At 36.7% G+C, this 72,089-nt stretch overlaps 1 protein-coding gene across 1 annotated transcript; it reads right to left on the minus strand.

The window, feature by feature from the left end:
* Nucleotides 1–1,328: 1,328 nt before the first annotated feature.
* LOC131078572 (uncharacterized) lies at nucleotides 1,329–59,673 on the minus strand. The gene is made up of 13 exons (XM_058016307.2): nucleotides 59,265–59,673; nucleotides 59,027–59,122; nucleotides 58,295–58,372; nucleotides 17,987–18,067; nucleotides 17,634–17,856; nucleotides 17,499–17,548; nucleotides 3,217–3,266; nucleotides 2,939–3,026; nucleotides 2,558–2,812; nucleotides 2,205–2,297; nucleotides 1,990–2,094; nucleotides 1,757–1,873; nucleotides 1,329–1,673 (listed from the first exon to the last, which is right to left on the minus strand). Exons 1-13 carry the CDS (start codon nucleotides 59,340–59,342, stop codon nucleotides 1,608–1,610), a joined length of 1,380 nt encoding a protein of 459 aa, XP_057872290.2. The 5' UTR covers nucleotides 59,343–59,673; the 3' UTR covers nucleotides 1,329–1,607.
* Nucleotides 59,674–72,089: the final 12,416 nt, after the last annotated feature.

Below are 72,089 nucleotides of genomic sequence, written 5' to 3' on the forward strand. Positions count from 1 at the left end.
CTAGGGCGGACTTTTGAGAGTTTTGAGTACCTTTCACTTCATAGGGCGGCGTTTGAGTCTTAGGCACCACTCACCTCACCTTGGGCGGACTTTTATCTCACGATATGACGAACTTTTTAGAGTCGTGCCACTTTCCTTTCATGAGGGCAGACTTTTCAACTTCCTGCCATAACACTCACCATCAATCATTGATTAGCCAAACTTAAAAAATATTTGTAAAACTCCAAAATTTCACAATTTCTTCAATTTTAACCAGATTAACTTGAAATTTGAAATCCATACTCAGGCAAACCATCTGATGCGTCATGACCCCCAAAATGTAGGAACTTAGCTTTTTGGGTCAAAACTTAGGAATCTTTGATCGCGATCGAAGCAGGTCAATGGTACCAGTGCAATCCCTAGGTCCCTACTCCGAAAAAGAAAAAATTAGACATCCCTAAAAAATAGGGAAACTTTCTAAAATTAGCCATACCGAGGTTCGGGCTAAAAATGCAAAAAACGAAACTTCCTAAAAAATAGGAAAAAGAAAAAAAGTGAACTTTCTTAAACCAACTTCGTTCAAATCAATTGTGTTCTTCGTCCTTTGGTGTTTCTGGGCACTTTGATGGTGTCTGGACTCTATTATCACTTGGCTTGCACAAACTGACTTTCAATCTTTAGGACTCAAACCGTTCAAAACTTGACAAAACCGAGCAAAACTGAAGCGGAAGGCCACGGGCACTAACAAAAACCCTAGAAAGCAAGAAAGGAGAGGGTCCCCATCTTCAATGGGGCAATGTGTGACAAAGGTCACAACACAACACTGCATTGGTGTTTGATCCATCTTTTGGAACCTGGTATTACAATGGCCTTGTAGTTTGGATGTTGTTTTGGTAGGCTACAGAGGAGTTGATCTTTTGTATCTTTTGTGCTAACTAATATTCTCTGAACCATATTTGTAAGCTTTATTCCAATATTAAGGAAAAAACTACTAGTGATTATAGATGCATCTAGTTTTTCTTTTCCAAAAATGAAATGATCTTTCAATCCCGAATGCACTCACCAATATTGTACCCCACTCACCTATTTGGGTCCTTTCCCCTTGCAAATTATCCACAGATTGTTGTATTGTACATTTATAATGTGAGATGATTTTTGAATGTCATCGCATCGTCAATCGTGCTTCTTAGAATAGAATAGCATGCCTTGCTTCTTAGAATAGAATAGCATGCCTTCTAAGATACAGTGAAGTGAGCTTGGAAATACACAAATGCATAAATACAATGCACAGTAAAATAACATATGAAGGCACAAAAAAAAAATACCTGAATCCGATTGCCAGTACCACATATGCTAAAAGTTAGCATTGAAAGTTGCCAAAGAAAAGTGTTTCTTTAAATGGTCATCTCAGACTACCTCATATTATATTTTCTAATTTGTATAGCATTAAAATAATAAATAATTGAAAACAGATCAAGTTTAAGCTTTTGGATCTCGGCATTTTCTTTCCAACACCAAGAAACAAGATAAGTATTGTCACATCTGACGTAATTGAACCCCGTTGACTAAATTGCTCCAACATTCAGGATAATTGCTGGCAAAGAACTAGCTTAAGTGCATCATGTTCTCTATTTTTTTGCTAAGGCCTCTGATCGGTGCTCCATACCAGATGCAATGAAATATCCTGCTCCTATCTGCAAGAACCCAACACAGCTTCAGAAACACAGTATTCTATTAATTTCCTTAAAACCAGACTAAAATGGCATATGCTCCAAACCTGACAATCCTTTATCATGACTCGTTCTTGAAGGTGCACATTACTGCAGACTACTGATCCTTGAATGAGGCATCCATCCTCAATTGTTACATGGTTCATTACGACTGAATTAACAATCTGTGTAGTGAAGGAATATTAATTAATTCAACAGGAAAACAATGGTTGCATTATCACAAACAAGCATCCATAAACCAGTTTTAGTGAAGCATAATAGTCTGGTAACAAAATTATACCTTTACATTTGAACCAATTCGGCAATGGCGCCCAACAATAGACCGTTTGACACTACATTTGTCACCCATTTGAGACCCTTCTCCAAGCATACAGTGTGGCCCAATCTGAACAATCAGAGTTCCATTCATTTTTATCAAGTTCAGTATGTCTTCACCTTAAATATGCAGTAGAATCTAAATCCCAAGAAAGGTAAAACAGGAAAACATCAGCTCACTGTAGTTTTAGCACCATGTTCTGCTGAGGGATGAACAATGTTGTTGTGAGTGGATACTGTGTAACCTGTAAGATGAGTGGCCTCTCCCACGACCTAACAGATGAATAGAAATTTCTCAGATTCTCATTGAACAGAGGTTCTCAGAACATTGCTGCCTTGTGCACAATTACACATTCTAACTAAATCAACCATCTACATTCTAACATTTTTGAGAACAAGGAGTTGAGTAATAGTCAGATTAAATAAAATTATCTGAAACACCTGATTCTACACCAAATACTATTTTAATCCTTAAATAAGCTATGCCCTGGTTAAAATAAAGCTAAAATTAAATCAAATAACGAAGTACTTACATCTCTATTTATGTCACCAAAGGCCTGAATAGAATTTAATCGAGCACAGTATTTATCGTTGTTAGCGATATATGCACAACATTTTAGGGTACCTCCACCAGACTTCTGACCAAAGACACCCAAAGAAAAAGGATGTGATCCTAGGACACCAGCCATTGGTTGATTAAATGGCCATGAATCATTTTTCTGCAAAGCATCGCTTTCATTTCTCATTTCCTCTTTCTGTATCTTATTGCTTGATGATACTCCGCATCTCTAAACACAAATAGCCTGTTTAAAGTTAGAGAGATGGTCCATCGAGCAATCACGCATTCTTGGATATAATGGATAAAACAGAACATTATTAACAAATTGCCAGGAAAGAAACCTGGATTCACATACCAGCTGTGACCTGACAAGGTACGGTACTAGCTCATCCTTTATACTACGAATTGCAGGCATTCGTTCCAATGTTTCCTGCAGTACAGTTCTGCCAAGTTCAAACCCTCAGCTATAGCAATAAAGAGTTTCATAAGGGAAATAGGCAATTAGATCAAAAGAACAAATCCTATCCTCAAGCTAGAAGAATCTACTAGCTTAAGATTAACAAACCCTAAGGCATGAAAAAGAAGGTCAATGGCACATTGTAATGAACAAACACACAAAACTAGGGAGCATACCTCCTAAAAGCATATAAATGTGCATCAACAAGGTCAGAACGAATTTCCATCTGTATCAAAATTAAGAATAGAGTAAATATCTTGAAGTACGTACACTGCTCAATGTGCTGTATCTGAAAAACAACTACATTCAAGAAAACAAAGTTACTGTTCAATTGTAAAATCCAATCATGACATGGCATGTACAGCATGTGAACTTAACTCACTTTTACTGTTTACAAAAGCATGTGAGATATAGAATGTGAATAAATATATCACATGATAAAGTAAAAAATATGCTATGCAAACCAAAGACAATTGAATTGAAAATGACATCAGACAAAAACAAATGGTAGTATTGACAATATTTAGTGTATAAAAACAATATCATAAACAATCCAGAAGCCCTGTAGGATTGACAAAGCGGTCCGTATAATAGAATTGATCAGCATATTGTCGGTTAAGTTTTTGTTTTTCTAAATATATATTCTTCATTAAGGGGAAACCTGAAATACTAAATAATGTATGAAAATGCCATCATTTAGCCTCATTTTTTGTAGCTTAGGGGCAATTTTGATTACTCAGATTCCTACACAGCTCAAGCATCAAAAATATTGGTTTCTAACTGATTTATGTTTGGAATAATTTTAAATTAGTATGTCTTTCGGAAAAAATAAGAGAAAGTCATATTGATGTCAACAAGTGACCACAAGTGATCGATGGATCTGGAAATTAAACACTTTCACGTGCAGGGGTTGAAGTCATGCCTAAACAGATAACTGATAAAAGACACGTGCAGGGGTTGAAGTCATGCCTAAACAGATAACTGATAAAAGAATAATGCATAAATATATAGGAATAATTGGATTTATCAAGAAACGTCTACACAAAAATAGGTCAGTGCCATACAGGCAGAGAAAACTGGGATGTCTCTCCTGTCTGCCATCTGCTCAAGAAAGAATCTGGTTAATATTCCACATTAATTGGACCATGTTCTGTAATTCAAAGGGCTTGGTGATTGTCCCATACGAAAAAGAAGAATCCAAGCTGTCTTCTTGTTACAAAACAAACAAAGTGTATTAATGTCCATGAATGACCAAGAGTGGGTGAATGGGACTCAGAAAAAAGCACTCAATTTTGAAGGAAGAATGTACAATTATAGGTATCTTAAATTACAAGTGTAGACATAATAATGGGATAAAATTAAAACTGTTGAAAGCACTTAAGTATAAACATGATAATAGTATTAAATTATAGATATGTTGACAGGTCTCAAACACTACACTCAATTTTACTGGGGAATTACCAAATTGAACGTATCTCAGACTACAAAAATGTAACCAAGGGCTAAATAATAATAAACATGATAATGGGGTTAAATTCAAGCTCTGAATTATGAAATGTCTTTTTTCGCTGCTATTTTTATAATAAAATAAGTTACATTGCTAGACATTGTCCTCGTACTCTGTAAGATACCTGATTTATTTTATGATAGTTTTCTAATACTATAAGTTCAAAACTTGAGCAACATTTGTTGCAAATTAGGAATATTGAACATCAAAAAGGGAAGAGCACCAGTTACCATCCATGTTCCAATAACCATTCACTCCTTGCACACCCAACCCCCCAATACTAACTTTAAAGAAACAAAAAAAAAAAAACCTAGAAGTCCATTAATAAATTTTGCATGTACCAATAGCCGCCCATTTTTTAGCATTTTTGGACCATAATTGATCCATTTGTGCACTTTTATTGGTACCCATAGCAGACAATTACTGGGGCATTTGTGCGTAAGTTTTGGCAATTTTAAGTACACGGTTATTGGGGCATCTTTAAGCAGTTAACAAGCGACACTTTGAAATGTGTACTTTTTTAGCCTCTCACACATAACAGATCCCACAGCATGCATCATTACTATCCAGAAGCCAAAACAATAGCTATAAGTAGTTAAGTCACATGCGGAGACAACCAAAAAAAATTGTCAAAATAAGATAAACCGTTTAGAATCTGTGGGTAGGTGAAGTTAGCTATAATGGCTATTGGTACGCTTCCCCTATTATTCTCTTAAGAAAAAGCAGATTACCAGTGTTGTGTCAATAAATCAGACAACAGACCCTAGGGAACTTCATTAAAACTTAGGGCAGAAATCAATATTGGAGATACAAATAATGACCTTCTGGAAATGTATAGCCAAATGACTGACCTAGATAACACCTGGTTTGTGTGAGAATGGAAGTTTGGGTCTGCAGATCCAAGTGCTGAGTCATAATTTCCTCCGCTGTCCTATGAATAAGTGAGGGGTTCCCCTGGGATCTGAAGTGGCCTTTTTGCTGCGGCACTTCTGAGTGATAAAAATATTCTGGTAATGACTGTCGCCCGGAAGAGGGTCTGATTTGGCATCAGATCTGGTGCCAAACTAGACTGTGACAGTCAATGGGTGTCTCCCTGGGGTGGAGGATTGTAAATCAGTCGCTTTCCTTGTTGTCCTAACTCCTGCCTCCTTGTCTGGTTCGCTGTCCTGGCAGATCTAAATCACTGTCCTTCCACAATCTTCAATGGTTGTTGGCACCTTCCCAAGATATGCCCTGATCTGAGAATTTGTTTGGTAAAATAACCTCCAGCTGGACAATGGGGGAGTGGTCTGTAGATTGGAAAACAGGTGGACAAACCCCCTTCACAATGCAATCATGGAGATCTGCCTAGAAATACAATTTGCTAGGTTAAAATATAGAATCAAATTAGTTGAATGCAAAACTCAAGAGGAATTTTGGTAGGATAAGGTTATAGTTTTGTCCAACCTTGAGGTGCAGCTAGGATCTTCGTCGCAATTAGCGCCACTTCAGGAATTAATCACAAGATTCATACCAAAACTCTAGATGATTGCCCTCAGCCTGCAACAAACACCTTTATACCTGCTTATGTAAGTCCCTAGGCCCCAAAATTGAGCACCCAAAATTTAAATTTCAATTTTACTTTATTTATTATTATTTATTTACTTATTTATTATTATTTTTATTTAAATATATGTTATTTACTGGGGTGTAAAAAAAACACCTTTTAGGATTGTTTGGTCAATACAACTAAGATGGGGATATGGTAATCCTCCTTTCCTCAAATTGCTTGCCCTCAAACAATGTTAAATTCTGGTGTCCAAAAATCTCCACTCTTTCCCCCGAATCCTCTCAAGTGGAAGATTCTTCCATTTCACCAAATTTTTCTGAAATAACCTTATTTCTCAACTTTTTCTCCCTCGTCGATGATCACTGTGGGCTCCAAAACAACTTCCCTTCATTGTCAAATGGTGGCAGCTCAAGTGAAGGTGTAACTTGTTGTCCAAGGGCCTTTTCAAAGCATGATATATGAAAAACATTATGAATTATGTTGTTTACTAGAGGTTCCAACTCATATGACATCACCAATCCTTCTTAAGATCTTGTAAGGTCCATATGATCATGGCTTCAACTTCTCAGCTCCACTTCCCTTGAGGGAAGATTGTTTATAGGGCTCTAATCTAAAGAATCTCCCACCTCAAAAACTTATTTAGTTCCATGGCGATCAATACACTTTTTGCTGGTATTCTGACTGTTGTATTTTTTCTTTGAGTGCTTTCAAAATATCTAAGCTTTGTTGAATTAAATCTCTAGCCCCAAGTACTCTACTATCTGAAAAATCAAATCCATGAATGACAGGGCATCATAACCATAAAGTTCCTTGAAAGGAGTCATAACTATAGATATGTGGTGAGTAGAATTGTAGCAATATTCCCCAAGGTGTAGCCACTTGACTCATGTTATTTGTTGTCTTTGTTACATAGTTCCTCAAGTAACCTTCTATCCATTTGTTCACAATTTTCATTTGCCCATCAATTTGAGGATGATAGCTAGTGCTTAGGTTCAATTCTATGCCTATTAATTCAACGAGTTCTTGTCAAAACAAGCTGATAACTCTATTGTGCCTATCACTCACAATGTTCCTTGGTAAACCATGAAGTCTAAAAAGCTCTCTAAAAAATGGATCAGCCACTTGTGAAGCCTTGTACTTTGAAGATATAGCATTAAAATGAACAAATTTAGTAAGTCTATCAACAACCACATAGATACAATCCTTACCATTGGAGTCTCTTGACGAAATGCATGGAGATACTCTTCCATTTCTGATTTGAAATAGATAGGGGCTGCAACAAACTAATTGAAAATACATGTTCTATTTTGTTTTGTTGATAAACCAAGCATTCCCTAACATGCCTCGACACATCTCCTTTGAGAAACACTCTTTTACGTGCTTGCATGTCTTGTAGTACCCTGGATGACTAGCAAGTGGTGTGCCATGGTGTGCCCTCAAAATTGTTTCCTTCACCTTTGATTCTGATACAAGTTACACCCTACCCTTCTAAAGAATGAGTTCATCAACCACTTTGTACCTATCATCTTGTATATCCAAAATGTCAATAGCCAAAGTGTTCTTGGCATATTTAGCTATTATAAAAACCTTCCAATCAGCAGATATATCAGTCATAAAGAAAAAATAAGATTTCCTGGAGAGTGCATTAGCCATCGCATTTTTAAAATATTCAATGTCAAAATCATAGGCTTGTAGTTTGCTTACCCATTTTTGTTGTCTCTCATTCAAATCCTCTTGATTTAGAAAGAACTTCACGCTATTATGATCCATTTTCACCACAAATTTCCCACACACCAAGTATTGTCTCAATTTAACTAGTGCATGCATAGGGTGTCTATCTTGCATCACAATTGCTCCAATGCCCTCTCTTGAGGCATCACATTCTAAAACAAAAGGAAGTGAGAAATTTGGAATAGTCAAAACAAAGCATGACCTCGTTACCTCCTTGAGCTTGTCACAAGCTCTTTGTGCTATATGCCCCAAGAGAAGGCCCCATTTTTTGTCAAATCTATCAATGGGGTTGCAAGTTGTGAGAACTCCTTCGCAAACCTCCTATAGTAGTTGCAAAGACATATAAATCCCCTCACAAAGTCCTTGGTCTAGGCCAATCTTGTATCACCTTGATCTTCTCCTCCCATGCTAACCCCTTGGGCACTAGTCTTATGCCCCAGATATAATATTTCAATCAAATTAAACTCACATTTGGATGCCTTAGCATAGAATCAATGTTGCTCAAGTATGACAAGCACCTCATCTATGTGCCTCAACTGATCCTCCCATGTCTTACTATGAATCAATATGTCACCAAAGAAAACTAGCAAGAGTTTCCTCAATTGTAAAGTAAATACTTGATTAATGCATAACTGAAAGGTGGCGGGTGCATTGGTCAACCCATGACCAAGAACTCATAATGCCCACAATGACACCAAAAGGTTGCTTTATGCATATCCTAATCTCTAACCTTTATATATGTTACCTTGATCATAAATCAATCTTGAAGAAGTACACCATTGTGAAGCTCATCTATCAATTCATCAATCCTAGGTATGGGGTAGTGATTCCTAATTGTCTTTCTGTTGAGGCCTATATAATCAATACACATCTTCAAAGCGCCATCTTTTTTCTTGACCAAAACCGAAAGAAGCAAATGGTCTAATAACTAGGAATTATGAGTCACATATCCGACAACTTCTAAATTGCCTTCTCAATCTCCTCCTTATGCCTTCTAGGATGGTGATATGGCATAGTGCTGATGGGTTTTGCTACTTCCTCTAGCCCAATTACACGCTGAAAGCCCAATTACACGCTGAAAGCCCTGATTTGGTGGTAAACCTAGAGGAATTTTGCTTAACACCTTGCTATGTTTATCCAAGACGGATCGGATGTGAAAATGATAAGACTTTCCTTCCTTGGATGGACTTATAACAAGCATTTTGCTGCCCAAGCCACTTGGTCTCTACAAAAGGCTCTATCCATCCTCTTGGCTGAAACCATTATGGGACCCCCGTTGGAAAGGCCATGAAGAACTACTTCCTTCCCATTGGCTTTGAATTTCAACTTCAAAGTCTGATAATTTTGTGAGTTCTCGCCAAGTGAGTGCAACCGTTGCACTCCTAATACCAAATTCGTCTAACCAATGCCAATCACATAGAAGTCTTCTCACATCTTGTACTCTCCTACAGTCAATGCCAACTTTTAAAACCTTCAATTGCATGCAATGGTAAACCCATCAGCCATAGCAACATTAAACCCTTTCAAAATCTTTGATCCTCAAACCCATCTTAGTCACCAACCCTTCATCAATGAAGTTGTGAGTAGCCCCACTATCAATCAATATTGTCACCCTACATCCTCACAAGACTTTTCTAACACAAAGAGGGTAATATCTAGGTGTTCCTGAAAATTCTGCAAGTATGCCACCCAAATGCTCTCCCCCTTGATCCTCAAGCTCAACATCATCCACTATAATCTCAGGTTTAGAATCTTCAATCTCAAAATCCTCATCAAAGATCACTTTTATGTAGTGTATTTGTCCTTTCCCTAAACACTTGTGCACGGTTCCCATGGCTCTCTAAAAGTAAAGCACAATTTTTTCCTTCAAAGTTCATTCTCGGATTCCTCGACCTTGTTTGGTTTTGGATGTAACACTTTGGGTTGAGAAATATTCTAGTAAGTTTCTTATGTTGAATTGGAGGTTCATTCTTGGAGTCGAATTTGTTTTGGGTCATTGAATCCTCCGAATTCAGGGTTCTCCTAATGGCCTATTGCAAAGAATTAAGATCAAAAGCTCTTACCAAACCCTTGAGTGGTTTGAATAGGCCCTCAACAAAAAAGACTTAAGTCTCCTCTCTATCACATTTGGGATCATCACTAAAAGCCTCTGAAATTCTACTACATAGGGCTCAATTGTGCCCTTTTGACTCATTTGTACTAGCTCTCTATAGTGAGTTTCCGGATCCTTTCTATCAAATCTTTCCATCAACCTTTGGCTAAACACCTCTGAGATATTGATTGAGCCATGTCCTTGAGTCACCATGCCATGGTACCATCACTCATGAGTCATACCCTCCAAGTGAAGTGTTGCAAACTTGATTGCTTCCTCCTCATACATGAGATTTAAGGAGAAATGGGTTTCCGATTTCTACAACCAAGCTTTAACTGTAACCCCCATTTGAACCATCATAGGTGGGTATGGTGATCTTCCCCAACCATTATTGTATCTCTCTCCTTGGCTGAGCTTGATATCTTCTTCCCCTACAATTATCATTTCTTGTTTTCATGTCATAATACTCCATGAATGTCAAGTCACAGCAGATTTAGAGCACTATAATCAACATGATATCTTGCCATCTCATCATGAAATCTAGGTGATACTTACTCCTCTGCATCAAATGGGTCCTCTTCCTCTCTTTGAAAAAATTTGGCTCTGAATGTCTTGGTGGATTGACTGAAACTCCATCATTGGCTAAGTGACTTCCTTCAACACCATTGGGATTGGACCTTTCAGCACTTCCTTGTTGGTTCATTCCCCTCAAGGTTCTCACAATCTCTGCCATGGACTCCCTCATGGACTGAAATTCTCTAGCCAGCTCTCTATTTTGAGCCCTAATGACCTCTTGGATGTTGGTTTCCTCAATTCTTTTATCCGTAGCTTCTTCTTTCCTCTTTTCCCTTCACAGGTCCCAGATTTCCCTATCATTTTTTTGCATGAACCTGTATCATACACACCCAAGGGCTGGCAGGAAAGGTGGCTCTGATACCACCATAAGATACCTGACTTATTTTATGATAGTTTTCTGATACAATAAGTACAAAACTTCAACACAGTTTGTTGCAAACTAGGAATATTGAATATCAATCTTATCAAGGAAAAGCAGATTGCATAGATTTGTGTACAATAAATCAGACCAATATAGTACCATGCAGTCAGCAGACCCTAGGGAACTTCATTAAAACTTAGGACAGAATCAATATTGGAGATACATAATAACCTTCTGGAAATATACAGCCAAATGACTGACCTAGATAACACCTGGTTTGTCTGATAACGGAGAATTGGCAGATCCAAGTGCTGAGTCTTAATTCCCTAAGCTGTCCTATGAATTAGTGAGGTTTTCGCCTGGTATCTAGGGTTGCTTTTTTGCTGCAGCATTTATGAGTGATGAAAATATCTAAGTAATGACTGCTGCCAATATAGGATCTTATTTGGCATGACATTTGGTGCCAAACTAGCCTGTGAAGAACGTTGGGTGTCTCCCTGGGCTGGTGACTTATAATTCAGTCACCTTAATTGCTGCTCTAACTCTTTGCTCCTTGTCTAATTCACCGTCTTGGCAGATCTATATACATTTCCTTACACAATCTTCAATAGTTGCTGGCACCTTCCCAAGATATGCCCTGGTCTGAGAATTTGGTTGGTAAAATAACCTCCAGCCAGGCGATAGGGGAGTGGTCTGTAGATTGGAAATTAGGTGGACAAACTCCCTTCACACTACAACCATAGAGATCATCCTATAAACGCAATTTGCTAGGTTAAATGCAGAATTAGATGTGCAATTTTGGTAGGATATGGTTAGGGTTTTGTCCAACCTTGAGGTGCAGCTAGGGTTTTCATCCCAGCAAGCACAACTTCAGGAATTAATTCCAAAATTCATACCAAAACTCTACATAATTGTGCTCAGTCTGCAACACACACCTTTATACCTGCTTGTGTAGGCACCTAGGGCCCAAAAAAATTTACTTTATTTATTGTTATTATTTATTTATTTATTATTATTATATTTTTTATTAATATATGTACTATTTAATGAGGTGTTAAAAAACACCTTTATGATTGCTGGCCGACCCAGCTAGGATGGGGATATGACATACTCCTTGGAACAAAAAAACAAGTGGCCTAAAAGCTAACGTGGGCTAGATTGAGAGAGAATGACTCCTTCACCAAGCATGTAACTAACAAAACATGACCAGAGACCAGCAATGTCTAGGGCAAGAATAACCAACATTAACATCTATCACTGCAAAAGGACCAATGTGGGATCTGATAGCACACAGGATAGAAAACAAGTAGTTGAGAAAAAAAGACATGTAAAATTTGCATGTGTGCAAGAACCATCTTTATAAAGCAAAAGAATAACAAAGTCTGCAGGAAAGCATTGTTGGAAATATGCATCATTATGCTCAGCTGGCGATCCAAGAAGATTAATAGAGGTTGCTTTAAAACTTTTTAAATGGTAATTTTGTCATTTTTCAAACCAGAAAATTTATTTGTGGCAATTTCAGCAAAAGCTTTAAACAGAGTCTTCAGATTTCTTCATCTATTGTGAAATGAATTTCATATATTCCTATATCATGTCAATTTCTAAATTAAGAAGTCCCTAATGAGCACAAGAAAATAACTATTGGGTCAGTCATGGTGTAATGTCTCCTTTTGGAAATGACATGAATTTAGTCCTTAAACATTAATTCCAACTTAAGATGAGAATAGCCTTATCTTTATTAATATAAACTTATAATAAAATTGCCAACTGTAAAGTCCCTTTGTAATACTTCTAGTTTAGGGCCTGCACACACCATTAATCACTAGAAACTCATATTAGGACATCAAATAAAAATAATCCCTAATAACATTTAAAACAATGGACACTTTAACGATGAAGACATATTTGCAAATAAAAGCTTTGTTTTTCTTGTCTGTAATTTGGTGGAAGATGATGATAGATGTTCATTGATACTAAGCATCTAAGTTGCAAGGTTTGACTTCGTGTTCATGTTCGACAACAATAAAATTCAGATGAAGTTCGGCAAGGGTAAAAAGTTCGAAAAAAATTTGGGATTAAATTTGCTTTATAGAAATTTTTATTTTTATTTTTAAATATAAGTAATATATGTACAAAATTATCAAAATAGTTTAGCATTGGAAAATAGCTAACTTTGGATAATTGGTACAATTTTTTTTTTATACCAATTCATGTATATAGAGAGAAAAATAAATTATATAATATATAATATTAAAATACACAAATATGGGTACTAGTTCATACATATATATATATATATATATATATATATATATATATATAGAGAGAGAGAGAGAGAGAGAGAGAGAGAGAGAGAGAGAGATATTATATAATAAATAATATTAATAATATATAAATAATATATTTTTACCAATATAAATATGTAATTTTATTTAAAGACATTTTCCTTAATAAGATGATATATACTATATATAAAAAAATAATAAATAACATATGCAAAAAATATTATCTAAATATATTAAAAAAAATATAAATAAATAATATTAATAACATGTTAAAATAACAAAGTTACAAAACAAGGATACACGACACTACAAATATTATAACCCTAATTTGAAGCGAATCCACTGTTTTCTCCAAGCATGCCACCATGCAAATCCTTTGTTCGATGGCACAACACTTGCGAATCGTTTGCCCAACAAATCATTTATCTCCTAATCTTTTGATCCCCATCTATCCATGGGTAGTCCTTCCCACCCAATTGAGAGATGAAAAAACACAATTAGCACCAAAAAAAATGCAAAAAAAAACCTCTTCATTCAAGGAATGAAAAAAATGCGGAAAACCCTAGAAACATTTTTTTAAAACACGAGGCTATATGTCCGTACGAATATCAGCCGAAATTTATAATGTTTTGAAGTTCGCCGAATTTTGAAGCTCATGGCCAAAATTCGGCAAACCCTATGTCTTAGCTAAGCATAGTATTATTTGAAAGTAGTACACTGCTATCTTTTCTCTCGTAGACAAAGGTGGTTTAGAATGCACCTAAACCATCTCAAATTCTCTCAAGATTTTTTTTCACTCCATCTTATTGGACAAGAAAGTTAAATCAATAATAAAAATGGCCCTCCTTATTCATTCCAAGCTATGTTACCAACTCATCTCTATTGCCTTATATATCAGGGGATGATCCACTCTAGAGTCAAATCCTAGTCCAATGCAAGCGGGGTGCATCATAAAGTCATGATGTAGCTTGTGGGTTTGTCCCAATGTACCTCGGGTGAACCCACATCAAACCATGTGAAATTTCATAAAACCTTCAACACATCAACATTTTTTAGTTAACATCTTTTTTTAAAAATTGCTTTCTTTAATTGTTTTTGGATGCTTAAAAGTAAATCCCTAACCCTAAATAGAGGATTGTTGGGCACAATTTCTTGCTTTTTGCTTTGTTTATGCTAATTTTTCCCTCCCAACCAAACATTGCCCTCTTGATCACATGGATTTATTCATAAGGACATAGGAAAATAGGCTAGCAACAAAGAGTTCAATTCACATTCAAAATCTAACAAAAACAAAGCAAATTGAGCCATCCGATTCCATTTCAATCAATGTAAGCATCAGTTCTAGTAGTGAGCTGTGTAGAAAATTATTCTACCTTCTATAATTTTTTTGTCTTGTAATTGGAAACTCGTGTGATGTGATGCTTTTTTTATTAGAATATTTATCTGTTATTTTTAGCTATGTTTATTAATGGTCATTTAGTTATAATTTTAGATTGGTTGTTATATTTTTAGAGACTTCGTGATAGAACTGGAAATTTCTAATATTTAGAGTTTGTTTTAGAGTCCGTTAAACTTTTGTGAACGATTAGTCCCAATTTGAACAATCGCCTTGAAAAGCTTGTTATTTTGTCAATAAAGTATGCTGATTTTTGGTTTCACGGTATCAAAGACAGGTTACAAGCCATTAAAAGTTTTTTTGTGCCCTTCTACCTGGAAATAATTTCCAAAAAAAATTCAAGAGATTTTTTTATGAAAAAATCTGAATTGGAGAGAAATCACATCTAGGGCTCGCGATCTGGTTCCTCTCTATTGTAATCCGACGAGTTTTTGAAGGTCGCAACATCAGGTTTTTCTTTGTGTTTTCTGACCCTTGTCGTTACGTTTTTCTTTCTGAAATTTGCATTAGGGTTTTTGTGCGTTCATGGTGTTTCTAGTTTGAAGTGCAAATCAGAGGTTTACATTTTAGATTATTTTCCGCAAGCTTTGTCAAGGTTGCGCACTTTTTTAAAATCGCAACACGCTCTTTTCTGTCATCTCCCAGAACCTTCTGTATGTGTGCACATAATTTTTCCAGGCGTTGGATTTTCTAGGCACCATGTTTTTCCTGCACCTGACCCACGTTGGGATTTTTTTTCAGCCCCCCTTTCTACGATTTGTGTCCATTTTTTGCCACAATTTTGGGCTTTCCAAACACAATTTGTTTCATGGTTTTCCTACGCATTTTTTCACGATTTTGCACATAAAAATCAGGGGTTTCTGCAAGAAATTTCAGTTGTTTTCTTTACTCGAAAAAAAAAAAATTGTTTCTAGGTCGTGTTTTTACCTGACCTAGGGTTTCAGCAAAAGTTTTATGGGATTCATGCTAGACTGGTTTGACTGATTTTGACCTGAAAAACAGATTTTTTAGAAGTTTGTGCCAGCTGTCGCAAAAGGCTTTTGACTGAAATTTGACAAAAAAATCAGATTTTTTTAAAGTTGGAGTTTGACCTCATTTTTCATGCATAAGAGAATGGGAGGGATGGCATCGTTGACCAACATCATGTTGGCAGGTTGTCAACGCTTCAACAGCAAGAACTACAATACCTAAAAGCAATGGATGCTTTCTATTTTTGAGTGCCGATGCATTGACCAAATTGTTCTAGGTAAAGAGACTTGTCCTAAAACGCCGGGCGATGACTAGACCAAGTTTGATGAGCGTAACCGAGAAGCGGTTATGTTGCTAAAGTTATCAGTCACTGATGATATGCTTCCAGAAGTACCATCAGGCAAGAAAGCTAATGAGATTCGGGATCACTTGAAGAATCTTCATGAGACATCCAACAAGAACTGAGCGTTCTTTCTGAAGAACATATTGTTCTCAATTATGATGGATGAGAAGATGTCACAACAGGAACATCTTACAAAGATTAAGGAAATTCATTACCAGTTGGAGGCTATTGGTCACAAGATGGAAGAAGAGGATATGATCGTGATCACACTGAAGAGCCTACCTAGGTCCTACGAAACTTTATTGGAACACTCGACGTTACCTCCAATAATGTTGACTTGAAGTTTGATGAGTTGTGCAATAAGCTATTGCAACAAGCCAGGTGGAGACAATAGTTTGATAGCAGCGTAGACATGGCTAGTGTGGAACAGGCATTTACTGCCAAGGACAAAGGCAAAGGCGAGTCCACTCAGCAGAAAGGACAGCGCAACCCTGAGGAGGGGGATCAAGAAGAAAATCACTTGTACCTATTGTGGTGGACCTAGACATATCCAAAGGTTCTGCAGAAAGAAGTTGGCTGATCAGAAGTCCAAACAGGTAGGGTCTCAGGAGCAAGAGCAGACTCATGTCGTAGAGCGTTCTGGAGAGAAGAAAGAATCAGCCTTCTATGCTTTTTGATATGCAGATTTTGTCATCAGTTGGGTAGTGGATAGAAAGACCATAAAGGGAGGGTACTAGAATATTTATTTGTTGTTTTTAGCATGTGTTTATTAATGGTCATTTAGTTATATTTTTAGATTGGTTGTTATATTTATAGAGACCTCGTGATAGAACTAGGAGTTTCTATTTTTAGAGTTTGTTTTAGAGTCAGTTTAACTTCTGTGAACGGTTAGTCCCAATTTGGACAAAAAAAAGTACGCTGATTTTTTGTTTCATTTATCTCAATGAGTAATTGATTTTTTGTTTTAAGATTTAAATTTTATTTATTTATGTAATTTGTATACCATGGCAAAATATAAACTCTCTCTCTCTATATATATATGGACAAATCCAATCCCCCATGTTTTTTTGACCAGATCCATGAACCAAACCTAAACCAATACGAGCATCGGTAACTTAGATTCCAAGCAAGTGGAAAGCTTTGGGCTTAAGCTCAATCACTCTCACTTGCTGTCAGAGGAGAGAGAATAGAAAGCAACCCAAAAAATTTGCCGTGTATTACAAGATCCACATTAAGAAATGTGCAACAAATCTTTCTCACAGTATTTAAATTGAGATTCAATTATTGTGTTTGGTGGGCTCGCTGGGCAGTGGTATGGCATTAGGAGGTGCCCACATCAGAGAAAAAAATTCATCAGTCTAACAATTAACATGGCATGAAGGGGTGAGACAATTCAATGGGATTGAAATTTTGGCACATAGAAGCACATCAGAAAAGCCTATCAGCTAAATACCAACCTGATATATCTTAAAACTGTACACTTTTTAGAATCAATGACCTAAGCACTACAACACCTTCTCCATATATATTTGGATATTATTAATTTCAATAAAGAAATTTAGGTTTCATTCATGCCTAGCCACAATATAAGACATTGAATAAATTTTAATACACTTACATGAAATGAAATGATTAACAGCAGTACTCACCTGGCCTGTGGTACGAAGAATAGAGCGCTGGATGTGCAAATCTTTCTCACCTAAAGCAAGCAATGCAAAATTAGAAATACCATATGCAGTATCATGCTTCAAAACAGTCCAGCAGCGTAAATTTTAGCAGCATACCTGAAGCTACAAACAGTAAAAATTGATGAGTAGAGTCCAGCCCAATAATATTAACAAGTCCAGACCTCTTGGCTTTATCCTTTCCACCTGCAGAGGATCCAGCTTCAGATGGCCCAACAGCTGGAGGAGTGCACAAAAGGGCAGTTAAATTTGCTTCTTGTCTCCTGTGGGTGGCTGCAACAGCTCCAGGTTGCACATCACAAACAAGATCGCCACTTACCACCTAAATAGTAATTTAAAAAAAGGAGAAATTCCCTCATTAAAGATCTCAACAATATATAAGCTTGCAGAACTCAGAAAAAGAGAATACAACCAAAAGATGCGGAAAAAGTAAGGAAAAATATAGAGCAGACCAGGATATCATCTGCAGTAAGGTGGTGTGCAACTGCCCGAAGGGCACCTGCTGTACCAACATCCTCTGAGACAGCAGCTACCTGCTCAAATACAAAAATAAAAACCTTTGGTTATATTGTGAGCATGTTCATTCATAATTAACAAAACGGATGGTAGATGGAATGACAAATCAATCTATGCTACATCATTTTGTGACATTACCTTTTCTCATTATTGAAGCATGAAATTTACATCATATGCAATTCATAAATTGGGTTACTCTGACACTCCCAAACAGTAGAGCTTCTTGAAGAAAATAACATTGACTAAATTCTTCCCTGAAAAGTTCTGAAACTCTCAGAATCTTTCAATGATAACGTGAGAATGTAAGAAACGTGGTCACCAGCCAGAGTGGAACTGTCCAAATCTAAACATAGGATAAGCAATGAATGCCTGATTTGCCTATTCAATGTTTTAAGTTTCAAAAACTTGATAGCAGGATGTTTGCTTATTCAATGTTTTAGAGGACTCTTGCTAGGGCATAAAATTACAAAGTCTGTATAAAAAGCATAGGGCAGAGTAGGCTCAATAAATCTGTTTTCATTAATATATTTTTTCAACATTTAGCACCATGTATGCTAAAGATCATAGCTCTCTACAAAGAATTTTGTGCTGCAGGACAACAAATTTGCAGTAACCTAACATCCTGCCAACTGAAATTCTTTCATAAAGATTCATGTCTTCTATATTAGCCCTTCCGTTGAATAACAATCCTCAAAAAATAATTTTTTCAGAAGTTTCTGTGACATGAATTAGGAAAAACATATTGCAGAAAAAGTTTATGCAGAATTTACCCTGTGTAATCATCTAAGAAAAATTTTTAAAACCATATTGAAATCCAATGCCTTTTGTAGTCCTCAAGAAGCACTGTCCTTAGTCCCACTTGGCATAATCTGGAATTCTCCTCTCAAGGACAAATAGCACATTCAACTTAGCAACAACCTCCATTAAGATAAAGATGTTCTAGCCAAACTCAGATGAGGGGGCATAAAATCTTGACCTTCAAAACAAAACTCAAGTACAATTCAGATGTTATTGCCCTAATTTTCAAAATTAAAAACTCTAAAATGACTCCCCTAAGCCCTTCCACAGCATATTACTTTTTATAGTTATAGATCAAAATTACAATTAACTGGGAAATGGGTTCCAGCTACATCATGTATTAAGATATAAATGGCTTCAAGAAACAATCAAAACAAAATGAACAGGACAAAATTATAGTAGTAGAAAAGATTGATATCTCATTTGGAAGAGTTCCATGGATCAATGAGATCATTCAAAAGCAAAGTTGTAGGATACGTCACCCCCTTCTCTTGGTACACATACTGTCATACCTGGTATGGGTACAGAACTTGCATGGCTTGGATAACACATCCGCACATTTCCAAAAAATGGCATTTTTTACCCGTGACAAATTTGCAGGGTTTTGATTTCTAAAAATAAACAATAAATCTTTGGTTGTCAACTCTAAAATTAGGAAAAAGCTTAAGTTTTCGATTATAAATAAACCCTGATCAGAGTAGCTAGATATACCCATGCACCTCCTTAAGCATGTGCACTACCTTACCCAATACAGATACTGCTCGGATACAATATCCACACGTACCCAAAAAACACTAATTTTCCAGCCATGTCAGATATTGTGTGATTTGATTTTTAAAAAGTTTGACATGATCCTTCCTAGACTTAAGTTTAAATATTTCACTCATGCAATTTTTATTTTTCCTGTTTTTTGTGAATTTTTATTTTTTAGTTTAGATTATTATTGTTTATTTCAAGGATGAAAATATCAACAGAAAATCACCAAAATCGCGATTTCTCCCGAGGCATTCGGGTTACCAATTTAATTGAGCAAAAAATCGTGACTGATATTTTCAGAAAAAATCACGACTCCCATGCAGATAAAATCGCAATTAAATCGCATGAAAACTAATAAAAATCGCTGTTTAAAAAAACGAACTGCGCAACCCTAAAAAGTAAAACGGATAAAGTTAAAAAAAAAAAAAAATGGCAAATTCGTATGCACGCGTGAAGCGAATTCGCCAGTAACGAGTGTCAACTTTGGCCAAACCCTGCAGCTTCCCCACCGACACAGCATTCATCCAGTGTTGCAGGTTTTTTTCATTTTTTTTGCTCATTCTGCATTCTTGATTCACTGCATTGCCCATCCGTGATTCGGCATTCATCCCGTGTTTCAGTTTTTTTTCATTTTCTTTTGCTCATTCATGATTCATATTAAAACTAATATACATATTAAAAATTTAAAACTATTATCAACTGTGTAAGCTGCAAAACTACGACCTGTGTTGGGTAAGCTTACCCAAATTAGTTTTAATTCCTACCATAGTAAGATTTTTGAGGGTTTTAATAAAAAATTTATTTACAGGTAGGATTTATTCTTAATTTTATGAATCATTGTATATTAATTATTAATTTACAGTAGTTTTTAATTAAAATTCTCACTGTAAATTCATAATTTCATACTGTGTTCAGTGTGTTGTATTATTAATAATTATTAATTTACTCTAGTTTTCTAAGACTGCAGATTTCTGTAGTTTTCATAGGACTGTAATTTACTATTATTATCTTATTTATTCTATTATTAAAATTTAATTTATTACTATTATTACACAATACAGTATATTGTGTAATAATAGTAATAAATTACTAATAGCATTGTGCAATAATAGACTGTAATCACGATCTACAAACAGCAATAGTGGTTTAAAAATAACAGACTTGAGAGCTATCTGATTGATAATTGAGGCACCTACAATTAGCTAGATGAGACATTTATTTGGATTCTGTATTTTAGTACTTTGGCTGTGACCATGTTAAGTTGATGTATCATCCAATTTTAGTTTGTGTTAATCTTCAATTTATATTATTGATCCATGTTTGGTCTCTTTTGCTAGGTTTCTTTTGAAATTTTATAAAAGACAATGGCTTCTACAACTAGAGGTGGTGCAAGTAGAGGTGGTGGTAGAAAGAGGGGTCCTTTGTGGAAACATAGCACACTAGGTGCAGTGGCAAGAGAGGTTATTTGTAAACATTGCACGAAAACTATGACCGATGGCATACACCGACTCAAATATCACCTTGCACAAATCACTGGACAGAATATTACGATATGTGATAATTGTCCTGAAGAGGTTTAGAGGGAGGCAAAAGCAAGGCTTTCAGAATTTGAGCAAAAGAAGGCAAAAAAAAAGAGGACAGAAGAAGCAATGGCAGCCCCAATGAGAGATATCAGTTCTACAAGGTCAGAACATATTGGGGTGGGCAGTAATACATCTAGTTTTTTCATTCCTCGTAACACTACTGGTGCACAACCTGGATTGTTAGGTACTTCATGGAACAAGGAAGTGCATCAGCAAACAAAGGCGGCATTGGCTAGATTTTGGTTTTACAACAATATTTTGTTTAGTATTGTTGAGAGTCCATATTGGGAGCAATTGGTTAGTGGATTGACCATGTCAAGTAAGGGGTTCAAGTCCCCAAGTCGTTATGAGTTGAGTGGGCCATTATTGCAAGATGAGGTCCAAAACACACATCAGCTGGTGGAACAACAAAGGAGGAATTGGGAAACAAATGGCTGCACCATTTTATCTAATGGATGGATGGATAGTAGGAATAGGACACTCATCAACTTTCTAGTTGCTTCAAGGGGACAAGTGATATTTTTAAAATCGATTGATGCCTCAAATGAAGTGAAGAATTCAGAAACCTTGTGCAACATGTTGGATGAGGTGGTGACCGAAGTAGGAGTGGAAAATGTTGTTCAGGTTGTGACCGATAATGCACTTGCATATGTGGCAGCCGATAAACTTCTACAGTCTAGGTATCCGACCTTATTTTGGAGCCCTTGTGCTGCTCATTGTCTTGATTTGCTCCTTGAGGACATAGGGAAACTTAGTTGGGTGAAAAATGTGGTTGAAGCTGGAAGGAAAATCACAAAGTACATCTACAACCACACATGGGTCTTGGAGCTTATGAGACAACACACTGATGGTAAGGATCGTGTGCGTTTAGGAGTCACACGTTTTGCCACTAATTTTCTCAACTTACAGAGCATATTTCATGCATTGCCCAACCTGAAGAGGATGTTTGTGAGTGAAAGATGGTTGGAGAGCGCTTATTGTAGGAAGCCTGAAGCAAAGAAGGTCGTGAAGGCCATTTTTTATGATAAATTTGCCAAACTCATGGAGAAGATCATCAATGTAAGTGTTCAAAATTCAAATTTCAATTGATGATTTATTTTTTAATTTTCTAATATTAAACTTTGCTGATTTTTGTTAAATTTGTCATGTCTAGTTGTCAAAACCGTTGGTGAGGGTTCTACGAATGGTGGATGGGGATAAAAACCCCATAGGGTATCTATATGAGGCCATGGATAAGGCCAAAGAGGCAATTCACAACTTGTATGGGTCAGATAGGACCAAATATGAACCCATATGGTGCATAATTGATCGAAGGTGGAACCGACAACTCCACCAACATATCCATGCTGCTGCCTACTATTTGAAACCCAAGTTCTTTTTCTCCTACACTTTCAAAATAGATGCAGAGGTTCAACTTGGCCCTGACACATGTATTCAAAGGTTGGTTGCTGATGAAAATATTCAAGGCCTCATTGTTGATGAGTTGCAGAGGTACAAGAAGGAAGATGGGCCATTGTTTTCTTCACCTATTTGTCTTCGTAAGAGAGACACCCTACTGCCAAGTAAAAAACAATGTGCTCTTAAATTTATTTCAATCTTTAAGTTTATAAAAATCTTTACCAAGTTATAAATGCCAATTTGTATGCTTGCAGATTGTGGTGGGAAGACTATGGTGTCACAACGCCTAATCTTCAAAGGCTTAGGCTTGCAATCAGCCTTGTAGTGCTTCTGCTTGTGAGCGCAATTGGAGTGTCTTTGAGGCCATTCACACAAAAAAACGCAATAGGTTGACTCAAAAAGCGCTTGAATGACCTTGTATATGTGGTACAACCTTCGATTGCATGAAAAGAGGGTTCAAGTGAACAATTCATATGATGCACTTGACATAGATGAGATTGATCCATACACAGTGGATTGGATTGTTGAACCTGATGGTGCTATTGGTGATGTTGATGTGGATGCATTTCTCACTGACGATCAGTTAGCTGAGATGGAGAGGGAAGCAGCTGAATGGGCAACAAATGTGGCAGAACGTGAGGAGGTGGGAGATGAGCTTGCTGATCCAGAAGAGGTAGATTCCTCACCTGTTGAGGATATTGCAGCAGCAGCAGCTGCTGCAACACCATCTACTTCAGCACCCACTCAGCGGCAACAGAGTTTTTTGAGCTTTAGTCGTAGAATCTATGATTTCCAGTTTTCATTGTTATGAAACCATGAACTTAATATGTATTCAAGCTTCAGAGATTGTATTTGTTTTGTGGTCTAGACTCTACAATATGTATTTGACTCAAACATATTTAGAACTTGAACTTGTTTTTTGATATATCACTATATGGTATGTATTTGACTCAAACTATGATTTATATATGATGGAAACCAGTAATATGTTATTGTGTTCTATAAATTTAGTGTATACATGTGTTTTTTTAGAATATTTTAAGAAATTATATATTTTCAAATGTTTGATAATTTTGCCGATTTATTACCGATTTATTGCCGATTAAGATTTTTAAATCTTTGGTCTATTTAGTTCTTTAGATTTAAATTTTTTATTTTTAATATATTAAATATATTTTTTAATTTGTATTTAAGTTTTACTTTGTTTTATCTTAATTTTAATTTAAATGACATTATTGTTAATTTAATTATAGCACCTAGTTTGTATATTTTTTTGTATATTGTAAATTGTTATATCAACTTATAATTATTTATGTAGCAATTATGTGTCTATTGCTTTTACAGTAATAAAATCTCCTCTAATAACTAAAAAATTGTGTTAAATGTGTACCTTTTTTTTATGAATGTCATATCCAGTTGTATCCATATTAGTGGTCCTCAAAAAAGGCCGTATCCATATCCGTATTTGTATCTGTATCTGTGTCCATCCAACTTCGACCCTAATCCAAACAAACCATATGACAATACTGTAGACATTTATTTTGTGCAATTTTTTCATATTTCTTTTACCTGTGTGATTTTCCTTTCAAGCAAGCGATTTTCCTTTAGAATCTCTGGGCATTTCTAAGCAATTCTAAGCATGCATTTTTCAAGGTGTTACTGGGTATGGATTCTTTGTGCATTTTTTTGTGTCTTCTTTTACTAGTGACAACCTTGGAAAAAAAGTATATACTAGCACTTGCACCCTAACGAGGTGCATTAGTTACGCCAATAGCAAGATATGCTTTGGGTAATATATTGGAGCACAGACAAAAGTTGGAAGAAATGGACATTCCCCTTGTTAGGAGTAATTATTTAGAATACAACTGAATTTGTCTTGAAATGAGGAAAAAACTGACTATGGGGGAATACAACTTATAATTTAAATTGACAAGCTATGCAAATTGTTTTTGTAATATAAAATGTTTTTATGATGTATGAAGACGATTACCTTAGGATATTGATACATTGAGCAGATTTGTAGCTGGTTGTTGAGACATCTTATATACAACAGTCACAATTTGGGAAAGATACAAAATATTGTTATTTACTTCAAGGATATGTAGGCTTGTTCATCCATTGGCTTGTCCTGCAAAATCTTTTTTTTTTTCGGAATAAGGTGTCGAACAAATGCTTGACTGTAGCCGAAAATAAGTCTATTGTTGAGCAAACTTTTTGTGCTATATTCAAGAATATGATCATCAATAATAGTAGTAATCAGTGTCTCTAAGAATGTTTTAGTATCAGTACAGTAGAAGACAATTTTCGTGTAATATAGGTTGCCAATTCGGGTTTGGGCACCGATTCGGGTTTGAAGAACCAATACACTAGTACGGCAAAATTTTGAAAAGGGGTCTGGGTTCGTTTGGGTTCGTTAGTACAAAACCATGTAAATTATATATATATGCAGCCTATAAGCATGAATTAAGATTAGCGTGTCACATAGCATCATATAAACAACAAAACCAACATAAACTTGTAATCATAGCATCATGATCATACCATAACAGCATCATATACATCAAGTGTAATAAAAAAATGATAAATATTCAAGTATCATTGTTTCAACTTTCAACAATTTAAAGTTTGATCATCAAATGGATTCTCTAATTCGTCATCCTCATTCTCCTCCTCCTCATCATTGGCATTGACATCAGATGAATCAATGCCAATGTCAATGCCAATGACACTTGCACTTGCACTTTAAGTTTGCTCGCTATCTGAGTCATCAAAAGCAACAAACTGAGAAGTGAAATCATCTAAATCAGTATGTTTTGGCTCCATATCCCACATCTTCGTTTCCCCTTGCTTGTAGTCATGTTTCTTGTGTGAAATGAGCCAAGTTAATGTTTTAAAACTCACTTTTAGGGTCATATTTTAATTTTTTATGTGGTGGAATTCAAAAATAAATAAATTTTGCAAAAAAAAAATCCATTTTTGGGTTGTCAGACCCCTGAGTTTGACCTGGGTCCTCTTGGGTTCGACCCTGGGTCCTATTGGGTTCGAGTTGGGTCCTCTTGGGTTCTCCCTAGTTCGAACCAGACTTGTGAACCACAAACCTTGTCCGAACCACAGGTGAACTGGACCCGAACCCCGAACCAGGACCGGACCGGACCAGTACCAGGGGTCTAGGGGTCCAAACCAGGTAACTCAGTGTAATACTGAGACCAAAAAAGAATTAGCTTGATTAATTCCTTTGTGTTGTCTTTCGTACTCATCTTACACCAATATGTCCATGCATCAATTGTAATTGTAAGTATGTTGTCTGGCAAGCTATGTTCGTTGACTATGATTGTCCAACCATAATAGTATGAGTCATTAGCCAAAGCAGAAAATATCAGCTCTTGACATGATATATTGCAGTTTTCCCTTCCTCTTATACATTTACTAATTTGTGTGCAATGTATATTCTTATGCTCATACAATCTATTTCATCTCAAGTTCAAATATTTTTTTTGGGTTTGTGTTTGAGTAATGCTCGACATTCCAATAAGATTTTATCACCATTGTGAAAAAGGTTTGTTTGCGGACGAATGTTTGTGCACAGCATTTCAAATGTCTAGATTAATTGCAATTTTTGTGATAGTGGACAAGTTTTTTTTCATGATTTTTAGGCTGGTAAATTGGGTTTTGAACCTGCAATTATTATCTGTATTTTTTAATTTTGAATGATTTAATCAATCAGCTTATCCACAATTCAATAAAACATATATATATATATATATATATGTACAAAAATATACACATACATACATAAATACATATATATATATATATATATATATATGGTTATCCTATGAAGTAATTATATATATGTATATACATACATACATATATACATATACATACATACATATATATATATATGGTTATCCTATGAAGTAAATCCTATGGTTATCCTTGACATTCATCTCTCTACAACTAACCTCTACCCTTCTCATTCATGACCTATCATTGGGTTGTCTCGATTGCATAGATTGTCCTATTTACAAGGGTTTTTGCTTAACTGTCATTTAGGATTTCTTGACAAAGTTTTCAAGCTTCATGATCTGTCTCTAATATATGAGTTCTCAAAGCTTTTTTGAATATCATCTCAACTTTGTCTGAATGTCATCTCCACTTTGTCCACTATCAACCTTTTAATTGTTATAATAGATATAAACCTCATCATGGCTCCAATGACAATATAAGCTCTTCAAAATGGATAAGAAAACTTGTTTGACACTGATTGATACCCTTGTGTTTTCATGATTGTGTTCTTTATGGTTAAAACTTAAAACCACTAATTTAACAATACAGCCTACCACCTTTTTACTTTTCATGGTGTCTCATTGTGCTCTATCCTATTATGTGCATTTATGTTTGTCCAAAGAGAGCTCTACTAACAATGTTCCCTATGCTATTCCTAGCACTTCCACATTTCATACTTCTAGATTTCCCTCCCTTCATAATCGATTCTAACTTACTTAGGATTGTCTAACTTATCTTTGTCTCATATGAATGTCATAGAACCATGTATACTTCTCACAAATACATGAAATGTCTTTATTGCTGTCACATTTGATCTGCAAGCTTATTTAGCAATACCCTTATAGCCTTTGCCTTGTATTTTTTGCCATCCCTTTTATTACTTTGCTTCTGTCTCAGCATGAATATAACTGAGTTGAAATATCCTTGCTAGAGATTTTTATGAGCTTACAGATGTAAATGGACAGCCAGACCAAGAAATTAGTTATTTCATGAAATATTTGCAAATTACAGACAGTTCAATAGGATTTTTACAAACATGCAACAAGGTCCTTCAATATACATCTATCATGTAAAGTTTCTACCAGAGGTAATACGAATGACTAGTCATATAAGCTTACCAAACATTATTCTGAAATCAGATTGCACAACTTAGACGTAAGCTGATATACACAATTCTGAGAATAGCTTTTTACAGTGTGACCTGCTCCTGTTGTTGATGGTTGTTCTGTATTAGCAACGAATTAGAATCTTTGTATTGAGTGCTACAATCCCTTCAACCATGCAGCAATACCAATCAGACTGTGGTGCCTCCAAATCGCCCAGAAAATCACCTTCAGCACTGGCGATAGGTATTTTTGATGAGGTTACTGCTTCCAAACTAGAGTAGAATGCTGTTGCAGACCTGGGGCTACGTCCAGAACTGCTAAGACGGGGTTTTCATCATGTTTCTAGACATTCAACTTGCAGAGAATAAAAACAGAAGATAAAATTGATAACAATAATGAATGAGTCTCTTTCCTTCCTTCGATGTTTTTATCTCTCAAACTCAGCGACTTCAAAAGGCAACTTTTACTTTCTTTCTATCTTGGGATGGCCACTCAATGGGCATATTTCTAATCCAACTCCAGGGCATATTTCTAAATCCAATTCCATCTTGCCTTATCGTGGAAACAAGCTAATCTTGGCATGAGAAGAAGATAAACATGACCACAGCCTACTAAACACAACGTTGCAACTTAATGCCTTAGCCCATGGGGACTTAACAAACAATAGGCTAGAATTATTATTTATTTATTAATAGAGATGCTAGGTGAGAAGGGACATTACAATCCTCCCTTCCCGTGATTGCTGGTCCTCTAGCAATCGCAAATTCTGCAGAATTTCTTCGCCTTCCCAGGTTGCATCCTCAATAGGTAAATCCTTCCATTTAATCAGATATTCCCGGACCACCTTATTTCTCAACTTCCTCTCTCTCCAATCAGCAATACCTTCAAGAACTAGCACCAAGTTCCCTTCTTCATCTAATGGAGGCAATTCTGGAGATGCAACTGTGTGCTGGCCTAATGCCTTCTTGAGGCATGAGACGTGAAACACATTATGTATTTTGATGCCCTCTGGCAATTCCAGCTCATATGCAACCTCTCCAACTCTTCTCAGAATCTTATAAGGCCCCTAGAAACGTGGTTTTAGTTTTTTTGCCCTACTCGTCTTCAATGTGGATTGCCTGTATGGCTGAAGACGCAAGAAAACTAAATCTTCAACTTCAAAAGACCTCTCAACACAATGTCTGCCTACATACATCTTTTGCTGGTTTTGTGCGTGTTGAAGATTGTCTTTCAATGTCCTGAGGATATCCTGGTAGCTTTACATTATCTCCTTTGCCCGAGGGACTTTGCTATCTTCAAAGGCTAAGTCCATGAATGATAATGCATCATATTTGTAGAGAGCCTTGAATGGAGACAAGCCAATGAACATATGGTAGGTAGTATTGTAGCAATACTCACCTAGATAAAGCCATCTCACCCAAGCACGCTGCTGTCCTGAAACAAAATTCCACAAGTAACCTTCAATCCAAATATTCACTATCTCCATCTCAACATCAGTTTGAGGATGGTAGCTCGGCTTGGAGTCAATTCTGTTCCTACCAATATGAACAACTCCTGCCAAAACATACTCAGAAATCTACTATCTCTGTCACTCACAATGGTTTTGGGAAGTCCATGCAACTTGAACACTTATCTAAAGAACAACTCTACAATCTACGATGTTGAAGAGTTTGTAGGGATAGCGAAGAAGTGTGCATATTTTGTTAGCCTATCAACAACTACAAATATGCAATCTTTCCCTTGAACACGAGGAAGTCCTAAAATAGAATCCATTGATATCCCTTCCCACTTTTGCTCAAGTATCGAAAGTGGCTATAGAAGGCATGCAGGGAGCGTGTGTTCTGACTTGTTTTGCTAGCAAATCAGACACTCTCATCCTTCAATCCCTTCCAGGAGAATCTCCCACAAATCTGACGATACATTTTGAAGAAACCTGGATGTCCTGCTAGAGGTGCATCATGCAGTGCTCTCAAAATTTTGGCCTTCAATCTCGAACTTGGTACAAGATAAATTTTTTTCTTATAAAAGATGATGTCGTCAACCACTGAATATCTATCATCTTGTACTTTATCGTCAACCAAATCACAAATGAGTTCTTTGAATATTCAGATAGCAGTTGAGATTTCCAATCAGCTGAAATCTAAATGAGAGAGTAGAGTGTTAGTCTTCTAGATAAAGAATCAGCAACAACACTTTTTGTACCTTTTACATACTCTACATCAAAGTCGTAAGCCTGAATCTTGCTTACCCACTTCTGCTATCGTTCATTCAAGTCCTTCTGCTCCATAAAGTACTTGAGACTGTTGTGATCCGTTCTGACTACAAATCTAGCTCCCACTAGGTACTGCCTAAACTTGGCTAGCGCGTGCATAATTACTAGCATCTCCTTATCGTATGTGGAATAATGCCTCTCGGTGTCTCTTAGTTTCCAGCTCTCATACGCACTCCGGTGTCGATTCTGCATCAGCACCGCACCTATCCCCTGACCGAATGCATCATATTCCAAAACAAATGGTTGTGTGAAGTCTGGCAATGCTAGTACTGGACACGAGCTCATGACCTCCTTGAGCTTGTCAAAAGTTAAATGTGCCTTCTCAGACCATAGTAATGCACCCTTCTCAGTCAAATCTGTCAATGGGGACGCCCACTGTGAAAAAACTTTCACAAACCTTCTGTAGTAAGAGCAAAACCCCAAGAAGCCCCGCAACTCTCTTATATTCCTGGATGGCGGCCAGTTTATGATTGCCTATATTTTTTCTTGATGCACTTTCACACCCTCTACACCAATGACGTGCCCAAGATATAATATCTCTGTCATCACAAACTCACACTTTGAAGCTTTTGCATAGAGCAATTGAGCCTCCATGATACTCAATACCACATCCAGATGATGCAGATGATCACTCCAAGTCTTGTTGTAGATTAATATATCGTCGAAGAAAACTAGAACATATTTCCTCAACTGATCATGAAACAAGTAATTCATACAAGATTTGAATGTTGCCAGCGCATTCGTGAGCCCAAAGGGCATGACTAGGTATTCAAAATGTCCATAATGGCAACAGAAAGCAATTTTTTGAATGTCTTCATCTCTGACGATATCCAAAGCGGAGATCAATTTTTGAGAAGTACACGGCCCCGTGTAGCTCATCGATCCTGGGTATAGGGTATCTATTTTTTATAGTCCTCTTATTTAGTGCTTTGTAGTCTATGCACATGCACATAGTCCCATCCTTCTTTACCAAGACCACCGATGAGCTAAACAAACTCATACTAGGCCGAATATGTCCCATGCTAAGAAGCTCCTTGATCGCCTTCTCAATCTCCTCCTTGAAGTGCCACGAGTGTCGATAGCGTGTGGTAATTAATGGCTTTGTGCCCTCCTCTAATTCAATCACATGCTCAAACCCACAATCAGGTGGAAGTCCGGGAGGTAAATCACCATAGACTAGGTTGTGCTTATCTAGCATTGTTTGGATATCCACATGGTACTCTGGTTCACTGCTAGAAGTTGGCCTAGTGGAGACAAAACATTGCGCTGCCCAATTGACATCTTTGTGCCTGAAGAGAACCTCCATCCTTCTTGCTGATACAACTCGTGAACTGCCATCAAACATTGCCTTAAGCACCGTTTTCTTTCCATCAACCATAAATTCCAATTGCATCTGTTTAAAATCTTGAACATAACGTTCAAATGATTCCAACCACTCCTGTCCCAAGATGGCATCTATGTTACTAAGCCCAAGCACATAAAAATCACCTGTCAATGTGTAATCTCCAATTTGTAAACTCAATTGAGGAACTACTCGGGAACAAGTCAACGAAAAACCATCCGCAACTATGACACTGGATCCTGGAAACTCTTCGGTGGAAAGTCCACGCTTCAATACTAGTCCCTCATCTATAAAGTTATGTGTGGCTCCACTATCCACTCAGCACACCATCCGTTGTCCCTTAAGGACACCCTTCAACCGGAAAGGGCGGCTGCGAGGAACTCCAAAAAGAGCGGCAATGCCTGGAGTCTCTTTGGTTGTAGTATCCTCCAGTTCTATCCGAGGCTGATCTACCTGTGCAACATCCTCATCAGTGCTGGCCTCCTACTCATCCTCTTCATCATCATCAGAGATGACCTCAATTAAATGTGCTTTGCCTTTACCAAGGCAACAATGTCTGGGCTCCCACAATTCCTTGCAAGAGAATATAAATTCTTCCGTCTCAATTCATTCCTTGTCTCCTGATCAGCTCTAAGAGGTGTGTTCTTTTGCTGATTAAAACTTTTCTTATCAGATTTCCAGGGGCTGAAACTCTTTTTCTAAGGCTGAAAAGGTGTAGTTTCCAAGTCCAATGCTAGACCTATGGCATCATGAAGTGTACTAGGCTTATGAGCCTTCACCAATCCTCTCAGTCTATCACTCAAGCCTTCAACGAACAACATAGTAACTCGCCTCTCCGACATATCATTGACCATAACTGAAATTTTCTGAAACTCATTGATGTAAGTTTCAACATATCCCGCTTGCTTGAGCTGAGCCAACTCCCTGTAATAAACCTCTACATCTTTCCGGTCAACGTGGGTAATCAATTTGTTAACAAATTCCTCATAGGAATGAATCAAAGCATGATCTTGTATCACTAATCTGTGATGCCACCAATCATATGCTACCCCTTCTAGGTGCACGGTAGCAAACTGAATTGCCTTATCTTCTTCCATTGGTTTGAGTGCTAGAAATGTGTCTAACTTATGCACCCATGACCACTTCCGTCAAAGGACGCATCCTTATATTCCACATGCTGAGCACCTTGTCTACTTTGCCCTCTAGGCCTATTCTCTTGCCTTGCTAGGCGGTACCTAGCCTTGTCCTTCCACTGGTCCATGAACTAATTCAGATTTATTAATTGTCTTACATCAGGAGGGAGAGATCTGTATTCGTCTTAAGATACCATAGCATAATTAGTGATGTTGGTTTCCTGTTCCTCAACTTCTGGAATCACTTCTTCTTCAACTTGCCTTGGCAAAAATACAGAGCGTAGTGGCCAGTTGGATCGTGTGCTCATTGTCCTAACAACATTAGAAGCTATTCTATCTTGGTTTCCTTGTCCAGCATCAGTTCTACTGGGAGCACTAGGTGATCTTCTTGATCGAGAACGATCCACTCTTCGTTGACCCATGGCTGTGATCATGCGATCTTGGAACTGTTGCATCATTTGTTGCTGCTGCTGGGCAAAGGTTGTCAATAAATCATTGAGTTGATTGTTCAACTCCCTATGTGGGCTTTCTACTCTTCTTTCTCCCATCACTGTTTCAGTACGGTTAATTTCAACTCCCTCTTCTTGTTGTCCAGACCTATTTCTTGTGTTATATTTGTGCGGTCCTGACCCTCTAGAGTGCATAGAACCAATTCAAGCTAACATGCAATTGGTTAGAAGTAACATGCAACCATAGATTCTGACATGCAAACACTTGGATCATTCCCAAACTGACATGCACAGAAAATACCTCACAGGCTGGCAAGATTGGTGGCTCTAATACCACTGAAATATCCTTGCTAGAGATTTTTATGAACTAACAAATGTAAGTGGACAGCCAGAACAAGAGATTATTTATTTCATGAAAAATTTGCAAATTACAGACAGTTCGATAGGATTTTTACAAACATGCAACAAGGTCCTTCAATATACATCTATTATGTAAAGTTTCTGCCAGAGGTAATACGAATGACTAATCATATAAGCTTACCAAACATTATTCTGAAATCAGATTGCACAACTTAGACTTAAGCTGATATACACAAAATTATGAGAATAGCTTTTTACAGTGTGACCTGCTCCTGTTGTTGACAGTTGTTCTGTATTAGCAGTGAATTAGAATCTTTGTATTGAGTGCTACAATCCCTTCAACCATGCAGCGATACCAATCAGACTGCGGTGCCTCCAAATCGCCCAGAAAATCATCTTCAGCACTGGCGATAGGTATTTTTGATGAGGTTACTGCTTCCAAACTAGAGTAGAATGCTGTTGCAGACCTGGGACTATGTCCAGAACTGCTAAGACAGGGTTTTCGTCCTGTTTCTTGACTTCAACTTGCAGAGAATAAAATCAGAAGATAAAATCGAGAACAATAATGAATGAGTCCCTTTCCTTCAATGTTTTTATCTCTCAAACTCAGCGACTTCAAAAGGCAACTTTTACTCTCCTTCTATGTTGTGATGGCCACTCGATGGGCATATTTCTAAATCCAACTCCAAGGCATATTTCTAAATTCAACTCTAGGGCATATTTCTAAATCCAATTCCATCTTGCCTTGTGGTGGAAACAAGCTGATCTTGGCATGAGAAGAAGATAAACATGACCACAGCCTACTAAACACAACGTTGCAACTTAAAATGGCCCCATCCCCAATGACTGAAAAATAGGACTTAAGCTCCTAAGCTGAATAACATCTTATCCCCTTTATGACTTAACAAACAATAGGCTAGCATTATTATTTATTTATTAATTGAGATGCTAGGCGAGAAGGGACATTACAGTTCTTTAGCATCTTTGTCAATTCTCATAGTTCATGTTTGACATGTGCTTTTATTGCTTCTCTTAGGTTTGACTATTTTCGTGTTGAAAACCTTCATGACACATTATGAACTGCACTAAGAGTTTAATTGGCTGCCATTTATCTAACTGTGTCCTTGACTCATCACTTAGGAAGTCTTGTGCATAGCCTTCTTGTGGTCTTAACAGTCATACAACACTGTTATCTTCTCTTGTCTATATGTTTGTCTTGAAACTCTGTCGTTTGGCTGCATCATGACTTGCCTTACTATCATATCACTTGCTTGCCATGTATCTCACTGTCAACTCCAGTCTTGTCAACTGTCAACACAATCCATATGATTTCAGATCTGCCATTATCTTCCATAGGTCTCTGTCCATACTCTATCTTCCATTATTATCATAAGAGTTGTCATTAGTGTGCATAACCCTACCATGTTTGCGATAAGTCTCCTTTACAATACACTGTAATCTATTGTGATGAACCCGATGGGATGAGTGCCATCTAGCCTGGCTAGCATACTGGCCAACAGCTGGAAATTTCAGCTTCACCAACGTCAGCAAATCAGATTTTGTTTTGTCTTTTGTAGTAACCAACCCTAAAGGCGGTTGTCCTTAGCTTAGCTGGTTTTTGTCTTTTGTGAACTGAATCAGATTTTTGTCTTGACTTCTTGTGGAAGCCAACTCTCCTAAGGCGGTTTCCTGCTGGCACAATTTGGTTGCAGATCCCTAAACCAACCTAAGGCAACATGTTGTTGGCGGTTCCCTCAACTGCTCCAAGGGTGCATTTATTGAGGACTGTGGTTAGTTTTGGGGGGCTGAATAATTATCTTCTGCCTTGGTGAATGTTGGACTAGCTCTTGAGACGGCAACCCTAGGAGACAGCATCTGGTTCTTGGGACGGAAACCCTAAGAGAAAGAGTTTTAGCTCTATTGCCTACATACTTGAAGTTTTTGGTCTGGCAATGACAATTAAGTTGCAGGAGGGAAGCGTTTCAACTACAGAAGGGAAATCCTATCTAATTGCACCTGTATTGAAAATGTCCTTGGTCTGTTTATAGAGATCTGAGTTGGTTCTTTTATGCTATAAGAAATCTAAAGGATCTTGTAAGCTGTTGCCATCCACAGGAAAATACACCAGGTTCATTTTTAGTTCTTTTTTGGGAGTTGTAATTTCAGACTATAGGTATGATTTGAGGAGATCCGGTTTTTCATCTGTAAGTCTGGAAATCAGATATTTCTGTAATTGCAAAACTGAATCCTACCAATCAAATAGGCTTGGAATTAAATCTTGATGTGCTATGGTGAGATCCGTCTTGTTAGTTGTTGTTTGAAATAGAGAAATTTACTAGACTATGTGTTCTCTTGCTGCAAAAAGAATATTACTGTAAGAGTTTTTACTTGTTTAAGGACAGCATCTTTCAATGGTATCAGAGCTTCGACCCTGCCAGCTGTGGGTTTGTTTTCTAAGTGAAAGGGAACAGCAGTACCCTAAGAAAGAGAGAAAGAAGAGTTCCAATATGGGTGACAATGATGAAGAAGCAAGGGGCTTCTTTAAACGTTCTGAAACCCTGCAACTTGGTCTAGCAGAGACATTAAAGGAAGTCACCCAATTGCTGAGAGGGCTTAAACAGAATCAAGATGGCAGGAATTCCATCAATGAGAGGGGTGAAGGAAGCGTTGCCGATAAAGGAAATTCTATCTTTTAGGGTGAAGGAAGCAATTTCAATGAAGCAAGATCTGTCCCTGGCAGTGAGAGGAATTCAGGCAAAACATTTAGGGCTAAATTTTTGCCAAACGAAGAGGTCAGTAAGGATCAACCCAACCAAACTGATGAAATGGACCGCCTCTTGGCATAATACAATATGCCAAGCAAGGCAGTTAAGAACAACATGTCTTTCCCTGAGTACTGTCGACTGAAACCCAAAGGTGGATATAGAAGGAAGGAGTATGATGGAAGAAAAGACATTCAGCAACGCCTGGGCAAAATTACTTTACCTAATTTTGATGGAAAAAGTAGTACTGCAGCAAGATCTTGGTTACAAAAGCTGGACACTTATTACTCATTAAACCCAATGACAGAAGAAGAAGAAGCCATCAAGTTCGCCACCTTACACTTGGAAGGAGTAGCCCACGAGTGATGGTACCATGGGCTCGTAACTCAAGGTCATGACTCAATTTCCATCATAGAAGGTTTCAGTCAAAGGCTGATGGAAGATTCGATAGAACTAACCCCAAAGTTCATTTCCATAACCTATCCCAATTGAAGCAAGAAGGTAGAGTGGAAGATCATGTATTAGAATTTCAAAGACTTGCGGTAATGGTGCCTAATGTGACAGATAGGAAGCTGATAGTACTCTTTGCAGAAGGATTAGCTGAGCCACTTAAGGGGTTGCTTAAAGCCTTAAACCCGTCAACATTCCAAGAAGCCACCACAACAGCTCTTAACTTAGAGGATTCAGTGGTCAAGGATACCTTCAGCAGTAAGAGGACAGCCCCACCAATAAAGTTCAAGAAAACTTTTCAGAAAAATCCAATACTTCCAAGGATACCTTTAGCAAGGCCCAACCAAACAGAAGTTAGTAGAAATGAGCTGAGACGAAAGAACTTGTGCTTTACATGCAAGGAACCATGGCACCCTGGGCATTGATGCTTAAGTAAGGGGCAAATACATTATATTGAGGTAATCTTCGATGACGAAACAAAAAGTGAAGAAGCTGATGTCAAAAATGAAACAGACACAATCAAGGGGCCTGAAGGCAGTACACTTGCAGATCTTACTGGAGAACCACGTTATAGTGCAATCCGCATAAAAGGCATTTTGAAGGGACAGCAAGTAATCATCCTCATTGACAGTGGAGCCACCTATAACTATGTAAATGAAGAAGTAGCAAGGAGGCTTAGTCTGGACACACCTCCAATTGAAGGGTTTGGAGTAAAGGTAGCCAGTGGGACTACTCTTTCCTGCACCCAGAAGGTTCCCCGAATGGAATTGTCTATGGGGGAATATAAGTTAAAGGGCAACTTTTATGTGATTGACTTCTGGGCTGTCAATGGCTGCCTGCAATTGATAAATACGAGATTAGCCATCGGAAGTTGGAGATGATTTTCTGTTGTTATGTATTCACACATCGCCCCATTGCAAATGGGGACCCCCACTTTTTCGCTTTCTAGGTAAATTGTCTTAGCTTAAGTTGGTTGTTGTCAAGTCTTTGCTATTAACCTTTTGTTTGTAGTTACTCAAGAGCCGATCAAGTATCTTTCTTGGAGATGAAGTAAGGTTCGACACTCCCTTTGCTCAGCAAGACATAAGCACTTCCAATTCTCCCAGCACTGCCCGTGGGTGCCCAAACTTGACCACACCCATTTCCATTCCACCTCTCCATCATTCATCCCTCCCATTTTCCTTTACCTTAACCTTCACTACCACTTCCATCTCCTTCCACATCACTTATCCCTCCATCTCCTTTCATCACCTACCCTTTTACCTCACCCTCAACCTCACCCTCACCTTCCTTCACCTATACCCTCACCTACCTAACCCTCCTCCCATCCCAGCATACTCATCCACTACCCTTCCATCCTACATTCTAACCTACTCATAACTCACCTACCTATCCTCATCTACTACCTTTATTCCCCAACCCCCATTTTCCTAACCCATAACTCACTCTTTCCCACCTTTCCTTCAGCTTACCTCTACCCCTACCCCTAACCTTCTTATCCATCTATCCCACCTTTCCTTAAGCTTACCTCTACCCCTACCCCTAACCTTCTTACCCATCTATCCCACCTTCCTTCCCCTAGTCTAAACCCCATCCCATTATAACCTACACCCCTCTGCCCTTTCATTACCCCCTTATACCTCCCATTGCATTTTACTCCCTAACCTTCCCTAACTCCATCCACTACCACTTATACCTCCTAACCCCACGCATCTCCTACTTCCATCATTTTTATCCCTTATGTCCCCCTTCCCTCACACATCCCATTCCCCCCTCTTTCTCCACGTAGCAGCTACCCTTAACATTTCCTACCACTCTCCCCCTCATATTTCTCTCCACCGTATCATATCATCCTTTCGGGCCCCACACATTCAAAAATGGAGAATCAAATAAGATTTTTAAGGACCTTCCTTGCTGGGACCCACCGAGCTTTAGCATGGGGATTTTAAGTGTTTTTAATTACCATGCCACATATTGCTTGGGCCCCACAAAATCTGAAATGGAGATTTTAAAAGCTTGTTTTAAGGCATAGTATTTCCTTTGACTTCCTTTACCACCGTAGCTTTGATTGGGCCCCACCAAACTTAATTTTGGGAAAGAGAAAAAAGTTTTTAAGGCATATTTTTAAAAAAAAGTATCCACCTCATCAGTCTTTGCAAGGTGTGGTAACACAAAATAAGGAGCTGGCCCTTAATGAAGATGTGTCACTTTAGTGAAGATAGAAGAAAACAGACCCTTTAACATCCACCGGCTATATAAGAAGACACCCATCCTCATTCTAAGGCATCGATCAAAGCAATTTATACAATCTGCTCTGGATAAAATGATTGATCATTTCATTGATCAAACATACGTTGACAAGGAGAATTGGAACAAATTTGAGTTTAAGGCAAGTTGCAGCAGACAGAGAGGCAGAGCTACAAATTTGAGGATCAAAATTCAGATCAGAACTGATTGTTATTTCCCAAATTTCTGATTGTTATTTCCCAGATTTGAATTAATGATACATTAAGGGTGTGAAGAATTGTTTTGTTTGCATGTTTCTTGATTCATTATATGTCTTTCAGGTTTTGATAGGAGGATCGGAAGCTGATAAAGAGTTGGTTTCAGACTACACTCAGGCAAATTGAATTCAAGGACTCACACATCAATATCCACATTTGAAAAGGGACAATATCAAAATTCAATCACATGAAGAAGATGGATCAGACCATTACTATGCACTTACAGAGCTGAATGCAGGATATTCAACACCTTAAACAGAATTGGAGTTTGATACAAAGGCAAAGGGGCAGATTTCAAAGGAATTCCAGATCATTTTCCAAGGTTCTGATTTGATGTTTGATATGAAGATCGAAGAAAAGAGAAAGATGAGCACCTAAGGAAGCATGGAGGACAATTCACGACAACATCAATCTGGAAGATAATTATTCAGAAATAACTTCCTCCACCATTCGAGAGATCTGATTACACTTACATTGAGAAGCAGATTGAAAGGAAGTGCTCCCTGATTGGAGTAAAATCTGCCCATTGCTCATAGTTGGGAGCGATGTAGGCACTTGAATGGATGAAATGAAAGGAGTGGGCAAAGGATGTATTAAATTTCAAGTTTGGATTTCAACTTCATTTGAACACTTCAGTGAATTTCCTAATTCGCTCCTGTACCTTTCGAAGGGACAGGAGCGAAGTTATTCAAGCTCATGTACCTTGCTAAGATCAAGAAGACAGGATTGGAGAAAGAATGGACAAAGAGAAGGAATTGACTTACACATGCCTTGAGGATGAATTGAAAACAAGATTGAATGACAAAAAGTTAAGAATTTGAGCTAAAGAGCTAAATTCGCTCCTGACCCTTCCAAGGGTACAGGAGCGAATTTTCTTGAAACACCTTCTTGCTCTTAACTTGGATCCAAACTCATGCTTCTAGGCCTTGACTGGAGGGTAATCGATTTGCACATGCCCTTGAAGTGAATTGCAAGTGATCAAAAGTGAAGAATTTGTGCAAACATGACAAATTCGATCCTGACCCTTTCAAAGGTACAGGAGCGAAATTCTTGAAAGGACCCCCCTTAGCTCATTCATAACGATTGAGTAGATCTCATTTTGAGCAACAGTGAGAACAAAATGACTTGAGCATGGTAAGAAAGGATCAAAGGTCAAGACCAAGACAAAGTGATAAGAAAAGAAGTATGAATTGAGCCTAGAGGAGGGAATTCGCTCCTAACCCTTCCAAAGGTACAGGAGCGAAATCCTTTAAAGGACCTAATTCCTCACCAAAGACATTGAATGGATCCCGCTTGGAGTAAATTTGAGGAAAAATTAGCATGATCTTGATGAGAGAAGGGTTGGAAAAGACAAGAATAAGGCAAGTTACGAGAAATAAGAGATGAACTAAACCAAAGGAGAGATTTCGCTCTTGACCCTTCCAAAGGTACAGGAGCGAAATTCCTAGGAGGTCTTGAATCTTGCCTTAGCTAGTGACCGAACCCATTCCTAAGCAATTTTGGAGGCAAATGACTTGTTTATGCTTTAAAGAAGATCAATTATGAAGTCTAAAGCCTTGGAGAATGAATGATGATGAGGGAATTGAGTGAAATTGCCTAGTTCGCTCCTGGCCCTTCCAAAGGTACAAGAGGGACTTTGTGCTAAGGGTCCCGTACCTTCCAAGGGTACACAAGCGATTTTGATGTTAAAGGCATGTACCTCTCAAAGGTACAAGGGTGAAAGTGTATTGCATTGTGGTAAAAAACAAATGGAGAGGAGGCAAGATGCAAGTCGGCCTAGAAGCAAACAAGGCGGTTTGATGCATTAATAAACCAATCTCACTTTGGGCGCTAAGAGCAAATTTGAATTTCCAATGAAGAAGTCGGCCAGCTTGGGGAAGATACAATTAATTTTATTTATTCAGAAAAAGTCGGCTTTTCAAGAGAGAGGTGAAGGCGCCTATATAAGAAAGAACACATCTTAGTCATTCATCATTCAAACACATTCTTCTCTAGAGCGAACTTAAGAAGCAGACTTAGGAGGCAAATTTCATCAGCAAATTTCATCAAGTATTAAAGAAGCCAATTTCAGATCTTAAGAAGGAAGGTTAATAATCTTCATGAGCCGAATTCTACAAAGAACAAACTAGAAAGAGCAAACTGCAGCAGCTGATTTGAAGGCGAATTTCAAAACTTAATAAGGCAGGTCAAGACAAATTCAACAATCTTCAAGCCTAGACCTGATTCTCCAAAGTGCAAATTTAAGCAGCAATGAATATAATTGATGATTGAGGAGGCAAAATTTGGATTTAAAATGCAAGCTTGCAGAACAGCGATCCTCCAAAGGTGAATTTGGTATACTTAAGATCAACAATACCAAGTTGGAAGAAGATCAGGCAAGGACAAGGACGACCTTTTCAAACCTCATCATTATCAAGGACACCTTAAGTGCAAGGAAGAAGACTAAAAGTGTTAAAGACTTCAAGTGTTCAAGGAATTGCAAGCAATGGAGCTAACCATCCTTAAGAACCTCATTCTATCACATGGAGAAATCACAAGATGCAGAGAAGAAGGAATGACTTGATTCTGAAGAAGCCTCATCAAACACGAGAAAGTCAAAGAAAAGATACCCCATTCATCAAGTATAAGGACGAAAGAGGATCAACCAAGGTCAGTGCAAGGGTATGTTGAAGAAGCAGATAGTTCCAGAAGAGTTAATCAAAGTTAGATTCTCATTATCACCACATTGAGTATCAAAAGAGATACGACATTCCTTGACCAAGCAAATGCAAGACAAGGTGGCATCCCAGTCACTATTCCTCCAATCAGAAGGCTCCACCTCAGAGTGTCCAAATTCAGTGAATCACGCTTATGCATGGAGGCACAAACTTTGATATACCTACCCTGGTTTCCTATTGGTTCACAAACATTGAATGTAATTTTTTCATTGGCTAAGGGAGTTTGTTGTAACAAACCCTAATTAGGGTTTTCATCCTGAAATCCTAGCCATTCATTGTAAATCAATCAGAGCCATTGAGATGTAAAGAGCTCTATATATAAAGCTCTGGCTCTTCATTTGTAAAGGTTAATAGTGGGTTAATAGTAAATAGCTAATAGCAGTAGTTAATAGTCAATAGATAGTCTTAAGAGAATAGAATAGCAATTAAAATAGAGGAGGAGGAGACAAGATATTGTTGCCCAAAATTGTAAATAAACTCCATTTTTGAAGTTATGGCGAAATGTGTTGTTTCTTGCAATATGCATGGTTTCTTGTTGGATCTTCAGGTTAGATGGTAGATAATTAAAGTGAATGGAGAAAATTGTTGAATGCACTCGTGTGGAATCCACCTAGTCCATACCACTAGCCTCTTACTGATTGTAAGTGCGCCCTGCGTGGTCAACTGGTATTGAATGAGCTTAACTTCAAATTGTTATGCATCCATTGTTTATGCATTAACTTGAATGGTGATCAGTGTTTGATGGTCGTGATTTGAACATCTTTAAAACGTCCTTAGAAGATTGCACTGAGCTGGTGTCGAATTGTTCAGTTTGATGGTGAGACCTAGCCCAGTAGGGTTCCATATAGTCATTCATCTATATTCTTACATTCTAGGTCTAAGAATAGATTCTCTAAACCCTATGCTTTTGATATTTCTTTATCTCCCAGTGAGTAGTTAGGACTCAAGTTCTAGCTAATTAAGTGTTCAGGCATTCAAATGTAAGTCCCCTTGTGATTCCAGCATAAGCACATCAAACCAACTATGCTTATCCACACGTAGAGACCCTACATATAAGAACCTTGGAGTTATTTCAATTGATCCTTAGGCAAATCTTAAGCATACGAATAACTTTGTTCAAGAGAGGATAAGATACTTAAGGTATTTTATTCTGTGTTCGCATGTGCATAAGAAACACATCAACACTTTCCTACATAATGGGAAAAAGATAGTTTTGTAGGGAATTTCCAACAAAACAATGGAAATATCAGCCGAAAAGATGGAGCGGGCGTTCCATAAGAAATAGGTAGGTTGGGCAGCAGAGTGCCTTATTACTAATGCCAATGACACAAAGAAAGAAGGTGCTAACAACATGCAAATTCAAATGATTTTGGACAAACACAATAAAGTCTTCAGAGACATACCCCTCGGGTTACCTCCTAGCAGGGGTTTCTAGCACATCATTGAACTTGAAGAGGGGGGCAAAACCAGCAATGATCACTCCATATTGCCATCCGAAGGTTTACAAGGAAGAAATTAAAATGCAATCAAAGAGTTACTCGACATGGGATATATAAGGCCTAGTTCCAGCCCTTTTGCATCTTTCGTAGTGCTGGCCAAGAAGAAAGATGAAACCGTGCAGATGTGCATTGATTATTGAGCTCTCAATAAGAAGACTATAAAGAATCATTATCCAATACCACACATTGATGAATTGATTGATGAGCTACATGGAGCTAGCTTCTTCTCCAAAATTGACTTGCGTTCAGGATACCACCAGACCAAAGTTTGGGATGAAGATGTACACAAGACGGCATTCCAGTGTCACTACAGGCACTATGAATTCTTGGTAATGCCCTTTGGTTTAACAAATGCTCCAATAACTTTTCAATCATGTATGAACCAGGTATTTATTCGGCAGTTAAGAAAATTTGTTCGTCTTTTTTGATGACATCTTAGTTTATAGCAAATCTTGGGAGGATGATCTAAAACACTTAGATGAGATGTTGGGAATCTTAGAGCAGCAATCCTTTTATTCTGAAGCATCCAAGTGTGAGTTTGGGTTACAAGAAATCCTATATTTGGGCTTCAAGATCAGCAATCATGGAGTAAGTGTTGATGAGGATAAGATCAAAGCCATTCAAGAATGGCCTAGACCCAACAACTTGACACAGTTGAGGGGATTCGTGGGGCTATGCAGCTACTACCGAAGGTTCATTAGTGGATTTTCACGGTTGGCAGCCCCCTTAACAAATCTAACCAAGAAAGGAGCATTTATATGGACAACATCAGCCCAGCAAGTTTTTGATAAGCTTAAGGAGGTAATGAGTTTGTGCCCCGTCTTGGCAATGCCAATTTTTCACTCCCTTTTGTTTTAGAGTGTGATGCATCCGAAGAGGGAATAGGGGCTATTCCGATGCAAAATAAACACCCTATAGCATTTGAGAGTGGGAAGCTTTAAGAGGCTGAATGTAAGTTCTCCATTTATGATAAGGAAATGCTAGCCATAATGCATGCATTGACTAAATTCAGACAACATTTAGTTTGCAACAAGTTTGTGGTAAAAACTGATCATAATAACTTAAAGTATTTCCTTAATCAGCGAGAACTAAATGATAGACAACAAAAGTGGGTCAGCAAAATCCAGGCTTACGATTTTGATATTGAGTATGTGAAAGGAAACAGTAATATAGTGGCGGATGCTTTATCTCGGAAGCTTCATATGCATTCTATTTCTGATATATCTACAGATTGGAGAGCATTGATTACACCAGAGTATGTATAAAATTCATTTGCCAGTGATATCTTGAAGGGCAAGGTGCAAGATGACAGGTTCAAAACAGTGAATGAGCTGATTCTCTACAAGGGGTGAGTATATATAAAACCTGAATCCAAAATGAAGGAAAAAATCTTTTAAGGCATGCCACAACACTCTGTTGGCTGGCCATCCAGGGTTTTACAAAACATATATACAGATGCGGGAGCATTTCTCGTGGAAAGGGTTAAAAAAGGATGTAATGCAACATGTGAGGGAATGTAAGGAATGTCAACAGAACAAGGCTGAGCTGTTTTCCCAGCAGGGTTACTACAGCCTCTACCTATCCCCAACCAAAAATGGGAAGGCATTTCTATGGACTTCATTACCGGTTTGCCGAAGGTCCAAGGTAAAGATTGTTTGTATGTGGTGGTTGATAGACTCACCAAATACACTCACTTTTATGCTATATCATCAGACTTTAAGGCACCTCAAGTGGTTGACTTATTCTTTAGGGAGGTTTTCAAACTGCATGGATTGCCAAAGACAAAGACAATTGTGAGCGATAGGGATAGCAGATTTCTCAGCTTGTTCTGGTAGGAGCTATTTCATTTGACAGGAACAGAATTAACACCCGGTACTAGTTATCATCCGCAAACGGATGGACAAACCAAGATAGTAAATAAATGGATTGAAGGTTACTTACGGAATTATGCAACAAATCAGTGAACATCTTGGGCCAAATGGTGTTAAATCTTGGGGAGTACTGCTACAATACAACTTATCATATGGCGATTGGGATGTCCTCCTTCAAAGCATTGTACGGTTATAAAGCTACTTCCTTTGTGGACCTAATTCTCACAGATAGTAGAGTGCCTAGTGCTAAAGATAGGGTACAGCAGAGTAAGGATATTCTAGAAGCCCTCAAAGAGAACTTACAGCAGGCCCAAAGTCAGCGAAAGATGTATGTGGATAGACATCGAACTGAAAGAACACTTGAGGAAGGTGATATGGTGTATTTGAGATTGCAACCTTATAGACAATCATCCTTAAAAGCAAACAGAACTGAAAAGTTGAAACCACGTTTCTATGGTCCTTATCAGTTGATCAAAAAGGTGGGACAGGTTGCTTATGAGTTGGAATTACCTCCCCACAGCAGGATTCACACTACTTTCCATGTTTCATGCTTGAAGAAAGCCCTCGGACAGCATATTCACCCTTCCATGGAACTTCCCCCACTAGACAATGAAGGGAAATTAATCCTTGAACCTGAATCTGTTCTAAATGTTAAAGAGAAGAGACTACGCAACAAAGTTATTCCAGAATACTTGATCAAGTGGAAGGGACTACCACCTAAAGATGCGACCTGGGAAGGAATTGAAATCTTTGAACACCCCAACCTGAAATTGCTTGAGGTCAAGCAATTAGGGGATGGGAGGAATGTGATGAACCCGATGGGATGAGTGCCATCTGGCCTGGTCGGCATACTGGCCAACAACTGGAAATTTCAGCTTCACCGACCTCAGCAAATCAGATTTTGTTGTCTTTTGTAGTAACTGACCTCCTAAAGGCAGTTGTCCTTAGCTTAGCTCTTTTCTGTCTTTTGTTAGCTGAATCAGATTTTTGTCTTGACTCCTTGTGGAAACGAACTCTCCTAAGGCAGTTTCCAGCTGGCACAATTTGGTGGCAGATCCCTAAACCGCCCTAGGGCAACATGTTGGTGGCAGTTCCCTCAACCGCCCCAAGGGTGTATTTATTGAGGACTGTGGTTAGTTTTGGGGGGCTGAATAATTTATCTTCTACCTTGGTGCACGTTGGACAGGCTCTTGGGGTGGCAAGCCTAGGAGACAGAGTCTGGTTCTTGGGACGGAAACCCCAGGAGACAGAATTTTAGCTCTATCCCCTACATACTTGAAGTTTTTGGTCTGGCAACGACAATCCAGTTGCAGGAGGGAAGCGTTTCAACCACAGAAGGGAAATCCTATCTAATTGCACCTGTATTGAAAACATACTTGGTCTAGTTATAGAGATCTGAGTTGGTTCATTTATGCTGTAAGAAAACAAAAGGATCTTGTAAGCTGTTGCCATCCACAGGAAAATACACCAGGTTCATTTTTAGTTCTTTTTTAGTAGTTGTAATTTCAGACTATAGGCATGATTTGAGGAGATCCGGTTTTTCATCTGTAAGTCTGGAAATCAGAAGTTACTGTAATTGCAAAACTGAATCTTGCCAATCGAATAGGCTTGGAAATAAATCTTGATGTGCTATGGTGAAATCCATCTTGTTAGTTGTTTGAAATACAGAAATTTCCTAGACTATGTGTTCTCTTGCTGCAAAAAGAAAATTACTGTAAGAAGTTTTTACTTGTTTAAGGAAGACGGCATCTTTCATCTTTTGCTCTTCACAAGCCTACGATATACTTCTATTATTGCAATTTTCTTTTATATTTGTACCCCAATGTTTATTTATTGTACCCAATACTTCATGGCAATAAATAGTCTTCTTTTCTCTCACTGCCATAAGGAACCACTATATTATCTTTGCTTTGTAACACTCCATGCCATGGTGACTTACAATCATTCAACCTTTCCTCTACCATAACTCTACCCACTTTATCTATGCTCATTTCTGGCATGCTATGACTATGCTTACTTTAATCATGATTGTCTCTATACCTGCTTTCCTTTATCTATGCTATGGCTACTTTGTCTTCTTGAAACTCTTTGTGGGACTGTCATGCATCTCTGTCATATGTTTGTTATATCTTTAGCACTGTCATGTACCATTAACGCTGACCATTGAGTCATAGACTCATATGCTATGTGTTTTAGACTTTAGGATTGATGATAGGTCTGGAAGCTTCTCACTACACTTTCAAGCTTAATCAATGTCAACGGTTTGCTAAGGGTTTTGATAAAACTTTGCTCCAACAGTCCCCCATTCACTAACCAAGCATGCATATATTGGCAACTCGTAACAAGAGACAAGGTTTATAGCAGAAACCCCTTCTCTGAGAGACTCAAATGAAGCAAACTGAATATACATATTACAGACTTTGAAAATGCATAGACCTTGAAAATGTATGATAGATCCTAAAAATAGACGAAACCATAGAAAACTTAACAGAAACCAATGAACATGCTAATGGTTGTACTATGCTTTTGAAAACTATCTTCAAGGTACTGACTTTTGTTGAGGATTTCAAAGAGGGTTTTGACAAAGTTTTTGCTTTCAAGCTCACTGTGACAGAAAGTTCCTTTATTGACCTTCATATTTAAGGAGACTTATGAGTATCTTTTGACTAACGTATGGAACTCCAAGCTCCTTCCATTGTGCAGACATATAAATATTACATTGAGCTTTTCTAAGATTTGCAAGACAAAGTGGTAGTCTTAGGATGGACACTACATGATGATTTTCTGTAAGTTGCAGATCTATCCAAAAAAATTCCCCCTCCAACTTTGGTTTGATGGATGTCCATATCCTGTTCTATAGCTCCAATTTTGGCACAGGCAGGGAGAATGATGGCCAACGTTGTGGAATTTGGCAATTATACATGCCAACTGCATTTTCTTGAAAGTTTCTAAAGCCTTTTCACCGAATCCATCATGTGCATATCGTGTGATCATGGTATTCCACGAGACCACATTTCTTTCAGGCATTTTGTCAAACAGATCATGTGTCTTGTCAATGCTTCCACATTTTGCAAACACTTCTACCAAAGCATTTCCAACTATAATATCTGACAAAAGCCCTCCTTCCATTTCCTTTGATGGATGACCATACCCTGTTCCAATGCTCCCATTTTGGTACAAGCAGGGAGTATGCTGGTGATAGTTGTGGAATTTGGCTTTACCCTGCCAATTGCATTTCCTTGAAAGTCTCTAACGACTTTCCAACACATCCATTTTGTTCATAACCTCACTGCAGCCCATGAGAACACATTTCTTTGAGGCATTCTGTCAGACAAGTCACACGCCTTGTATATGCTTCCACATTTTGCATACATGTCTACCACAGCTCTTGCAACTAAGACATCTGACAAAAAGCTCAAATAGTTTACAGGCATCCACTAAACTCCTGCACTTGGCATACACGAAAATAAGCTTATTATGAAAAGTGGTGTGTGTAGCAAATGTGAATCACCTGTGAGCGATGGAAGAGGTGGACTTTTTTAGCTTGTGAAAGGGTGTTCTTGAGAATACAGGTCTGCAATAATTAAAGATATGTAGAGCAGTCTTAAGAGGGTTTGTGTGTACTAAGCAGAATGTGCAGCGCATTCTTTGACATAATGCTGTGAGGTCGAGATGAATAGTGGATGGTAATGGCATTTTATGATTGTAATTGGACCGTGGACAATGTGGTGTTGTTTAAGCCTACTACAGTGACATTGACAGTGAAAACCATGTGAGCATTTCCACTCAAAGCAATTTTTATTGCAGAGTAATGTGCCGTGGATATGTGGATATTAATAATCCATTAGTCAAGACGTGAGACAGGGACTGTTTCAACCGTTTTGAAAACTTTCTGATAATTTTACGGCATGAGGAATCGAAATCAGGTGGGCAATGCCCACAATATATAGACTATTGGCTAATTATTTACCCTGAAATTTTATCACTGGGCATTAGAATACATTATAAAAGAAAGACTACTATAATAATATTTATTAAATGAATATAACAATTTTGTAAAATTATTACAATACATATTGTAAGACTTTATTAAAATTAATAATGGACAAACATTATATTTGATTAGGATATGTTTATTATTTTTCTTATTAATAATATATTTATTAGGGAGCATGCCTAGGGCACTACCCCCAAACCCCACTAGATGCACTGCCTCACAACCCTGTTGTGGGTGTTGCCGCCAGGCCCCCACAAGGGGCACTTCCCCTTAACCCCACTGCAAGCATTGCCCCCAAACCCTACTAGAGATGTTGCCCTTAGATCTTGTAAGGAGAGGTGCTGCCACCATAGATTCCTACTTTCATTTTTATTCTCTCTATATCTCTATGCTATTAAAATGCCTATAAATTAAAAAATAGTAGGTTTTTTTCTTTTTCTTTTTTTTATATTTTTTTAATCATCCAATTTTTCCTGATTTTTTCCACTTGTTTGAAAAATCTTACATAATTAGTTTGCCGATTTTTCCCCAAAAGATTTCTGCTGCTATGAGTTATATACAGTTAATGTTGAAATAGTAGCTAGCTCAGATACCTATCTATTGTATTTTAATGTTGTCAATGACAATTAAAATACACATGTATTATCTATTATGTAAATCGAACTTAGGGCTGGGCCCAAATACATGTAACTTGTAATTATGTCTTGCTTGGGCAAGACCTATATATAATGTAACTTGTGGATAGGACAGGCCCTATAAATGTAACTTGTAATTTGGTCTGACCCTAATTGGGCAATGTAACTTGTGGTCCTATATTGAATGTAACTTGTAGATAGGGTAGGCCCAATATGTATTTTGAGTGATTATGTAATTGGGCTGGGCCCAAACTCATGTAGCGTGTGGTAAAGGCAATCAAGCAATAACGTCTTAATAGGTCACGACCTATTTGGACGATATACATAATATTATTATTAAATTAACAAGGCAGGCCGACTTAAGACTTGACACCACAAGTCAAGTATATAAGCAAGTCATTTGCATAGCATAATGAATCAATTTACATACAAGGCGAATCATTCTTAAGGATGTGTCAACACATGTAATCTGCTCTCCAACATTTGGCGATCTCTCTCTCTCTCTTGTGCGAACTTGCTCCTCATTCATTATGTGAAGACTGGTTGTTAGGTGATGCTATCAAGATCTTGCGAAGCTAATGAAGACTTGCCTTGAGTGAATTTGATGTTGATGATAAGGGTTGCAATCTCCATTATCATATAAAGAGGAATTCAGATCTGCTATCTTGCTAGTTGAACAACAATCTGAGATAAGCACACTTGCCTTGTAATTGCCTACATTTGAGATAATACACATTGTACTTTGTGGCTGGGTTTTTCACCTCCAAGAGGGAGGTTTTCCTAGGGTATTGGTGTGTCTTGTTTTGTGTTTTTTATTGTTGTTACTGTTCTGTTATAAGCTGATTATTTAAGATTACATCTGATTGCTTAAAATTAACATGGTATCAGAGCTTTAGGTTCATTCTAAATAATCAGATTATTAGTTGTCCTTCACTTTCAGTTTGTTGTTAGTTTTACAAGATGGTTACAAGTCTGAAAGTGGAGGACAGACTTGAAGGTGCCCTAAATTTTTACACCATGGAAGTCCGTTACAGTTTGTGAAAGATAAGGATTTGACTGAGCCTTCGGATCAAGATGAGCTAAAGCAATTCAAGAAGTCTACCGTGAATCAGAAAGTTCAACAGCAATGTCTACTTGACAAATTAAAGGCATCGATGGGACGATAGCAAGAATAAGATTTCAGGGGCTCTCATTCCTCTATTCTCAATTATAGGGTCCACCTGGTTGGAGGTTTGAATCTGATTGCCTTATTGTTATTGGTGTCTTATCTAGTGCACAAAGTTCTCTTGCTTGATAACTACTTCATCTGAGGGTGCTTTCATATGTCGGTTTGTGCACTTGTTTTCAAATCTTAGTATTCCTTTAAGGGTTGCATAACTATCTTCCTAGGGTTTGTAACAATCACCCTAGTTCGAGCTTTGTTCTTGTGTTAAGAATTTGTTCTAATCCAGTTTGAACTATTGAAGTTAGTTATGCCCTACTCTCTATTTTAAGTATGTTTATCTCTCAACCTACTTGATGTGGTATGGTATGAATATGTAATGATCCGAATTGATGCATTGATCTAAATACATTCTTGGCACTTAAGACTTCAGCATGTGTATTCAAATATAAATCTAGGAGTATTATGATGGATATAATAGCAAGCACAAATAGAAAGATGAATAAATTTATAGGAGATTTAGAAACATGGAACCTCAGTCATTGGTGTGATAGACATCCTACTTAGTATCTATGCCCAATGTTGACCTTACTATCTTCATATGATCTGATCCTTTATGATACTTGCTACATAGTTCTAATGCACCGTATTCTATCTAAGTCTTGAAATGCTCAATAGTCTTGCTGCTCTGGAATTATATACTCTTATGGTGTGTCTCTTGATTTGCATCAAATCTTTTATGGGTTGTATCGTCTGTTCTATGAGTGTTTTATGTTTGGATAAAGTTGTCATGTAGGGTTATGACTGTGCAACTCTTGGTTCTCTTCAGCTCTTCATAATAGGCTCTCATGTTCTTTGTTATGTTGTTATTATAACCTTGCTCTGCTCCTCTTGTGTAGAGGATTGCCTTTAGCTCTAATGCATTTTCTGTCATGGCTTTCATCACCCTTACACAATATTCATTGTGACACTATCTCTTCAATTTAAGCACACTGCCTATTACATTCTTTGAAGAAAGTATTCTCTTGATGATGAACCCTAAGATGAATGAGGTATCTAACTTATTGAAGTTGGCTTTCGATCATACGCTTGTGCTCAACTACAATGTGTATCATTTTGAGTGGTCGATACTCATATCTGATTTTACGCATTGGCTGGAAAGACAATTAGGCTTATATACCTTGCTTATGGATTTTGTAAAAAAGTTTTCTGAAGTCATACACTTGCCTTAGTTTTCTAATATAGTTAACTCTTTGTTATTCAACTATGGAAAACAATTTTAGAATGTTGTGTAGCTTTACACTATGGTTGAAGTTGATCATAAACTGGCAATATCCTTTTGAGCAATCTTGGCATATGTTGTCAATGGTGGAAGTCTAGATTAGTTACTTTACATGTTAATTCATTCTATTGGGATATTTAATCATGTTAATGCTTCTCTTCAAGAGTTTCTTGAATTACCATGCCTTCAAGCTTAAGAGGGAGCTTGGTTTCTTCACTTGAAGGTATGCCTTGATCATAATGATTGTGCTATAGGTCCATTTCATAAAAGTGAAGTAAGGAAAAGATTGGCATTTCTCATCTTTGATTTATGGCTGCCTTCCTTGATTGATTCTTATATTATGCAATCTTCATGAGACTTGATTACCACAATTTTTATTAAGAATCAAGAGGGAGTTCCATATGGAAGTTTTTGAAAATATGAAGCTAGATGTGTAGCTGATAGTTAGAAGGAAACATTTGCTCTTGCTGCTAGATATACTAATACTAGAACCTCTATAGCTAATGCTGCAGGCTGGAAGTTAGATATAAAGACTGTTTTCTTAATGTTGTCTATATTGAATAACAAGAAGGTTATGAGAATCAAGATAGAGAATCTCATGTGTGCAAATTAAAGAAAAGCTCTTTCCGGCTTCAAGCAAACTTCTTGAGCTTGGTATGAGAATATTGTCAAGTATTTGATTAGTTTAGAATCTTGCAAGAATGATGTTGATTCTAATCTTCACTTTAAAAGTATTCAATAGTGAACTGCTAATTTTGTTTCTTATATATAGGTGAATGATTTAATTCTAACTGTTGGAGATAGTCTCATCATTAGATGTAAGAAAGAATTAGCCACTGAATTTGGAATGGAGGATCTAGGCCTAATGCATTGCTGTCTAGACCTAGAAGTATGGCAAAGATCTTATCCTTAGTCAAGAAAATATGTCATTGATATGATGGATTGTAAATCTATGTCTACTCCTATGGAAACTAACTTAAAGAAGTTGAGTATTTCTGTAACTAGTTCTGATTTTACAGATCCTTCAGAGTACAGGCATTTGATTGAATTCTTGATGTATCTAGTTAACACTAGACCAAGTATTTGCTATAGAGTGCGTGCACTTAGCCAATTAATGAACCAGCCAAAGCAGGTTCACTTGGTGGCAGCCAAGCACATCCTGAGATACTTGCGTGGAACAGTTGGCTATGGGCTGAAGTATCCAATCAACACAGTGATCAATTTGGCAAGCTACTCTGATTCTGATTGGGCTGGGAGTGTTACTGACAGGAAAAGCACTTCAGGAATCTGTTTCAGCTTGGGTTTCGCTATGATCTCTTGGGCCAATAGGAAATAGTCCTCAGTTGCATTAAGTACTGCAAAAGCTGAATGCATTGCTTCAAGAGTGGCAACTAGAGAAGCAGTTTGGCTTCGCAAACTTCTTACTGGGTTGTTTGGACAACCTTGGGAATCCACTGTTATTTATTGTGATAATCAGAGTTGTATTAAATGTCTAATAATACCGTGTTTCATGACAGGTCAAAACACGTGGAAACTCATTATCACTATGTTCGTGATATGGCACAAAGAGGTGCCATCTAGCTGAAATATATCAGCACTGTTGAACAGGTTTCAGATGATCTCACCAAGCCTCTAGCTCGAGTGAAGTTTGAGTACTTCAGAGAGAAGCTTGAAATTGTGGAGAACACACTATTGATTGAGAGGGAGTCTCAATCCTAGTGATGCAATTTGCATCTTCCACCCTCTGCGGGCAATGCAAGGTGGGGTCACCCTCTGCGAGCAATGCAAGGTGACATTGTATTCTTCTCTGGGAGAAGGCTGAGGTGTAAAACCTCTTCCACCCTCTGCGGGCAATGCAAGGTGGAGTCACCCTCTATGGGCAATGCAAGGTGAGATTGTATTCTTCTTTGGAAGAAGGCTGAGGTGTAAGACCTCTTCCACCCTTCTCGAGCAATGCAAGGTGGATCCATCCTCTGCGAGCAATGCAAGATGGACATCATGAAATGAGTTCATGATATTTATGTGTTTTATTGTAGGTACACTCTATGAAGCTTATACATTTATCCTTGCGGGCAATGCAAGATGAAGCTCATGAATGGATCATGACAAGTGGCAACTATCCTCCCTAGCTAAGAGGGAGTGTTGAAATAGTAGCTAGCTCAGTTACCTATCTATTGTATTTTAATGTTGTCAATGATAATTAAAATACACATGTATTATCTATTATGTAAATCGAACTTAGGGCTGGGCCCAAATACATGTAACTTGTAATTATGTCTTGCTTGGGCAAGACCTATATACAATGTAACTTGTGGATAGGACAAGCCCTATAAATGTAACTTGTAATTTGGTCTAACCCTAATTGGGCAATGTAACTTGTGGTCCTATATTGAATGTAACTTGTAGATAGGGTAGGCCCAATATGTATTTTGAGCGATTATGTAATTGGGCTGGGCCCAAACTCATGTAGCGTGTGGTAAAGGCAATCAAGCAATAACGCCTTAATAGGTCAAGACCTATTTGGACGATATACATAATATTATTATTAAATTAACAAGGCAGGTCGACATGAGACTTGACACCACAAGTCAAGTATATAAGCAAGTCATTTGCATAGCATAATAAATCAATTTACATACAAGGCGAATCATTCTTAAGGCTGTGTCAACACATGTAATCTGCTCTCCAACATTTGGCGATCTCTCTCTCTCTCTTGTGCAACTTGCTCCTCATTCATTATGTGAAGGCTGGCAGTATATAAGCAAGTCATTTGCATAGCATAATGAATCAATTTACATACAAGGCGAATCATTCTTAAGGCTGTGTCAACACATGTAATCTGCTCTCCAACATTTGGCGATCTCTCTCTCTCTTGTGCGAACTTGCTCCTCATTCATTATGTGAAGGCTGGCTGTTAGGTGATGCTATCAAGATCTTGCGAAGCTAATGAAGACTTGCCTTGAGCGAATTTGATGTTGATGATAAGGGTTGCAATCTCCATTATCATATAAAGAGGAATTCAGATCTGCTATCTTGCTGGTTGAACAACAATCTGAGATAAGCACACTTGCCTTGTAATTGCCTACATTTGAGATAATACACATTGTACTTTGTGGCTGAGTTTTTCACCTCCATGAGGGAGGTTTTCCCAGGGTATTGGTGTGTCGTTTTGTGTTTTTTATTGCTGTTACTGTTCTATTATAACCTGATTATTTAAGATTAACATCTGATTGCTTAAAATTAATAGTTAACACTAACAGCAGTAATTTGAATTTCCAATTTCATTGTTCAAACATTATACTCAGTCTCAAACTTCAGAATTTTCCCTATGGTATCAGATAGGATATTATTGTCAGTTGCAAAAGAAATTAAAGGTGCACTGGCCATGGTCTGATACAGTGTGGTGTGTGTGAGAAGTGCAAAGTCCAAACAAACAAATTTTTTTGGAAAGTGGTTGGTGTGCGGAGATTTTTTTTGGAAAGAGATTGCTGTGCAGGCTTCTACAGACATCATCCAGCATCATTTTAACTGTATCATATTATATTGCTGCTGGTATACTCCTCTCTCTCTCTCTCTCTCTCTCTCTCTCTCCAAACTCAGGATTGTTTTTGTATTCCATTTTGCTCTTGCATTGTTGTCAATAGTCTTCCTTCAGAAAAAAGGAGTATTTCAAATACTTGATTAGCCATTAATTTCATCAACAATGTTCATTTGTGCTCAGTGCATACCATCAGGCCTTTTTTCAAACTCTCACATTTGAAATAAAATGGAGGGGCGTAATTTTATGTGCTATATAACTGGCATAAGATGTTAGAAGCTTCTAGAAATGTGTCCAAAGATAAGTGGGAGTGCAATTAGTACAATACTTTTATTATTTATGTTATTTTATTTGATGTCAACTTGTTTTCTAGCATTTATCCATAACCATTTTGAATTTTTCCTACTGGTCGGAGAAAATTTAACATTTGCTTGTAGGTCACTGTTTAGCATGTTATATAATAAATAGAGATCCTTGATCGACAGCAGTATACATACATTCAGGTGGATTCATACCTGACACACTCTTTAATTTGAGTAGCCAATTTGGATGCTCCAGTGCATGATAGTGTCATATCCCAAGGTGCCTAGGTCATCCCACTTCACAAATCTTTCTTCAGATTTCATTGCAGAGAAATTTTCAGTTGCTATCATCCATATTGTTAACTTCATTCAAATAGAAAGATTGAACAAACATGGCAACATTGGATCTGCAAAATTCTGCAAAACTACCTTTCCAAGTTTGCAAAGTTTCTTGTGAAAGAAAATTCTGACTAAATCCATTTTCTTGTGCACTTACATCCCACAATTCCGCATGGTTTTTACAGATGACGAATATTCCATGCAATAATAGGCTATAGCAAACGAAATATTCCTGTTTTCTTTTGTGGAATTTCAATCATAGTTCCAGTTCAAGGCAGAAATTGTCAATTCTAGCTCAATAATAAATTTACAACTGACATATCTGTCCAGCTGTGGCCCAGTGGTAAGTTAGGGCACAGCAAAACTGATTCTGTGACAACCCCCATAATTAACCCATGAATAAATTTATTTCCTTATGCACTCATACCCAAGACTATGTACTATTTCTGCAGCTAAAATCATGTTGCATGAAATAATAGAAAACTACATATCATGGCATTACCATTTGTTTTTGTTGAATAAGTGCCTTGAAGTTGGAAGTACAGTTTAGATTCCAGTTTCAACTCAAAATATTTTCAAATCCAGTTTTGGGATAAAATATTAACTTAATAAACTTGCTGACCTGTGCACTAGTGGGAAAACTTGTGAATAAATCCATTTCCCTATGTCCTCATGTTAAGATTCTGCATCTTTTCTGGATCTGAAGACATATTCCATGCCATAATGGCAAATTTAATAATCTGGCTTTTTCTGTAAACTTTGTTGGCATTACATGAAGATTGCATTGATGAAGTATAGTGTTGTCATTGATGTCAATAGTAACCGGTAATGAAGATGTATTGCAACTGTTAATGATGCAGTAAACCAACCGGTAGTAAAGCAGTGAAGGCAACCAGTATTATTATTGAAGCAGAAATCAACCGGTAACCCTAACCAGTTGATAAGCAGAACCCTAACCGATGGAGCTTGGAGAATCAATTGTGATGATCTATGACCGAATGGTGATCGGAGACGAAGATGCCACGTATGCATGTTGCACGTGATGAGTTTTGAAGCGGATTTGGTGCGTAGAGATAACCGTTTATCTTGGGAATGATCAATTGTATAGTATGAAGTGGCAAACGCGTGATGAGCTATAGGATCCAATGTGCGGTGATCCAAGAGCGGTTGAAGTTGTCTAGAACAATGTGTAGTTGATTGCTATGTAATCTAGCGGTCAAGATTGAACCGATATGTTTGTAATCTCTATGAGATTTGTAGGGTTTGTGTTGTGTTACCAACCTATTGTATTTGTTTTTAAGGTCGATGAGTTGTTTGTAATTGTGTTGGCAAATTTGGTTAAGTGTAATTGTTGCCGAACCAAAAGGTGTGTCTGCAGAATGTTGTGAAGGCAGTTAGGAGCAGAAAAGGATTTGATTAAAAAAGGAAGTGCTATTACCAGATCAGCAAAGAACATGTTGTTCTCTAACCATTACAACAATTAAATCCCTTAACCGGGTAAGCTTTAACAGGTTTGTTGTTGAAATCCTCTAACAAGGTGATCCATTAGCTTGGATTTGAAATCCTCCACTGAGGTTACCTCTAACAAGGTATTGTAGTCAATCCCTTAACCGGGTGGTCCTTAACCGGATCTGCTCTTAACAGGACATTATTGTAAAAGCTTCTAACAAGGCTTGGCTCCTAACAGGGCGACCTTCAAAAGAGTTCAGAATACTTGTGGGTATTCATCCCCACCGTGGTTTTTCCCATTTGAGTTTCCACATGAAAAATCATTGAGTCAAGTGGTGAATGATTTTGTGGATGTGTTTTTGATATGGTTGATATGAATGACTGGTAAATCCACTTAGATATGTTTAGATGACCGGAAATGATCTAAAATGAGCTATTACTGATTTTAGTAAAGTGGTTTAATGTTTTGGTTAAATGGTATTTAATTTTCAGATCTGTTACATTGTATTATTGATGTTTTGGTCAACCGATAAAGTTTGACAATGCAGTTGCAATTTTTGACACAGTGACTAAACCGGTTAGTTTAGTAAGTTGTTTCTGAGTTGAAAGTTTGTTTGGTGAAAGTTTAGTTTATTTTCTACCCAGTACATAAAATAAGAGGCCAATTTTTTTTATTATTTACCATTCGACAGGAGAAGATATAAATTAAAACCTAGTTATCTGAAAAATTCAATTTAAGACTTTCACTAACCTCAACATGAAGGCGATCATGATAAGCTTCAGAAATCCAGCCACCAACTCGGACTGCTGCATCTTGACCTGCCACCACCTTCACCAACACAAAAAGTTAATGTGTTACCAATTCCATGAAAACGGTAGTTCAGAGGGCTTTCAGGAATCAAGAAATGGTGTAAAAAGAATTAAATCAACATCATCTATCCATATAGGTTGTGTCAATTGGAATGAGCTCAAGTGATGCAAGACTTGCGGCTTCCAAAATAAAGCTCCAAATTCAAACCCCCAGGAGACATGATGAAATGTTGGAACTGAGCAAACCACTACAACCAACTCACTTACGGATGAGGCTGGACCCAAGTATCACATGAAATATGAAAGAAGAGGCACCACCCCAGAAGAAGTGACAACTAAGCCAAACGTTAAATTAAAAGGAGAATTTAATAAATCCGAAGAAAACAGCATCAATAGGTGTGGCAGTGCAATCGAAACGGAAAAGATTCTAAGATCATAACCCGGGATAAAATTTGCCCCAGCACAAGAAAATATCTAATGATTCCAGCAGTCATTTTACTAAGTTGTGTATGATGTAATTAGTTATGTTCCAGCATGACGCATTTCACAAATCTTAAGAATGTGATACAAGCTCATCCTAGATAATGTTGAGCGTTTCCTATTTACAAATGCAAAGTTTCACTACAACGAAGTTTTAGGAATTCAAAAAACATAAAAATAAAAAATAACTAACCACAATGAGATCCTTGAGATTGCTGGCCTCCAAAAGCTCCAGAACATAGGACAGTACGGGTCGATTTGCCACTGGTAATAAGGCTTTGGGAACATCCTGCCAGAACACACTCCCGTTTTTATAAATTAATTATTGTTAGGGTTTGAAGTTATAAATTAGGGTTTATGTTACATAATTATTGCTAGGGTTCGACGTACTATTGCATCAGGATTTTGAAGCTAGGGTTTGCAGCACTGACCTTAGAGACAAGAGGGAAGAGCTTTTTTGACGTACCACCTGCTAAAATTACTACCTGAAAATTCATAGCCGGACCCATTGTGATCAACTATTGTTAACCAGGAAAAAGATTAGAGCCCACCAAAGTACACAGTCTAAAGTTTCAATAATTCAAACGATGCATAAATTTTCAGGAAATTAAGTGTAGTAACAGCTCTGGATGTGAATTTTTCTTCGCTACTGGATTCGATCGAGGCGATGGAAATAACCAAATTCATTAGGCAGAGCAAAGCAAAATTACTAGACAATTTGGTACGATTAAATGTAGAATTTTAAAATTGATCAATTTAATATTTTATACGAGGTGGCGATCTTTTTAAGTATTTCAGTGGGAAGTTAGGATGATGTCCCGTGCAGGGATAGCATTCTCTCTTCTTTCTTTCGTTTTGTTTTTTCGCCTTTTTATAAATGTTTTTAATTAGGTTTTGTGTAAGGTTTGAAAAATTATATTTAATGTTTTTCTTCTTAATTACTTATTTCAAAAGAAATATTTTTTTTTATTTTTTTTATAACATATATATGTTTTAAAAATAGTTTATTACATATGAATATGATTCTTTACATTTCAAAATTTATGTTTTATTTATGACTTTTGTCTTTCTCTAAGTTGAAATACTAGTAATTATGATTCTAATCTTTTGATAAGATCATTTGTGCTTTGTTTCACAAATTTAATTTTTTCTTCCCCCAAACACTTATCTTTGGATGAATCTTATGCTCTAATTCACTTGCAATGATCAGATTGTATTGAAGACTGTTTATTTAAGTGGTTTTAACCTTAAATGGAAATATCTAACGCTCATCTCGCTCACCTCACATATTTAGCATACACTTACTACTTTCAATCACTTAAGTCTTCCTCCATTGTTGCACACACCACCTATCTCAATTTATAAAAACACCTACACATGCACTTAGGGTCACACAAAACCTATTCATACAACTTTTGTTGATGAATCCCTAAGGGTATGACTAAGACAAGCCTCTAGATGCATTATAGGGACTAATTTTTCCCATTTTAGGAAGTGAAAATAGTGTTGCAAGAGTAGATACCTAAAAATGTTTCATGACTAATATCACTAATTATGTGTCTTAATTAATTAAATAATTCTTCAATTATTTAATTAATCTAATTTTTTTCTTCAAATTAATATGTCTTCATCACATTCTAATTATTCAATTTCTTTCTAAATAGTTTAATCATGCAACTTCCCCTTCTTTAAATTAATTAAATAATTTTAATATTTAATTAATTATGAATTTATCATTTTAATTAAATAATCTTTATTATTTTATTTAAATTCAATTTCTACACACCCACGATCAAATAATTTCTTAAAATTATTTAATTGTCTAACTTATTCTTTTCTAATTTAATTTTTCTCCAAATTCTAATTTCACTTAATTTCAAATAATGTGCATGTCATTTCATGATTTCAAAAATCAAAATGCAAATTAAATGCAATTTCATGATGATTTCCTACAACAAATGCCTAAAATCCTAATTGGCACTGACTCTGAGTTCAGCTATCAATCACCTTTTCTGACCGAGCAATCAAATCAGTCAACTCCTTAGTTAACTCTCTCAATCACCTTTTTAACTCCTCAATCAGCTTTTTCGAACATATTCATCTAATTAGTTGTCTCCCTAATCTATCCAATTCACTAATCAATCAATTCAATTCACTCATCAATCAAATGAGTTTAACTCCCAATCAATTTTGTCTCAATTAATCTCAATAATTGATCAAATTAGTCTACATATCAATCTTGACCATTCAATTTTTTCTCCAAATTCTATAAATTCAGCATCATTCTCCCATTTTCAACAACCACTTTCTTTGAATTTCTTGTGTTGTTTTTATGCAGGATTCCTAATGCAATACTGAGAGCCATCTAACCACAAGAATTGAGAAGAGCAATGGAAGCAAATTGATTCAACGAAGTGGGATTTTTACTTTGTTTAATTTTGTGTTTTGTTAAATTTAATCATTTTTCATTGTCATTGTGGATTGATCTAATTAGATTTTGGGTTTTTGGTGGTAGACCTATTTAATCTGATTAACAATGATGATTTTTTTCGTAATACATTTGATAAACTCGATGTGAATCCACGCCTCTCTTTTAAATTCATATTCTAAAGGTTTTTTTATCTTAATTTGTGTTTTATTCAAAAATTTCAAGACTGACATTGTGCATATCAGGTTTCAGGCAAGATTGTAGGTGTCCAAAGATTTTATCATATCTCCCAAATGGTTGTGAATTTATTCATGATTTTTTAGCTGAAGGTTAAGGATAATATCATGACTCTACAATCCAAGGATCGGCCTTAGATCGTCATTTTTAGGGAGATATGGTAGTTTCAATATTTTTCATAAATCTTTGATTTTTGGAGCAAATCAACAAATTTCTTTGAGATTCTTTTACAACAAGTTAAGGATCATAAAACACATTTACAGTCCAAAAATTAGACCTATAGCATTCATTTTGATTGTGATACGACAATTTTCTTTTTTTAATAAATTCTGAATTCTGGGCACATATCAGAGAATTTTTCTAAAAAATTTACATTTTGGAAAGCTCTCAGAAATTCATTAAGGGTATCTTCTTTATGATTTTATTTTTGGGTTGAAAATATTGCAAAAAAAAATCGAATCTTTTTTTACTAGGTACCGCAGGCACAATAATTAGAAACAAATCCATGTGGTAAATTCTGAAGGTAAAATCCTGAATTTTGTTTTCTTTAATTCTATTTCATGTTGGTTTTCAAGTCCTTTTTTGTGTCACATGATTAGAATTTTTGTGTTACTAACCTTTGATGTTCAACGTGTGGCAATCGTAAGTCAAAGACCAAAAATCTACCAAACTACTAATCATTTTGCTTGCAGAGGTAGTTTGGATAATTGTTTGTGGTTTTTCTAGATTAGCTCACACTTTGGTTGGTGCTTAAAATTAACATTTGTTTACTATGTTTGGAGCGCTAGGCTCATTTAGGTTTAACCCTTAGTGGACCTGCCTCCCAAGAAGCCCTTAAGGTCGGGTGAGAGGAAACGACCCAAGTGGTAACAAGCTAAAGCCAAGCTACTTTCAAGCAATGAACTAGGGATTCATTGAGCTTGCGCAATGAACTAGGCTAAAAGAGGCTAATTTGAACAAGATAGACAGAATGCAAAAAATATAGAACTGAAATATAGATGAAAGTTGTAGATTTGAAAATGAGATATAGAGAAGAAATTGATGATGAAATCTATTATTGAATGTGTCGTACAAAAATCCTAGGTGCTTTTGTATTAAAGATTTTCCTATCAGAAGTCAATATTGAAAACGGAGTCCAAGAGGTTAGTAGGTTGTTTTCCTCAAAATTATAAGAAAAAAATGTCTAAAAACTAGCACGTAGCTTTAGTGTCTAAGGGTTTTTTGATGTTTGAAATATAATCTAGAATATTTGTCATAGTTTTCTTTATCTGTGTATACCATTATCGCAATTCAAATCCTTCTTACTTTCTCTAGCACACATGAAAGAGGGGAAGAGGTTTTGTTGTAGGGGCTTTCCTAAGTCAAACCTTGTGTTGGTGTTCCCACCTCCAAAATTGAAAATAATGAATGATAAATGTCATGTGCTCGTTGTTATCCTCAATTTTGACTTGCTCAAATTGTGGGATAACCCCTACAAATTGTATCTATTTCATTGCCCCCACTCTCTAAGTACGCATGTCGAGGTGCTTGTCAAACCCCCTCATGTGTAGTCGGGCTCTCGATAAATTTTCTTGATTTGAGTCTCAATTTGTCAATCTAAAAGATTGATAAATTGTCTTTTTAGGAGTTAGCTTCTTTTTTTGGTGTAAATCGGGTTTATAAACCCAAATTGCACCAAAGTCACCCTTTGGGTGTAAATCGGGTTTATAAACCCAAATTGTACCAAAATCCCCCTTTTGGTGTAAATCAGGTTTATAAACCTGAATTGCACCAAAATCCCCCTTCTAGTGTAAATTGGGTTTATAACCCTGTATTGCACCAAAGTCCCCCTTTTTGGTGTAAATCGGGTTTATAAAATCAAATTGTACCAAAGTCACCCTTTTGGTGTAAATCAAGTTTATAAACCTGAATTGCACCAAAGTCCCCCTTTTGGTGTAAATTAGGTTTATAAACTCAAATCGCACCAAAGTCCCCCTTTTGGTGTAAATCGAGTTTATAAACACAAATTCCACCAAAGTAACCCCTAATTGATTTTTTTGGTATTTTTTGTCCAACTTTGAGAATTCTTCAAATCAGTACTGCATTCTACTCCAAACACCAAATTCCACACACGGGGACCAGATGACTTTGGAATATAGGCTACCTTGCAACAATATGAAGATTTCGTAAAGAAAATTGGAGATGATGATGTACAAGACGAGGCTCCAGAAACTTAGTCATTTTTATGCATTTCTAGTTTAGTGTCATTTTGTAATTCCAATTGACACTTTAAGTGTCATTTTGTATATACAGTTTTGCATTTAGGATTGCACAAGTCCTAAGTTAAGTCGAACTCTACTTTTGACTTAGGTCATAGTTAGTTGAGTTTTTCCTAATTTTGCTCATAGCCCCTCTCCTATATATATGAGGGTGCTCATTGTAATTTTCATCTTTTATTTTTGCAACAAAACTTTGTCGAAGTGAAGAGCAAAGTAAAATTTTGAGTTCATATTGTTATTTGCAAATTTGATCAAATAAGAAGACATCTTTGGCATTCAGACTTTGTGTTGAATACTTTGTAGTTTATGGTGAGAGTGTTCTTACATCATTCTCATTGTAAAATCTTGTTTTGATCAAGTAAAATCATTGTGGAAAAATATTATTAAAGAGTAGAACAAATCTTGTCATGTAGACTTTGTCTTACATCTCAGTATTTGTGAGATAGAATTAGTACGAGAAATAGCTATTTGAAGACTTTGAGCTTTATTTTGTTATTCCAAGTAAAGGTTGTTAAAATTGTAATTAGATATCAATACAAAGACTTTGTGCTTCATCTTGTTATCTTGGAAAACCATTTTGGGTTACAGAAGTTATTTAAGGTTGATAGGATTATAGCATTTTGAAGACTTTATGCTTAAGTACTACTTTCTCGTCCCGGGAAAGCAACAAAAGACTTTGTGCTTTCATGGAAACATTGCTTCTTGTTATTGATATTGTTCATTAGCATACTTTAAGCTATTTCATAGTGACTTCAAAGTTATCTTAATCATTACTACTCTATTTGTAACTTTTTTCTCTAAAAAAAGAGAAAAGAATAACATCTATTCTAAAAAAGAGAATAAGATGATGTACTACCCAAGTTTAAATTAGTATTCATAATTAGTGTTTTGTCCTAAGTAGAGAAGAGTAGTTAGCAGAAGGGGGAGACTTCCCTTATAATTAGGAGAGATTTAATCTCACGTATATGGTTGAAACCACAATTTTGTGAACTTCCCCAATTTACAAAATTTGTAACCAATAGTTTTGGCGACTCTATTGGGGATACGATACGCATCCAAAGGCCTCACACTTTTGTTTGAAGTATACCAATATCCTATTCATTGCAATTTATTTTCTTGTAATTTTTCAAGCTTTCACCAAGGATATGTAAAATGGATGCCCAAGGTTCTTGGGGGAATCCTTTTGGTCCATTAAATCTGACTCCACCTCTACGTGCTCTTCTTGATGGCTCATGGAAGAATATTCCCAATTTCTATGGGGATGGAAAACTATATTTGAATGAACATCTTGCTTCTTTTTACATTGCATGTGGTGTGCTTGGTGTGGAACATGGAGATGTGTCAATAAGACTTTATATTGAAACACTCCAAGGTGTTGTTGCTGACTGGTTCTACCATCTTGCACCACAAACCATCACCAATTGGCAAATACTCAAAGCAAAATTTGAAGAGAGGTTCAAGCCTATAGAAGATGCTCATGCATTATTAGCATAGTTGACTCAAATGAAAAAAGAGCCACAAGAACCCATGCAAGAGTTTGTGGCTAAATTTAACAAGTTATCTAACAAAATTCCAATGGTTGCCTAGCCCAGTGCTGAAAATTTGAACTACTTCTTCATCAACACTCAATTGCTTGAGGTGACTTTCTTGTTAAGAAGGGTAGTTCCAAGAGACCTTGCAACTACACAAGCCCTAGCAATAGAGGTTGAAGATGATCTTATCCTTGCAGGTAAGATATGGAAAGAGCCAAATAGGTCCAAAGGAAAATTTTCTTTAGAATCATCTAGTACCAGTAGAACAGATCTCATGGTGAAGAGGTTGGCTAATGAGCTACTTGCCCTCGAGAAGAAAATAGATCAAGGTATATTTTCTTCTCCTTACAAAGACATTCTGAGGAGGTTGTATTCAAATACTATCTATGATTATGCTGCAAGGATTCCGAACAAGCTTCCTTCACCACCAGAAAGGCCTACACTTGAAGCATCACAAGTGAATATAGCAGCGGGGAACTCTAAACCTGAACAGAGTGGTCTTGCTAATCTCTTCCAAGAGAAGGAAGCGGACATAGCTAGCGAATCTCATATCCAGTCAGTGCGTTATCAAGGATTTATTGAGCAAGATACAATAGGGAGTAAATCTCAGAGTGATGAAAGTGACTTTGCCAAGGTGTTGGTAAATTAGGAGTATCATATCATGAGATGTGAAAAGATGGATATGCATGAAGGTACCATTCAAGTTGAACAAAATGAGAAGAATGCATCTTTATTTCAAGCTCATGAACTTGGACATATTGGGCATGTGGAAGATAATAAGGAACTTGATGAAGACCTTTTCATCAACATAATAGAGGAGTTTTGCTCAAATCTTGATGTCAACTCAATATCTCCCAAATCTTAAGTTTGTGAACAACATGATGAAGCAAGCTATATAGCCATGTGTTTCACTTGGATCATATGAGGAAACTCATTTCACTCAACATGAGGATATGATTGAGAAAGCAGTTTATAAAGGTGGAACCAGAAGGAAGATTTCAATCTACGTCCTATCAAGGGGATGTCCTATAAGACATCTATCTTGGTTGGAAGCTAGCAGGTCATCAAAGGCTACACTTGTTCCTAAACATGAAGATATAGATGAAGTGATGTTAAAGATACATCTATAGTTGAGGAAGGGTAGTTTTGGTTCATCGATTCACTTCGGAGCAGTAGTAGATATGACCAACTTGAGAAGGCAAGTGCATTTTTTCATCTCTTTCAGGGAATGGTGCATCAATTTTTGGTACAATTGTTTGTGATTCATCTTCATGTGGCTACTTGTGATCATGTAACACATTATTTCTTGTTGAAGAAGGGTAGCTACTTTTGAGTACTAGTTAATGGTTTCATTTGAAGAAGTTTTCATTGTTGTTTAGTCTAGGATATGCTAGTTTCTCTTTCCAATAAGTGTAGTTGCACAAAGATTGAGTCATGTTTTGTCTTAGTCAGTTGCGTCTTCCTTTTTTATCTTTTGTGTCTTTTATTGCTTGACTATATAGCCCAATGGATGGATTAAGGCACTTAGAGTTTTGGATTCTACTCCCTTCAATCATTTCAAAGCATGATCAAAATAAGTTCCCCGGTCAAAGCCAGTTGTTATCCTCAATTTCAGCTCGCTCAAATTGTGGGATAACCCTTATGAAATTTGTCTGTTTCATAGCCCACACCCTCTAAGCATGCATGCGAAGGTGCTTGTCAAAGCCCCTCACGTGTAGTCAAGCTCTTGAGAAATCATCTTGATTTGAGTCTCAATTTGACAATCTAAAAGATTAATAAATTGTCTTTTTAGGAGTTTTTTTTTGGTGTAAATCAGGTTTATAAACCCGAATTGCACCAAAGTCCCTCTTTTTGGTGTCAATTAGGTTTATAAACCTGAATTGCACAAAAGCCACCCTTTGGGTGTAAATCAAGTTTATAAATCTGAATTGCACCAAAGTCCCCTTTTTGGTGTAAATTAGGTTTACAAACCCAAATTGCACCAAAGTCACCCTTTGGTGTAAATCGGTTTTATAAACCTGAATTACATCAAAGTCACCCTTTTGGTGTAAATCGGGCTTATAAACCCAAATTGCACCAAAGTAATCCCTATTTGCTTTTTTTGGTCTTTTTTGTCCAACTCTGGGAATTCTTCAAATCAATACTACACTCCACTATAGACGCCAAATTCCACACACCAGGACTAGATGAATCTGAAATACAAGCTACCTTACAAACAATATGAAGATTTTTTGAAGAAGGATGAGGATAATGAAGATGTGTCTCTGAACACTTAGTCATTTTTATGTATTTGTAGTTTAGTGTCATTTTGTAATTCCAATTGATACTTTAAGTGTCATTTTGTATGTCCAATTTTGCACATAGGATTGCACAAGTCCTAAGTCAAATCGAATTCTACTTTTGACTTAGTCATAGTTAGTTCAGTTTTTCCTAATTTTTCTCATAGCTCCTCTCCTATATATACGAGGGTGCCAATTGTAATTTATCTTTTATTTTATGCAACAAAACTCTGCCAAAGTGAAAAACAAAGTGATACTTTGTGTTCAAATTGTGATTTTGCAAGCTTAATCAAAAAGGGAGGAAATTATGGTTCTCAAACTTTGAGTTGAGGTCATATTTGTTCATGAAATAGATGTGCTTATGTCATTTATATTATATTCTTGAAAATATTGAGTTGAGTAGTGTGAGTTGTGGTATATAAAGAGTAGTTTGAATTCGCTAAGTAGAATGTGTGTTGCTTTATGAATTTTTAAGTAGGAATTGTGCACGTGAATAATAATTCGAAGACTTTGTGCTTTGCTTTGTTGTTCTAGGAGGAAATTACAAATTGTATGCAAGTAGCAACATTGAGACTTTGTGCTTCATTTGTTACTTGGAAAGTATTATTTTAAAAGAGTCATTTGTAAAAGGTTGATAGGAAGATGGTAAAAGAAGACTTTGTGCTTTATTATTACTTTCTCGTTCCATAAGTTCTTTTCAATTATTTTCAAAAAAGGAAGAAAAGGGAGACTTTGTACTCTTATGGACAATTTGTTTCTAAATTAGTATATATGTTTGAATTACTGCAAGTGAGAATTGTTTTTAGTTTTAAGAAAGCAATCCATTCTAGATAGAGAATTGTGAAAATACTCTCTGAAAAAAGAGAGTAAAGTGATTGTACCTGTAGCATCCTAAAATTGCAACCCTTTGCAATTTTGGCTGCATTTGGGTCTTCACCTTAGTATTTGTGCCCCTTGGCTTGTTTGAAGACCTGATTATGCTTGTACACCTCATAAATGCCAAAAACCTCGATTTTCCACTCATTATGCACTTTAATCCTAACCCAAAATTGGGTAGGACCAAGGAGTAGTGCCTTGGTCCTCATTGGGACTAGGGAGTAGTGCCTTGGTCCTCCCTAAATTGGGCCCTTTTTAAACCCATTTTAGCATTTCAAAAATAAGCGAGATTCCCCTCTCCGTGTCGGCCCATGTCAAAAAATTAGCCAATTTTCCCAATGGGCAAGTATATAAAGGGGTTTTCCCCTCACATTTGAACATCTACAAGCAATAACAGGAAATCAAGCACACATGAGATCAAGCATTCAAGAGCAATTAAGCATTAATCAATCTTCCTATAGCCTTGAGAAACAATAAAGTCGAGATTCAAGCATTTAAGAAGACATTATTCATCCATTTTTATTGAAGACTTCATAAACCCAAATTCCATGTGGAGGCAAGCAAAACTCTGCAAGGAGGTATCATCATTCAATTTTCAAGCATAATTCAGCATCTCCCTCAAAAGAAGAATCTTTTATTATATTCATTTCAATTACATTCATTTTAATTTCATGGTTAATTCCAAAACCAGGGTTTGACCTAAGGCAAGCCCCTATTCCCAACCTTTTTTTCATCTTTATGTGTGCAAAAAACAGCTACGGAGTTGCAATCTTTAGATAAGCATTATTTGTAGAGACAAATCAACCCTTTTTGACATGTGAAAAAGTAGGAGGACCAAGGCGCCCACCCCTTTGGTCCTGACATTTGTTGAGCATTTTTGAGGATCAGATCCAAATATACATATACTACTCAGATCTAGGTGCATGCGAAAATCCCACTTCTATAGCTCACTGTTTTCTCAGTTTTGCCTTCATTTTCCAGCATTTTACCTTAATGCATTTCAACTTACAAAAGAAGAAATCCAAAATTAATTTCAATCCATTCAGTATTCAGGCCTTGTCTAACTTGTGACTAAATCTAGTGGATTCCCTTCCTCTTTTGAATGTAATGTCCCAAGTGAAAATATTTAGTGGTTTTCATCCCTCTAATTGTGGAAACCCTAAATCAATTTTTCCACATTACATTTTGGTGAACCCAACTCCTTACACCCTTATTTATGATTTATGTTCTTGGATTTGATTGTTTATACAATTTGAAATCAAGTTTTCATTTACAAGTTTGATTTCCTTGGAAATTAGGTTAATTTCACTAAAACCCTAATTTTAAATTTCAAAATTGAGCTTGTGAATTGCATAATTAGGATTAATTGTTTTAGATTTGAGTGTTATTCAATTTCAAAATTCAAATATTCACTTGCAAGTCAAATTTCACATTTAAATTTTAAAATTAAGTGGTTAATTGCAAAAACCCTAATTTTTAAAATTTAAAAAATTGAGCTTGAGAGTTGTTTGAATTTTGAATTTATCATTTTAGAGTTGCTTCAAATTCAAATTTTCAATCTTGGATCAAAATTCAAATTTAAATTTTAAAATTAAGTGGTTAATTAAAAAGCCCTAATTTTTAAATTTAAATTAACCTTGGGCATTTCCCAATTTTGGATTAATCATTTCAATTTCAACCTTAGATCTATTTTTAAATTTAAAATTAAGAGGTTCTTTTTACAACGCCTTAATTTTAAATTGAAATCTCTTGTGGACAATTTCAAATTTAAATTTTAAAATTAAGTGGTTAATTAAAAAATCCCTAATTTTTAAATTTAAATTAACCTTGTGCATTTCCCAATTTTGGATTAATCAATTCAATTTCAACCTTATATCTATTTTTAAATTTAAAATTAAGAGGATCTTTTTCCAAGGCCTTAATTTTAAATTTAAATTTCTTGTGGACAATTTCAAATTTAAATTTTTAAATTAAGTGGTTAATTTAAAGAGCACTAATTTTTAGATTTTAAATTCATTATTCCGATTCTCAAATTTTATTATCACATATTAATTTTAAATTTTAAAATTAACAGGTTCTTTTTACAAGGCCCTAATTTTAAATTTAAATTTCTATCTCCTAGTGGGTAATTTTAATTTTAAATTTAGAGGTTATTCTAGCAAAGACCTAGTTTTAAATTTCAATTTGCTTATTTAGGGATTGCATAATTTTTCACAATTATTCTTTATCTTTTCAATCAATTTGCTTATTTAATTGAGTAATCATTTTTTCTAAAATTTTGCATTATTCAATCTATTTTACAAATTGCAAATTGCAAATTTCCAATTTCAAATTTCCCTCCCTTAGTGCATGAGTTTTACTACTATTAGTCCAACCTATAATATCCCTATGAGAAGAAGTTGTACAATTAAGGCTTCCCAAGGTTTAATTATCAAGAAGATGGAGCCTAATTTGGATAACTTATTTTATGAGGATGTTGGTGGTTCTTCTAATCCTACAAATATCCCCATTTATCCTCATTCTTTTCATAATTCTCATGATGTGGATGAATCACGAACTAGGGTTTCCATTGACGAATTGGAGAAGATTGACAATCAATTTGAAAATCTTCAACAATGGATGAATCAACAATACATAGAAAGTGAAGCTCTCCCATTGATTGAAGGATTCAAAAGAATGGTTCAAAGTGATAAACTTGATGTTGATGTCTTGCGTGGTATTGCTCATATTTTTGATACTAGTATTATGCATATGAAGAGTTGTGCTAAAGTCCTTGGTTATACACAACCTTGTTGGTGTAAATAATTATTCATCGTGGATATTATTACACTTACTTAAGTTTACTTAGGATAATGCATTTCATAGTAGTTTGGATATGAGACACTTGGGTGTTTGTGCCACATTGGGATAGTGTGTGTAGGAGAAATTCCACCTTTTATGGTGTTGATCTTGTTATTACACTATCATATCCACTTATTGTGGAGTGATAATTCCACCTTTGGTGGGTGATCCACCTCATGTGGAATATTATATTATTTCTCCTACCTACCCACACCTATTTCCTACCTACCCTTGTTTCTTATTGAGCCACATGTCATATTTGTGTGCTCATACATATCCCTAGCCTTGCCTATATAAGCAGGCTCATCTACATTGTATGTAACAACAATTATTGATCATTTTCTATTGATGAGAATACAGTTTATTCTTGTCTTATATTGTGTCTCTATCTTGTACATTTCATTGACCTCTTGATCTTGGCAAAATTCAACATGGTATCAGAGCTATTGGAGTCTCATTGATTCGTCTTGAAGAGGCATTATTGCGACGTCAAGAGGCAGATCTGAGGAGCAGCATCTTTTGGAGGCGTCCTAGACCAGATCCGACCTCTCCATTGCGTCCGGAAGGCCGTTTCCATGAATTTTGGTTATAAAGTTGGCCTATTTTGGTGAGAAATTTTTTTTTCTCCATTTTTGCCTATATCGTATGGATTTCGAAATTTTTTTTATTAATATTCAGAAAAAAATAAAATTTCTTTTTGAATTATTTTTCAAAAATTCAAAAATCAAAAAAAAAATCAAAAAAATCCGAAAGCAAAAAAAATTGAAAAAGAAGCAAAAAAAAAAAAAAAAAAAAATAGTTTTTG

Source organism: Cryptomeria japonica, chromosome 3 (assembly GCF_030272615.1).
Source record: "Cryptomeria japonica chromosome 3, Sugi_1.0, whole genome shotgun sequence".
Taxonomy (NCBI): Eukaryota; Viridiplantae; Streptophyta; class Pinopsida; order Cupressales; family Cupressaceae; genus Cryptomeria; species Cryptomeria japonica.

Bases quoted from the DNA above. Each gene is read 5' to 3' on its own strand.
- LOC131078572 (XM_058016307.2), bottom strand. From the start codon at position 59,342: ATGGGTCCGGCTATGAATTTTCAGGTAGTAATTTTAGCAGGTGGTACG. The intron at 18,068-58,294 runs GTTAGTGAAAGT...GTATTTGAGCAG, and splicing joins ATGATCGCCTTCATGTTGAG to GTAGCTGCTGTCTCAGAGGA. The intron at 3,027-3,216 runs GTATGCTCCCTA...TGAACTTGGCAG, and splicing joins CATTTATATGCTTTTAGGAG to AACTGTACTGCAGGAAACAT.